We start from the raw sequence: 72089 nt of genomic DNA, 5'->3' as shown, positions 1-72089 counted from the left end.
TCCTGTCTACATTGCTCCCTTTGCTATACCATGATACATGTATCCTATTGCGTACTAGGCAACTGATTGGCCCTCATGTTAGATGATATCCTGCTGTAGCTTTGTGATGTAATGGCACCACTTGACCAATCGCCCTTGGTGACGATTACACCGGAGGACCAGACATCAGCAATTACACACTAGGTAACTACCTGTAAATATGACTGCACAGCAAGTAGGAGGTGTAATGGGAAAGTACACTGAACCATTAAAAGCATTGTGCTCCTATTTAAAGAGGACTAGAGTTAGAAGAGGCAACTGATTGGCCCTCATGTGAGATGACATCCTGCTGTAGCTTTGTGATGTAATGGCACCACTTGATCAATCTCCCTGGATGACGATTACACCGGAGGACCAGACATCAGCAATTACACACTAGGGATGTATCTGGGAATAAGTCTGCACAGCAAGTAGGAGGTGTAATGGGAAAGTACTCTGCACCATTGAAAGCATTGGGCTCCTATTTAAAGAGGGCTAGAGTTAGAAGAACACAGTTTCTAAATACCAGTCCATCTTGAGTATCAGTGTCCCACTCGCAGAGAGCAGGGAAACAGGTTAAATAGCTTCCCTCCATCTGAAAGTAAGTCAATTGCTCTAACCTAAGAAACCTCATTCCAGCCTGAAAGATGGTAATTAACTCAGAGGAGAAATTGCCTGCACAAGTATCTAAAGAAGATTTTGTCAGCCACATAGACAGCCAAAGTCTTTGATAAACTATCATGATGTCCATAGCGTTACCCATATTGCTACCGTCTTTGAAGATTATATAAATGCGTAAGACCCCACTAAAAGGCACTGAGAGCCATCAGATGGTATGAACTTTTTATTAATGGCAAAATTGATAAATGAGAGTTTGGCTTACCATTTATATTTATCGAGGCATGGAGAAGGCTGAGGAATGACTTTTCTTTTTTTTTCTCTCAGCAAGCAGAGAAATATTCCTCTGCAACACTGCCTCTGTTGGCCATTCAGTATAATCTGCAGATGGAAAAGTCCACTGTTAGTCAATTTTTAGAACTTGAATATTTCCAAACCAAATGCAACACTACCAAAAAGAGATTTTTATAAAGCATCAATTATTAGTACTATGGCGTGTCTAATATTGTGACAATTTAAAGCTCACTAAAAATTATAATCTCAATTTAGATTTCATCCTAGCAGACTTCTTTCCATCCTATGCCTCATTTGCTGGTACTCTCTACACAACTCTAGAACCTATATGAGGACTTCGATAGAAAGATCTCTTTGGCAGACAAGATAGTGTGCCCTTCTCACAGGAATTATTATAGGTTATGGTACACCATCGCAATTCAGTGATCTGATATGTTAAGGGAGGAAGGCTTACGCTACAGTTTGTGGGAATAATAAAAACTATGAATAACAGATTCCAACATCTTAATTTTAGCACATCCCTATCAGCTAACCTATAGAGAACTCCAGAATGTTATGATCAAGCACTCCTTCAAACAAATGTATACGTTTCAAATAATGGCCTAGGTCATTTCATCTCACCACCTTAGTCTTCAGCTGGGCATCCTGTCTACATTGCTCCCTTTGCTATACCATGATACATGTATCCTATTGCGTACTAGGCAACTGATTGGCCCTCATGTTAGATGATATCCTGCTGTAGCTTTGTGATGTAATGACACCACTTGACCAATCGCCCTTGGTGACGATTACACCGGAGGACCAGACATCAGCAATTACACACTGGGTAACTACATGTAAATATGACTGCACAGCAAGTAGAAGGTGTAATGGGAAAGTACACTGAACCATTAAAAGCATTGTGGTCCTATTTAAAGAGGACTAGAGTTAGAAGAGGCAACTGATTGGCCCTCATGTGAGATGACATCCTGCTGTAGCTTTGTGATGTAATGGCACCACTTGATCAATCGCCCTGGATGACGATTACACCGGAGGACCAGACATCAGCAATTATGGAAAGGGGCGACCATTCGGTCCCCCCGAACGTATGGCGGAGTACCACGATCCCCCCGGGAAGCCATCTTGGGCGGGAGGCGAGTCTCGGCTGGTATGCCCGAAGCGGCGCAGCCGGGGCGCGCCTTTTCCCGCCCTGGAGTGGGCTGGCCTAGACACTGACGCGGCCGGGCCACGCCCTCGGGGCAGGCCGGGGCGGGTTTACGCCCGCCCTGAAGACGGATAAAAGGAGCAACAAGCCAAGGAAGCATCCTCTTGTTCCTGTGCTCTGAAGCTGCACCACCTCGCTGCACGTGAGCTCGAGACGGAACGAAGAGCCAATTTTGAGCGTTGTAATCTTTCTTGTTTGTTTGGCAGATTCTCTGTCGGAGAATGCCTAAGAAGGCGGGAAAGCGAATGACTACCGACCAGATGCTGCGTGTTCTCATGAAAGAGGTGACCGACCTAAAGAAGCGAATGGCGGAGAAAGACGAGGTAGGGGGGCTGAAACGTCCTCTGGCGGGAGCAGCTCCAGGAGGAAAAGGCAAGAGGCCCAGGAGGGGAACAGCTGGGGGAGACGTCCCAGTTCCCTGTACCCCACTCGAAGCACCCACTCCGGTCCCGGAGGAAGGGAATCCGATTCCCGTGGTGGTCACCCCCGTGTCCGGGGATGATATGCCGCCCGAGCTGGCAGCACAATTAGCAGCGTGGTTGGGTAAAGGTAGCAAGGGCGCCACGGCTGACGACGCGCAGGTGTTGATGAAGCAGCTGCGGGAAACAAGGGAAGCGACGAAGGCACCATCGCCGGCTCCGGCAGTAGAGAAACCACCTGGGTCAGGTCCAGTCGCCGATACAGCTTCCGGTTCAGGTAAGCGGCCATTGCCGATTGCGAGGGATGAGTCGGCACCCTCTCGAAGGGAAAAGTTGGGTCAACATGTCCCTCTGGCTATCAAGGAGAAGATATGGGCGGGGGAGTATATAAACATCTTCTCGTTGCTTACCGATCATTATGAGATGGAGCATGTTAAGAGCCAGAAGGAGCTCATGCATCCGAGTGTTTGGCGCGCAAAGATGGCCGCCTTTAAGGTAAATGAAAACATTGGTAATTGGGGCAAAGCATGGGGGGTTTTCACATCCATCTTGGGTGAACGTAGGCCCGAATTGCTGCCCGAATTGCCGATTTATCAATCACGGATCATGGGGTATTCAGTATCTCACGAGGGCAACCATTGGTTTTGTTACGATAATATTTTCAGAAAAGCGAAAGAGCATGATAAAAACTTAACTTGGGATTGTTATGATTCTGTGTCCTGGTCCAAAATGGAGGATTCTGGTATGTTGAAGGTGCCATTGGTAGGGAGTAACGTGGGTGAATCCTCCCGCCAATATGCGGGGACGCCCTTTCGATCAGGTACGAGTAACGACAATCACTCGAGGCCAAGCGGCAACGCAGGTAAAAGGGGGGTTTGTTGGAACTTTAACAGGGGGAAATGTACTAGGCCCCAGGGGTCATGCAAATTTAGGCACGAATGTGGGGGGTGTGGGCAATCATCCCATCCTGAGTCCATGTGCAGAGCCAAAACGGGTGATAACGGGGGTAGAGGAGGCGCCAAACAGGTCTGACATAGTCCGAGGGGCGCCTTTACCTACTCCGATTGATACCATGGCAATGATTCCCTGGCTCAGCGAATACCCGGATCACGCTTCCGCTGGGGTGTTGCGGGACGGATTTTCATATGGTTTCCGCATCCCAGTGAGGGAGTTTCAGGGTATAGCAAAATGTAAAAACCAGATATCGGTCTTACAGCATACGACCGTGGTACAGGAAAAGATCGGGAAAGAGGTGGCTCGAGGTCGAGTCGCCGGTCCATTTAATGTGCCACCAGTTGCTAACTTTGTTTGTTCCCCTTTAGGGGTGGTCCCCAAGAAGGACCCGGGTGAGTTTCGGCTGATACATAATTTATCAGCCCCACGTGGTCTTTCCATAAACGAGGCAATAGACCCGGAAGTGTGTTCGGTGCGGTACGCATCCTTTGACGAGGCCGTAGCCATATTGAATCGCCTGGGGCCCGGAGCGCTGATGGCAAAATCTGATATCGAGTCAGCGTTCCGGTTGCTCCCGGTACATCCAGACGACCAGCGTCTCCTTGGTTTCATGTTTCAGGGTCACTATTACATGGATAGGTGTATGCCGATGGGGTGCTCTATATCGTGTGCCTATTTCGAAAAGTTCAGTTGCTTCCTGCAATGGGTCTTCACAAAGAAGACGGGGTTTCAACATGTTATGCATTATCTCGATGACTTTTTGTTTCTGGGGGCAGCGGGGGATCCAGAATGTGGACAGGCTTTGACTGCATTTTGTGTCTTGATGAATCAGTTTGGCGTGCCATTGGCACCAGGTAAGACTGTGGGTCCCTCGACTTGCCTCGAGTTTCTGGGGATCGAGCTCGATTCCGAAGAAGGTTGTTTTCGTCTACCAGGTGACAAAGTGTTAAGATTCAGGGCATCCCTGCAAATGTGTATAAGTGAGTCTAAGGTTAAGCTACATCAATTACAGCAATTGGTGGGACAGTTGAATTTTGCCCTAAGAGTTATACCGATGGCCCGCCCCTTTTCTCGCTCGATCGCTCAAGCCATGGTCGGCCTGAGGGAGGGTCATCATCGCACAAGGCTCTCGGCAGAGGTTCGCCAGGACATGCGCATTTGGCTGGCATTTCTGGCGGATTTCAATGGTCGAATTGTCTGGAACAAACCAGCCGTGTCCTCTGAGGAGCTGGGGCTGTGGACAGATTCGGCAGGGAGCATTGGTTTTGGTGCCATATTCGGCGCTCAGTGGTCGGCACAAAAATGGCCGTCATGGTGGCATGATAGTGGTCTGACAAGTAACATTGCTTTCCTAGAACTCTTTCCCATACTGGTGGCCCTGAGAACTTGGCCCGAGGGGTTCAGAGATCACTCTGTGGTATTCTGGTCTGATAACATGACCGTTGTTGAGTGTATCAATAGCCAGGCAGCACGATGCAAATGGATTCTGAGATTGCTTAAGGAAATTGTGTTATTGTGTATGCAATTGAATGTACTATTTAGGGCAAGACATGTCCCGGGGGTGATGAACCAGGCGGCTGATGCGCTTTCTCGTTTTCATATGCAGGCCTTCTGGGGTTTTCTGCCCACAGCGGACCCAGTGGCAGCACCCTTTCCCGAAGCTCTCTGGTCTCTCGGTGCCCAGAACTACAGAACCTCGTGGGAGAGAGTTTAGCACCCAGGACGAGGAAGGCATATGAAGGGGCGTTCCGTTCCTATTGGGCCTTTTTGGGGGCGGCGAGAGGGGAGCTTTGGGGCCAGGAGGAGTTGGTAGTGAAATTCCTGCTGTCTTTATGTCAGGCAGGCAAATCAGTGGCTACGGCCCAGAGGCATCGGGCCGCCATTTCCTTTGTGGCTAGGGCTCATGGGATCCAGGACCCGACAGCGTCTTTCGTTGTGCAAAAAGCGCTACGGGGGTGGCAACGCCTTGAGGGTCGCAGAGTAGATGAAAGGCGCCCGATAGGTTTGGATAGGTTGGCCCTGTTATTATCTAGACTCCCTGCAACATGTTCGTCCCAGTATGAAACAGTGTTATTCCGAGCCGCTTTTACGCTGGCATTCCATGGGGCTATGCGAGTGAGCGAACTAGTGGCTAGGAACAAGCAGGACGTGATGGGGGGACTGTGCCAAGAGCACGTTCAGATCAGAGGGGAGACAATGACTCTCTCGTTCGTCAGGTCCAAGACCGATCAGGGTGCGATGGGTGATTGCATAATCATACAAAGGATCCCCGGGTCCTCCATGTGCCCGGTGAGTTGTGTAGAGGAATATTTGGCACAAAGGGTGGCATCATGGGGGGGGACCTTGTTGAGACACGCTGACACCACCCCACTGACGAGGTTTCAGTTTCAGCGGGTGCTTGCGATGTCGATTACTGCTGCGGGCTTGAACCCGGGCGAGTTTGGGACCCATTCCTTTCGGATAGGGGCTGCTACAGAGGCTACAGCCAGGGGTCTGAATGTCGAACAAGTTAAACGTGTGGGGCGTTGGTCCTCCAATTGTTATAAGAGGTATGTGCGGTTGCACATGTTGTGAGGTTGTAATGATGTACTCACGCTTCTTGTTTTTGTTTGGTTTCAGTTGCGCAAGCCTACGAGGCGGGGCGGACTATGCAGTCGACCCAACACCGGGCCAGCGGTCAGACTTCACCGGCTGTGAAAAATGAGGTGTGGGTCGTGGGCCACTCATACGTGAGGCGTGCCGCGGACGTATTCAAAGCAGGTGACATGATTCACGTGGCTGGGGAATACGGGTACAGTGTGTCCTTCTACGGAAAGGGCGGACTCTGTATTGACCAGTTTCAATCATTTTTTGAGGGTTTGCTAGGGCGGACGAGGTCACCGCCGTCTATAATCATAGTACATCTTGGGGGCAATGATTTGGTCACCACTGGTAGACGACTTCTTCTTGAGGCGATGCTTTCCACTGTAAGTTGGTTGGCGAGGAGAGTTCCAGGGTGCACGATTGCATGGTCACATATGATCCCACAAAAAGTATGGCGGGGGGCCATTTCTGTTTCTGCTCTGAATCATTCAGTAAGGAAAATTAATAACAAAGTGAGTAGATTGTTCCGTTCCAATACACTGCATTCTATTTCGCATGGTTGTATTACTGGTGACAGTATGTATTTGGGGGATGGTGTTCATTTGTCCCGGATGGGGAACGAGTTACTCATAGGAGACTGTATAGCTTGGCTAAAGACTTTAAGACATGACCTTTAGGTAGGAGTGTTGTGGGGGGTCCGGATAGCCGGTCAACTATCCGGCCTGTGGCGGTAAGGTCATGATCGGTGAGCACTAATTGGAAGATCCCTATGAGTGGGCGTCACCCATTACGGATGGGAGCGCTCGAGGGAGGTGGCCATTGGCCCCTCAACGGGGTAGGCGGTCCCTTCTAAGGATGGGCCGCCGAAGGGAAAGGAAAGGCGGTCAAGGCCCCTTCCTGGGTAGGAGGGGCTACAGCCCCCTCCTGGAGAATTTCCCGGGGCCAGGTCATCTGCGACGGCAGATGCGGTAAGTTGTGTGGGGTTTGGGGGGGGGGTCTACGCTACCTTCTAGATACCTCACACGAGTCCTCGGACGACCTTTAAGTGGCGTCGAGTTTATTGGGGCCCCCGTCAAGTCAAGGGAAATTGGTAGTTGCACTCGAGGTACACCTCTGTGCGGTCGCCCCTCACAAGTGAGGGGGATATTTCTGGTTTAGGGATCTTGACACCGGTTACGACCTTGCCGTTGGCCCTTAAACGTTAGGATGTACAATTTCAAAATTTCAAGTTAAATGTTTTGTAGGATGTTAGTTCGGTTAGGAGAACCTTTGTATTAGAGAATATGTTAAGGTTAGCCAAACATCGCAATGTGGTAATGAAATTGTACATAATATGAAACTGTTATTTTAATGTTTTAATTTTGTTTCATATTTTAATAAATACGGCCGGGAGGGTCACTCCCTCCCGTCTTCCAAAAGTTCAGAACTGTTTCCGGTTTCCCATCCTTGGGGATTGTGTTGAGAGGGGGTGGCGGGTATCTCAGCCATATGGAAAGGGGCGACCATTCGGTCCCCCCGAACGTATGGCGGAGTACCACGATCCCCCCGGGAAGCCATCTTGGGCGGGAGGCGAGTCTCGGCTGGTTAAGCCCGAAGCGGCGTAGCCGGGGCGCGCCTTTTCCCGCCCTGGAGTGGGCTGGCCTAGACACTGACGCGGCCGGGCCACGCCCTCGGGGCAGGCCGGGGCGGGTTTACGCCCGCCCTGAAGATGGATAAAAGGAGCAACAAGCCAAGGAAGCATCCTCTTGTTCCTGTGCTCTGAAGCTGCACCACCTCGCTGCACGTGAGCTCGAGACGGAACGAAGAGCCAATTTTGACCCACCCACCAGCCCCTGAGGACAGCAAGTGGTTTTGTATAAAGTTTGATGTGGTAACGCTTTTGTTTGCAGGTACCGGATTATTATCGTGATAACTTTGAATATGCAATAAAGAGATGGTCAATTTGTGGTATGTTTTGCAAATAAAGTAATCCTGCTCTAGTGTTGATCAGTAGCATGCTTTTAATAAAGTGGTTGCTTTTAACTGTCTTTTAAGTAATTTAGTCATTTAGTTTAGAACTGTCGTATTTATTTTGGTCGGGCGGTAAGGTCATGATCGGTGAGCACTAATTGGAAGATCCCTATGAGTGGGCGTCACCCATTACGGATGGGAGCGCTCGAGGGAGGTGGCCATTGGCCCCTCAACGGGGTAGGCGGTCCCTTCTAAGGATGGGCCGCCGAAGGGAAAGGAAAGGCGGTCAAGGCCCCTTCCTGGGTAGGAGGGGCTACAGCCCCCTCCTGGAGAATTTCCCGGGGCCAGGTCATCTGCGACGGCAGATGCGGTAAGTTGTGTGGGGTTGGGGGGGGGGGTCTACGCTACCTTCTAGATACCTCACACGAGTCCTCGGACGACCTTTAAGTGGCGTCGAGTTTATTGGGGCCCCCGTCAAGTCAAGGGAAATTGGTAGTTGCACTCGAGGTACACCTCTGTGCGGTCGCCCCTCACAAGTGAGGGGGATATTTCTGGTTTAGGGATCTTGACACCGGTTACGACCTTGCCGTTGGCCCTTAAACGTTAGGATGTACAATTTCAAAATTTCAAGTTAAATGTTTTGTAGGATGTTAGTTCGGTTAGGAGAACCTTTGTATTAGAGAATATGTTAAGGTTAGCCAAACATCGCAATGTGGTAATGAAATTGTACATAATATGAAACTGTTATTTTAATGTTTTAATTTTGTTTCATATTTTAATAAATACGGCCGGGAGGGTCACTCCCTCCCGTCTTCCAAAAGTTCAGAACTGTTTCCGGTTTCCCATCCTTGGGGATTGTGTTGAGAGGGGGTGGCGGGTATCTCAGCCATATGGAAAGGGGCGACCATTCGGTCCCCCCGAACGTATGGCGGAGTACCACGATCCCCCCGGGAAGCCATCTTGGGCGGGAGGCGAGTCTCGGCTGGTATGCCCGAAGCGGCGTAGCCGGGGCGCGCCTTTTCCCGCCCTGGAGTGGGCTGGCCTAGACACTGACGCGGCCGGGCCACGCCCTCGGGGCAGGCCGGGGCGGGTTTACGCCCGCCCTGAAGACGGATAAAAGGAGCAACAAGCCAAGGAAGCATCCTCTTGTTCCTGTGCTCTGAAGCTGCACCACCTCGCTGCACGTGAGCTCGAGACGGAACGAAGAGCCAATTTTGACCCACCCACCAGCCCCTGAGGACAGCAAGTGGTTTTGAATAAAGTTTGATGTGGTAACGCTTTTGTTTGCAGGTACCGGATTATTATCGTGATAACTTTGAATATGCAATAAAGAGATGGTCAATTTGTGGTATGTTTTGCAAATAAAGTAATCCTGCTCTAGTGTTGATCAGTAGCATGCTTTTAATAAAGTGGTTGCTTTTAACTGTCTTTTAAGTAATTTAGTCATTTAGTTTAGAACTGTCGTATTTATTTTGGTCGGGCGGTAAGGTCATGATCGGTGAGCACTAATTGGAAGATCCCTATGAGTGGGCGTCACCCATTACGGATGGGAGCGCTCGAGGGAGGTGGCCATTGGCCCCTCAACGGGGTAGGCGGTCCCTTCTAAGGATGGGCCGCCGAAGGGAAAGGAAAGGCGGTCAAGGCCCCTTCCTGGGTAGGAGGGGCTACAGCCCCCTCCTGGAGAATTTCCCAGGGCAAGGTCATCTGCGACGGCAGATGCGGTAAGTTGTGTGGGGTTTGGGGGGGGGGGTCTACGCTACCTTCTAGATACCTCACACGAGTCCTCGGACGACCTTTAAGTGGCGTCAAGTTTATTGGGGCCCCTGTCAAGTCAAGGGAAATTGGTAGTTGCACTCGAGGTACACCTCTGTGCGGTCGCCCCTCACAAGTGAGGGGGATATTTCTGGTTTAGGGATCTTGACACCGGTTACGACCTTGCCATTGGCCCTTAAACGTTAGGATGTACAATTTCAAAATTTCAAGTTAAATGTTTTGTAGGATGTTAGTTCGGTTAGGAGAACCTTTGTATTAGAGAATATGTTAAGGTTAGCCAAACATCGCAATGTGGTAATGAAATTGTACATAATATGAAACTGTTATTTTAATGTTTTAATTTTGTTTCATATTTTAATAAATACGGCCGGGAGGGTCACTCCCTCCCGTCTTCCAAAAGTTCAGAACTGTTTCCGGTTTCCCATCCTTGGGGATTGTGTTGAGAGGGGGTGGCGGGTATCTCAGCCATACACACTAGGGATGTATCTGGGAATAAGTCTGCACAGCAAGTAGGAGGTGTAATGGGAAAGTACTCTGCACCATTGAAAGCATTGGGCTCCTATTTAAAGAGGGCTAGAGTTAGAAGAACACAGTTTCTAAATACCAGTCCATCTTGAGTATCAGTGTCCCACTCGCAGAGAGCAGGGAAACAGGTTAAATAGCTTCCCTCCGTCTGAAAGTAAGTCAATTGCTCTAACCTAAGAAACCTCATTCCAGCCTTAAAGATGGTAATTAACTCAGAGGAGAAATTGCCTGCACAAGTATCTAAAGAAGATTTTGTCAGCCACATAGACAGCCAAAGTCTTTGATAAACTATCATGATGGCCACAGCGTTACCCAGATTGCTACCATCTTTGAAGATTATATAAATGCGGAAGACCCCACTAAAAGGCACTGAGTGCCATCAGATGGTATGAAATTTTTATTAATGGCAAAATTATTAAATGAGAGTTTGACTTACCAAGTATATTTATCGAGGCATGGAGAAGGCTGAGGAATGACTTTTCTTTTTTTTTCTCAGCAAGCAGAGAAATATTCCCCTGCAACACTGCCGCTGTTGGCCATTCAGTATAATCTGCAGATGGAAAAGTCCACTGTTAGTCAATTTTTAGAACTTGAATATTTCCAAACAAAATGCAACACTACCAAAAAAAGATTTTTATAAAGCATCAATTATTAGTACTATGGCGTGTCTAATATTGTGACAATTTAAAGCTCACTAAAAATTATAATCTCAATTTAGATTTCAACCTAGCAGACTTCTTTCCATCCTATACCTCATTTGCTGGTACTCTCTACACAACTCTAGCACCTATATGAGGACTTCAATAGAAAGATCTCTTTGGCAGACAAGATAGTGTGCCCTTCTCACAGGAATTATTATAGGTTATGGTACACCATCGCAATTCAGTGATCTGATATGTTAAGGGAGGAAGGTTTACGCTATAGTTTGTGGGAATAATAAAAACTATGAATAACAGATTCCAACATCTTAATTTTAGCACATCCCTATCAGCTAACCTATAGAGAACTCCAGAATGTTATGATCAACCACTCCTTCAAACAAAAGTATACGTTTCAAATAATGGCCTAGGTCATTTCATCTCACCACCTTAGTCTTCAGCTGGGCATCCTGTCTACATTGCTCCCTTTGCTATACCATGATACATGTATCCTATTGCGTACTAGGCAACTGATTGGCCCTCATGTTAGATGATATCCTGCTGTAGCTTTGTGATGTAATGGCACCACTTGACCAATCGCCCTTGGTGACGATTACACCGGAGGACCAGACATCAGCAATTACACACTAGGTAACTACCTGTAAATATGACTGCACAGCAAGTAGGAGGTGTAATGGGAAAGTACACTGAACCATTAAAAGCATTGTGCTCCTATTTAAAGAGGACTAGAGTTAGAAGAGGCAACTGATTGGCCCTCATGTGAGATGACATCCTGCTGTAGCTTTGTGATGTAATGGCACCACTTGATCAATCGCCCTGGATGACGATTACACCGGAGGACCAGACATCAGCAATTACACACTAGGGATGTATCTGGGAATAAGTCTGCACAGCAAGTAGGAGGTGTAATGGGAAAGTACTCTGCACCATTGAAAGCATTGGGCTCCTATTTAAAGAGGGCTAGAGTTAGAAGAACACAGTTTCTAAATACCAGTCCATCTTGAGTATCAGTGTCCCACTCGCAGAGAGCAGGGAAACAGGTTAAATAGCTTCCCTCCATCTGAAAGTAAGTCAATTGCTCTAACCTAAGAAACCTCATTCCAGCCTGAAAGATGGTAATTAACTCAGAGGAGAAATTGCCTGCACAAGTATCTAAAGAAGATTTTGTCAGCCACATAGACAGCCAAAGTCTTTGATAAACTATCATGATGGCCACAGCGTTACCCAGATTGCTACCATCTTTGAAGATTATATAAATGCGGAAGACCCCACTAAAAGGCACTGAGTGCCATCAGATGGTATGAAATTTTTATTAATGGCAAAATGATCAAATGAGAGTTTGACTTACCAAGTATATTTATCGAGGCATGGAGAAGGCTGAGGAATGACTTTTCTTTTTTTTCTCAGCAAGCAGAGAAATATTCCTCTGCAACACTGCCTCTGTTGGCCATTCAGTATAATCTGCAGATGGAAAAGTCCACTGTTAGTCAATTTTTAGAACTTGAATATTTCCAAACAAAATGCAACACTACCAAAAAAAGATTTTTATAAAGCATCAATTATTAGTACTATGGCGTGTCTAATATTGTGACAATTTAAAGCTCACTAAAAATTATAATCTCAATTTAGATTTCAACCTAGCAGACTTCTTTCCATCCTATGCCTCATTTGCTGGTACTCTCTACACAACTCTAGAACCTATATGAGGACTTCGATAGAAAGATCTCTTTGGCAGACAAGATAGTGTGCCCTTCTCACAGGAATTATTATAGGTTATGGTACACCATCGCAATTCAGTGATCTGATATGTTAAGGGAGGAAGGTTTACGCTACAGTTTGTGGGAATAATAAAAACTATGAATAACAGATTCCAACATCTTAATTTTAGCACATCCCTATCAGCTAACCTATAGAGAACTCCAGAATGTTATGATCAACCACTCCTTCAAACAAATGTATACGTTTCAAATAATGGCCTAGGTCATTTCATCTCACCACTTTAGTCTTCAGCTGGGCATCCTGTCTACATTGCTCCCTTTGCTATACCATGATACATGTATCCTATTGCGTACTAGGCAACTGATTGGCCCTCATGTTAGATGATATCCTGCTGTAGCTTTGTGATGTAATGGCACCACTTGACCAATCGCCCTTGGTGACGATTACACCGGAGGACCAGACATCAGCAATTACACACTAGGTAACTACCTGTAAATATGACTGCACAGCAAGTAGGAGGTGTAATGGGAAAGTACACTGAACCATTAAAAGCATTGTGCTCCTATTTAAAGAGGACTAGAGTTAGAAGAGGCAACTGATTGGCCCTCATGTGAGATGACATCCTGCTGTAGCTTTGTGATGTAATGGCACCACTTGATCAATCTCCCTGGATGACGATTACACCGGAGGACCAGACATCAGCAATTACACACTAGGGATGTATCTGGGAATAAGTCTGCACAGCAAGTAGGAGGTGTAATGGGAAAGTACTCTGCACCATTGAAAGCATTGGGCTCCTATTTAAAGAGGGCTAGAGTTAGAAGAACACAGTTTCTAAATACCAGTCCATCTTGAGTATCAGTGTCCCACTCGCAGAGAGCAGGGAAACAGGTTAAATAGCTTCCCTCCATCTGAAAGTAAGTCAATTGCTCTAACCTAAGAAACCTCATTCCAGCCTGAAAGATGGTAATTAACTCAGAGGAGAAATTGCCTGCACAAGTATCTAAAGAAGATTTTGTCAGCCACATAGACAGCCAAAGTCTTTGATAAACTATCATGATGTCCATAGCGTTACCCATATTGCTACCGTCTTTGAAGATTATATAAATGCGTAAGACCCCACTAAAAGGCACTGAGAGCCATCAGATGGTATGAACTTTTTATTAATGGCAAAATTGATAAATGAGAGTTTGGCTTACCATTTATATTTATCGAGGCATGGAGAAGGCTGAGGAATGACTTTTCTTTTTTTTTCTCTCAGCAAGCAGAGAAATATTCCTCTGCAACACTGCCTCTGTTGGCCATTCAGTATAATCTGCAGATGGAAAAGTCCACTGTTAGTCAATTTTTAGAACTTGAATATTTCCAAACCAAATGCAACACTACCAAAAAGAGATTTTTATAAAGCATCAATTATTAGTACTATGGCGTGTCTAATATTGTGACAATTTAAAGCTCACTAAAAATTATAATCTCAATTTAGATTTCATCCTAGCAGACTTCTTTCCATCCTATGCCTCATTTGCTGGAACTCTCTACACAACTCTAGAACCTATATGAGGACTTCGATAGAAAGATCTCTTTGGCAGACAAGATAGTGTGCCCTTCTCACAGGAATTATTATAGGTTATGGTACACCATCGCAATTCAGTGATCTGATATGTTAAGGGAGGAAGGCTTACGCTACAGTTTGTGGGAATAATAAAAACTATGAATAACAGATTCCAACATCTTAATTTTAGCACATCCCTATCAGCTAACCTATAGAGAACTCCAGAATGTTATGATCAACCATTCCTTCAAACAAATGTATACGTTTCAAATAATGGCCTAGGTCATTTCATCTCACCACCTTAGTCTTCAGCTGGGCATCCTGTCTACATTGCTCCCTTTGCTATACCATGATACATGTATCCTATTGCGTACTAGGCAACTGATTGGCCCTCATGTTAGATGATATCCTGCTGTAGCTTTGTGATGTAATGACACCACTTGACCAATCGCCCTTGGTGACGATTACACCGGAGGACCAGACATCAGCAATTACACACTGGGTAACTACATGTAAATATGACTGCACAGCAAGTAGAAGGTGTAATGGGAAAGTACACTGAACCATTAAAAGCATTGTGGTCCTATTTAAAGAGGACTAGAGTTAGAAGAGGCAACTGATTGGCCCTCATGTGAGATGACATCCTGCTGTAGCTTTGTGATGTAATGGCACCACTTGATCAATCGCCCTGGATGACGATTACACCGGAGGACCAGACATCAGCAATTATGAAAAGGGGCGACCATTCGGTCCCCCCGAACGTATGGCGGAGTACCACGATCCCCCCGGGAAGCCATCTTGGGCGGGAGGCGAGTCTCGGCTGGTATGCCCGAAGCGGCGCAGCCGGGGCGCGCCTTTTCCCGCCCTGGAGTGGGCTGGCCTAGACACTGACGCGGCCGGGCCACGCCCTCGGGGCAGGCCGGGGCGGGTTTACGCCCGCCCTGAAGACGGATAAAAGGAGCAACAAGCCAAGGAAGCATCCTCTTGTTCCTGTGCTCTGAAGCTGCACCACCTCGCTGCACGTGAGCTCGAGACGGAACGAAGAGCCAATTTTGAGCGTTGTAATCTTTCTTGTTTGTTTGGCAGATTCTCTGTCGGAGAATGCCTAAGAAGGCGGGAAAGCGAATGACTACCGACCAGATGCTGCGTGTTCTCATGAAAGAGGTGACCGACCTAAAGAAGCGAATGGCGGAGAAAGACGAGGTAGGGGGGCTGAAACGTCCTCTGGCGGGAGCAGCTCCAGGAGGAAAAGGCAAGAGGCCCAGGAGGGGAACAGCTGGGGGAGACGTCCCAGTTCCCTGTACCCCACTCGAAGCACCCACTCCGGTCCCGGAGGAAGGGAATCCGATTCCCGTGGTGGTCACCCCCGTGTCCGGGGATGATATGCCGCCCGAGCTGGCAGCACAATTAGCAGCGTGGTTGGGTAAAGGTAGCAAGGGCGCCACGGCTGACGACGCGCAGGTGTTGATGAAGCAGCTGCGGGAAACAAGGGAAGCGACGAAGGCACCATCGCCGGCTCCGGCAGTAGAGAAACCACCTGGGTCAGGTCCAGTCGCCGATACAGCTTCCGGTTCAGGTAAGCGGCCATTGCCGATTGCGAGGGATGAGTCGGCACCCTCTCGAAGGGAAAAGTTGGGTCAACATGTCCCTCTGGCTATCAAGGAGAAGATATGGGCGGGGGAGTATATAAACATCTTCTCGTTGCTTACCGATCATTATGAGATGGAGCATGTTAAGAGCCAGAAGGAGCTCATGCATCCGAGTGTTTGGCGCGCAAAGATGGCCGCCTTTAAGGTAAATGAAAACATTGGTAATTGGGGCAAAGCATGGGGGGTTTTCACATCCATCTTGGGTGAACGTAGGCCCGAATTGCTGCCCGAATTGCCGATTTATCAATCACGGATCATGGGGTATTCAGTATCTCACGAGGGCAACCATTGGTTTTGTTACGATAATATTTTCAGAAAAGCGAAAGAGCATGATAAAAACTTAACTTGGGATTGTTATGATTCTGTGTCCTGGTCCAAAATGGAGGATTCTGGTATGTTGAAGGTGCCATTGGTAGGGAGTAACGTGGGTGAATCCTCCCGCCAATATGCGGGGACGCCCTTTCGATCAGGTACGAGTAACGACAATCACTCGAGGCCAAGCGGCAACGCAGGTAAAAGGGGGGTTTGTTGGAACTTTAACAGGGGGAAATGTACTAGGCCCCAGGGGTCATGCAAATTTAGGCACGAATGTGGGGGGTGTGGGCAATCATCCCATCCTGAGTCCATGTGCAGAGCCAAAACGGGTGATAACGGGGGTAGAGGAGGCGCCAAACAGGTCTGACATAGTCCGAGGGGCGCCTTTACCTACTCCGATTGATACCATGGCAATGATTCCCTGGCTCAGCGAATACCCGGATCACGCTTCCGCTGGGGTGTTGCGGGACGGATTTTCATATGGTTTCCGCATCCCAGTGAGGGAGTTTCAGGGTATAGCAAAATGTAAAAACCAGATATCGGTCTTACAGCATACGACCGTGGTACAGGAAAAGATCGGGAAAGAGGTGGCTCGAGGTCGAGTCGCCGGTCCATTTAATGTGCCACCAGTTGCTAACTTTGTTTGTTCCCCTTTAGGGGTGGTCCCCAAGAAGGACCCGGGTGAGTTTCGGCTGATACATAATTTATCAGCCCCACGTGGTCTTTCCATAAACGAGGCAATAGACCCGGAAGTGTGTTCGGTGCGGTACGCATCCTTTGACGAGGCCGTAGCCATATTGAATCGCCTGGGGCCCGGAGCGCTGATGGCAAAATCTGATATCGAGTCAGCGTTCCGGTTGCTCCCGGTACATCCAGACGACCAGCGTCTCCTTGGTTTCATGTTTCAGGGTCACTATTACATGGATAGGTGTATGCCGATGGGGTGCTCTATATCGTGTGCCTATTTCGAAAAGTTCAGTTGCTTCCTGCAATGGGTCTTCACAAAGAAGACGGGGTTTCAACATGTTATGCATTATCTCGATGACTTTTTGTTTCTGGGGGCAGCGGGGGATCCAGAATGTGGACAGGCTTTGACTGCATTTTGTGTCTTGATGAATCAGTTTGGCGTGCCATTGGCACCAGGTAAGACTGTGGGTCCCTCGACTTGCCTCGAGTTTCTGGGGATCGAGCTCGATTCCGAAGAAGGTTGTTTTCGTCTACCAGGTGACAAAGTGTTAAGATTCAGGGCATCCCTGCAAATGTGTATAAGTGAGTCTAAGGTTAAGCTACATCAATTACAGCAATTGGTGGGACAGTTGAATTTTGCCCTAAGAGTTATACCGATGGCCCGCCCCTTTTCTCGCTCGATCGCTCAAGCCATGGTCGGCCTGAGGGAGGGTCATCATCGCACAAGGCTCTCGGCAGAGGTTCGCCAGGACATGCGCATTTGGCTGGCATTTCTGGCGGATTTCAATGGTTGAATTGTCTGGAACAAACCAGCCGTGTCCTCTGAGGAGCTGGGGCTGTGGACAGATTCGGCAGGGAGCATTGGTTTTGGTGCCATATTCGGCGCTCAGTGGTCGGCACAAAAATGGCCGTCATGGTGGCATGATAGTGGTCTGACAAGTAACATTGCTTTCCTAGAACTCTTTCCCATACTGGTGGCCCTGAGAACTTGGCCCGAGGGGTTCAGAGATCACTCTGTGGTATTCTGGTCTGATAACATGACCGTTGTTGAGTGTATCAATAGCCAGGCAGCACGATGCAAATGGATTCTGAGATTGCTTAAGGAAATTGTGTTATTGTGTATGCAATTGAATGTACTATTTAGGGCAAGACATGTCCCGGGGGTGATGAACCAGGCGGCTGATGCGCTTTCTCGTTTTCATATGCAGGCCTTCTGGGGTTTTCTGCCCACAGCGGACCCAGTGGCAGCACCCTTTCCCGAAGCTCTCTGGTCTCTCGGTGCCCAGAACTACAGAACCTCGTGGGAGAGAGTTTAGCACCCAGGACGAGGAAGGCATATGAAGGGGCGTTCCGTTCCTATTGGGCCTTTTTGGGGGCGGCGAGAGGGGAGCTTTGGGGCCAGGAGGAGTTGGTAGTGAAATTCCTGCTGTCTTTATGTCAGGCAGGCAAATCAGTGGCTACGGCCCAGAGGCATCGGGCCGCCATTTCCTTTGTGGCTAGGGCTCATGGGATCCAGGACCCGACAGCGTCTTTCGTTGTGCAAAAAGCGCTACGGGGGTGGCAACGCCTTGAGGGTCGCAGAGTAGATGAAAGGCGCCCGATAGGTTTGGATAGGTTGGCCCTGTTATTATCTAGACTCCCTGCAACATGTTCGTCCCAGTATGAAACAGTGTTATTCCGAGCCGCTTTTACGCTGGCATTCCATGGGGCTATGCGAGTGAGCGAACTAGTGGCTAGGAACAAGCAGGACGTGATGGGGGGACTGTGCCAAGAGCACGTTCAGATCAGAGGGGAGACAATGACTCTCTCGTTCGTCAGGTCCAAGACCGATCAGGGTGCGATGGGTGATTGCATAATCATACAAAGGATCCCCGGGTCCTCCATGTGCCCGGTGAGTTGTGTAGAGGAATATTTGGCACAAAGGGTGGCATCATGGGGGGGGACCTTGTTGAGACACGCTGACACCACCCCACTGACGAGGTTTCAGTTTCAGCGGGTGCTTGCGATGTCGATTACTGCTGCGGGCTTGAACCCGGGCGAGTTTGGGACCCATTCCTTTCGGATAGGGGCTGCTACAGAGGCTACAGCCAGGGGTCTGAATGTCGAACAAGTTAAACGTGTGGGGCGTTGGTCCTCCAATTGTTATAAGAGGTATGTGCGGTTGCACATGTTGTGAGGTTGTAATGATGTACTCACGCTTCTTGTTTTTGTTTGGTTTCAGTTGCGCAAGCCTACGAGGCGGGGCGGACTATGCAGTCGACCCAACACCGGGCCAGCGGTCAGACTTCACCGGCTGTGAAAAATGAGGTGTGGGTCGTGGGCCACTCATACGTGAGGCGTGCCGCGGACGTATTCAAAGCAGGTGACATGATTCACGTGGCTGGGGAATACGGGTACAGTGTGTCCTTCTACGGAAAGGGCGGACTCTGTATTGACCAGTTTCAATCATTTTTTGAGGGTTTGCTAGGGCGGACGAGGTCACCGCCGTCTATAATCATAGTACATCTTGGGGGCAATGATTTGGTCACCACTGGTAGACGACTTCTTCTTGAGGCGATGCTTTCCACTGTAAGTTGGTTGGCGAGGAGAGTTCCAGGGTGCACGATTGCATGGTCACATATGATCCCACAAAAAGTATGGCGGGGGGCCATTTCTGTTTCTGCTCTGAATCATTCAGTAAGGAAAATTAATAACAAAGTGAGTAGATTGTTCCGTTCCAATACACTGCATTCTATTTCGCATGGTTGTATTACTGGTGACAGTATGTATTTGGGGGATGGTGTTCATTTGTCCCGGGTGGGGAACGAGTTACTCATAGGAGACTGTATAGCTTGGCTAAAGACTTTAAGACATGACCTTTAGGTAGGAGTGTTGTGGGGGGTCCGGATAGCCGGTCAACTATCCGGCCTGTGGCGGTAAGGTCATGATCGGTGAGCACTAATTGGAAGATCCCTATGAGTGGGCGTCACCCATTACGGATGGGAGCGCTCGAGGGAGGTGGCCATTGGCCCCTCAACGGGGTAGGCGGTCCCTTCTAAGGATGGGCCGCCGAAGGGAAAGGAAAGGCGGTCAAGGCCCCTTCCTGGGTAGGAGGGGCTACAGCCCCCTCCTGGAGAATTTCCCGGGGCCAGGTCATCTGCGACGGCAGATGCGGTAAGTTGTGTGGGGTTTGGGGGGGGGGGTCTACGCTACCTTCTAGATACCTCACACGAGTCCTCGGACGACCTTTAAGTGGCGTCGAGTTTATTGGGGCCCCCGTCAAGTCAAGGGAAATTGGTAGTTGCACTCGAGGTACACCTCTGTGCGGTCGCCCCTCACAAGTGAGGGGGATATTTCTGGTTTAGGGATCTTGACACCGGTTACGACCTTGCCGTTGGCCCTTAAACGTTAGGATGTACAATTTCAAAATTTCAAGTTAAATGTTTTGTAGGATGTTAGTTCGGTTAGGAGAACCTTTGTATTAGAGAATATGTTAAGGTTAGCCAAACATCGCAATGTGGTAATGAAATTGTACATAATATGAAACTGTTATTTTAATGTTTTAATTTTGTTTCATATTTTAATAAATACGGCCGGGAGGGTCACTCCCTCCCGTCTTCCAAAAGTTCAGAACTGTTTCCGGTTTCCCATCCTTGGGGATTGTGTTGAGAGGGGGTGGCGGGTATCTCAGCCATATGGAAAGGGGCGACCATTCGGTCCCCCCGAACGTATGGCGGAGTACCACGATCCCCCCGGGAAGCCATCTTGGGCGGGAGGCGAGTCTCGGCTGGTATGCCCGAAGCGGCGTAGCCGGGGCGCGCCTTTTCCCGCCCTGGAGTGGGCTGGCCTAGACACTGACGCGGCCGGGCCACGCCCTCGGGGCAGGCCGGGGCGGGTTTACGCCCGCCCTGAAGACGGATAAAAGGAGCAACAAGCCAAGGAAGCATCCTCTTGTTCCTGTGCTCTGAAGCTGCACCACCTCGCTGCACGTGAGCTCGAGACGGAACGAAGAGCCAATTTTGACCCACCCACCAGCCCCTGAGGACAGCAAGTGGTTTTGAATAAAGTTTGATGTGGTAACGCTTTTGTTTGCAGGTACCGGATTATTATCGTGATAACTTTGAATATGCAATAAAGAGATGGTCAATTTGTGGTATGTTTTGCAAATAAAGTAATCCTGCTCTAGTGTTGATCAGTAGCATGCTTTTAATAAAGTGGTTGCTTTTAACTGTCTTTTAAGTAATTTAGTCATTTAGTTTAGAACTGTCGTATTTATTTTGGTCGGGCGGTAAGGTCATGATCGGTGAGCACTAATTGGAAGATCCCTATGAGTGGGCGTCACCCATTACGGATGGGAGCGCTCGAGGGAGGTGGCCATTGGCCCCTCAACGGGGTAGGCGGTCCCTTCTAAGGATGGGCCGCCGAAGGGAAAGGAAAGGCGGTCAAGGCCCCTTCCTGGGTAGGAGGGGCTACAGCCCCCTCCTGGAGAATTTCCCGGGGCAAGGTCATCTGCGACGGCAGATGCGGTAAGTTGTGTGGGGTTTGGGGGGGGGGGTCTACGCTACCTTCTAGATACCTCACACGAGTCCTCGGACGACCTTTAAGTGGCGTCAAGTTTATTGGGGCCCCTGTCAAGTCAAGGGAAATTGGTAGTTGCACTCGAGGTACACCTCTGTGCGGTCGCCCCTCACAAGTGAGGGGGATATTTCTGGTTTAGGGATCTTGACACCGGTTACGACCTTGCCATTGGCCCTTAAACGTTAGGATGTACAATTTCAAAATTTCAAGTTAAATGTTTTGTAGGATGTTAGTTCGGTTAGGAGAACCTTTGTATTAGAGAATATGTTAAGGTTAGCCAAACATCGCAATGTGGTAATGAAATTGTACATAATATGAAACTGTTATTTTAATGTTTTAATTTTGTTTCATATTTTAATAAATACGGCCGGGAGGGTCACTCCCTCCCGTCTTCCAAAAGTTCAGAACTGTTTCCGGTTTCCCATCCTTGGGGATTGTGTTGAGAGGGGGTGGCGGGTATCTCAGCCATACACACTAGGGATGTATCTGGGAATAAGTCTGCACAGCAAGTAGGAGGTGTAATGGGAAAGTACTCTGCACCATTGAAAGCATTGGGCTCCTATTTAAAGAGGGCTAGAGTTAGAAGAACACAGTTTCTAAATACCAGTCCATCTTGAGTATCAGTGTCCCACTCGCAGAGAGCAGGGAAACAGGTTAAATAGCTTCCCTCCGTCTGAAAGTAAGTCAATTGCTCTAACCTAAGAAACCTCATTCCAGCCTTAAAGATGGTAATTAACTCAGAGGAGAAATTGCCTGCACAAGTATCTAAAGAAGATTTTGTCAGCCACATAGACAGCCAAAGTCTTTGATAAACTATCATGATGGCCACAGCGTTACCCAGATTGCTACCATCTTTGAAGATTATATAAATGCGGAAGACCCCACTAAAAGGCACTGAGTGCCATCAGATGGTATGAAATTTTTATTAATGGCAAAATTATTAAATGAGAGTTTGACTTACCAAGTATATTTATCGAGGCATGGAGAAGGCTGAGGAATGACTTTTCTTTTTTTTTCTCAGCAAGCAGAGAAATATTCCCCTGCAACACTGCCTCTGTTGGCCATTCAGTATAATCTGCAGATGGAAAAGTCCACTGTTAGTCAATTTTTAGAACTTGAATATTTCCAAACAAAATGCAACACTACCAAAAAAAGATTTTTATAAAGCATCAATTATTAGTACTATGGCGTGTCTAATATTGTGACAATTTAAAGCTCACTAAAAATTATAATCTCAATTTAGATTTCAACCTAGCAGACTTCTTTCCATCCTATACCTCATTTGCTGGTACTCTCTACACAACTCTAGCACCTATATGAGGACTTCAATAGAAAGATCTCTTTGGCAGACAAGATAGTGTGCCCTTCTCACAGGAATTATTATAGGTTATGGTACACCATCGCAATTCAGTGATCTGATATGTTAAGGGAGGAAGGTTTACGCTATAGTTTGTGGGAATAATAAAAACTATGAATAACAGATTCCAACATCTTAATTTTAGCACATCCCTATCAGCTAACCTATAGAGAACTCCAGAATGTTATGATCAACCACTCCTTCAAACAAAAGTATACGTTTCAAATAATGGCCTAGGTCATTTCATCTCACCACCTTAGTCTTCAGCTGGGCATCCTGTCTACATTGCTCCCTTTGCTATACCATGATACATGTATCCTATTGCGTACTAGGCAACTGATTGGCCCTCATGTTAGATGATATCCTGCTGTAGCTTTGTGATGTAATGGCACCACTTGACCAATCGCCCTTGGTGACGATTACACCGGAGGACCAGACATCAGCAATTACACACTAGGTAACTACCTGTAAATATGACTGCACAGCAAGTAGGAGGTGTAATGGGAAAGTACACTGAACCATTAAAAGCATTGTGCTCCTATTTAAAGAGGACTAGAGTTAGAAGAGGCAACTGATTGGCCCTCATGTGAGATGACATCCTGCTGTAGCTTTGTGATGTAATGGCACCACTTGATCAATCGCCCTGGATGACGATTACACCGGAGGACCAGACATCAGCAATTACACACTAGGGATGTATCTGGGAATAAGTCTGCACAGCAAGTAGGAGGTGTAATGGGAAAGTACTCTGCACCATTGAAAGCATTGGGCTCCTATTTAAAGAGGGCTAGAGTTAGAAGAACACAGTTTCTAAATACCAGTCCATCTTGAGTATCAGTGTCCCACTCGCAGAGAGCAGGGAAACAGGTTAAATAGCTTCCCTCCATCTGAAAGTAAGTCAATTGCTCTAACCTAAGAAACCTCATTCCAGCCTGAAAGATGGTAATTAACTCAGAGGAGAAATTGCCTGCACAAGTATCTAAAGAAGATTTTGTCAGCCACATAGACAGCCAAAGTCTTTGATAAACTATCATGATGTCCATAGCGTTACCCATATTGCTACCGTCTTTGAAGATTATATAAATGCGTAAGACCCCACTAAAAGGCACTGAGAGCCATCAGATGGTATGAACTTTTTATTAATGGCAAAATTGATAAATGAGAGTTTGGCTTACCATTTATATTTATCGAGGCATGGAGAAGGCTGAGGAATGACTTTTCTTTTTTTTTCTCTCAGCAAGCAGAGAAATATTCCTCTGCAACACTGCCTCTGTTGGCCATTCAGTATAATCTGCAGATGGAAAAGTCCACTGTTAGTCAATTTTTAGAACTTGAATATTTCCAAACCAAATGCAACACTACCAAAAAGAGATTTTTATAAAGCATCAATTATTAGTACTATGGCGTGTCTAATATTGTGACAATTTAAAGCTCACTAAAAATTATAATCTCAATTTAGATTTCATCCTAGCAGACTTCTTTCCATCCTATGCCTCATTTGCTGGTACTCTCTACACAACTCTAGAACCTATATGAGGACTTCGATAGAAAGATCTCTTTGGCAGACAAGATAGTGTGCCCTTCTCACAGGAATTATTATAGGTTATGGTACACCATCGCAATTCAGTGATCTGATATGTTAAGGGAGGAAGGCTTACGCTACAGTTTGTGGGAATAATAAAAACTATGAATAACAGATTCCAACATCTTAATTTTAGCACATCCCTATCAGCTAACCTATAGAGAACTCCAGAATGTTATGATCAACCACTCCTTCAAACAAATGTATACGTTTCAAATAATGGCCTAGGTCATTTCATCTCACCACCTTAGTCTTCAGCTGGGCATCCTGTCTACATTGCTCCCTTTGCTATACCATGATACATGTATCCTATTGCGTACTAGGCAACTGATTGGCCCTCATGTTAGATGATATCCTGCTGTAGCTTTGTGATGTAATGACACCACTTGACCAATCGCCCTTGGTGACGATTACACCGGAGGACCAGACATCAGCAATTACACACTAGGTAACTACCTGTAAATATGACTGCACAGCAAGTAGAAGGTGTAATGGGAAAGTACACTGAACCATTAAAAGCATTGTGGTCCTATTTAAAGAGGACTAGAGTTAGAAGAGGCAACTGATTGGCCCTCATGTGAGATGACATCCTGCTGTAGCTTTGTGATGTAATGGCACCACTTGATCAATCGCCCTGGATGACGATTACACCGGAGGACCAGACATCAGCAATTATGGAAAGGGGCGACCATTCGGTCCCCCCGAACGTATGGCGGAGTACCACGATCCCCCCGGGAAGCCATCTTGGGCGGGAGGCGAGTCTCGGCTGGTATGCCCGAAGCGGCGCAGCCGGGGCGCGCCTTTTCCCGCCCTGGAGTGGGCTGGCCTAGACACTGACGCGGCCGGGCCACGCCCTCGGGGCAGGCCGGGGCGGGTTTACGCCCGCCCTGAAGACGGATAAAAGGAGCAACAAGCCAAGGAAGCATCCTCTTGTTCCTGTGCTCTGAAGCTGCACCACCTCGCTGCACGTGAGCTCGAGACGGAACGAAGAGCCAATTTTGAGTGTTGTAATCTTTCTTGTTTGTTTGGCAGATTCTCTGTCGGAGAATGCCTAAGAAGGCGGGAAAGCGAATGACTACCGACCAGATGCTGCGTGTTCTCATGAAAGAGGTGACCGACCTAAAGAAGCGAATGGCGGAGAAAGACGAGGTAGGGGGGCTGAAACGTCCTCTGGCGGGAGCAGCTCCAGGAGGAAAAGGCAAGAGGCCCAGGAGGGGAACAGCTGGGGGAGACGTCCCAGTTCCCTGTACCCCACTCGAAGCACCCACTCCGGTCCCGGAGGAAGGGAATCCGATTCCCGTGGTGGTCAGCCCCGTGTCCGGGGATGATATGCCGCCCGAGCTGGCAGCACAATTAGCAGCGTGGTTGGGTAAAGGTAGCAAGGGCGCCACGGCTGACGACGCGCAGGTGTTGATGAAGCAGCTGCGGGAAACAAGGGAAGCGACGAAGGCACCATCGCCGGCTCCGGCAGTAGAGAAACCACCTGGGTCAGGTCCAGTCGCCGATACAGCTTCCGGTTCAGGTAAGCGGCCATTGCCGATTGCGAGGGATGAGTCGGCACCCTCTCGAAGGGAAAAGTTGGGTCAACATGTCCCTCTGGCTATCAAGGAGAAGATATGGGCGGGGGAGTATATAAACATCTTCTCGTTGCTTACCGATCATTATGAGATGGAGCATGTTAAGAGCCAGAAGGAGCTCATGCATCCGAGTGTTTGGCGCGCAAAGATGGCCGCCTTTAAGGTAAATGAAAACATTGGTAATTGGGGCAAAGCATGGGGGGTTTTCACATCCATCTTGGGTGAACGTAGGCCCGAATTGCTGCCCGAATTGCCGATTTATCAATCACGGATCATGGGGTATTCAGTATCTCACGAGGGCAACCATTGGTTTTGTTACGATAATATTTTCAGAAAAGCGAAAGAGCATGATAAAAACTTAACTTGGGATTGTTATGATTCTGTGTCCTGGTCCAAAATGGAGGATTCTGGTATGTTGAAGGTGCCATTGGTAGGGAGTAACGTGGGTGAATCCTCCCGCCAATATGCGGGGACGCCCTTTCGATCAGGTACGAGTAACGACAATCACTCGAGGCCAAGCGGCAACGCAGGTAAAAGGGGGGTTTGTTGGAACTTTAACAGGGGGAAATGTACTAGGCCCCAGGGGTCATGCAAATTTAGGCACGAATGTGGGGGGTGTGGGCAATCATCCCATCCTGAGTCCATGTGCAGAGCCAAAACGGGTGATAACGGGGGTAGAGGAGGCGCCAAACAGGTCTGACATAGTCCGAGGGGCGCCTTTACCTACTCCGATTGATACCATGGCAATGATTCCCTGGCTCAGCGAATACCCGGATCACGCTTCCGCTGGGGTGTTGCGGGACGGATTTTCATATGGTTTCCGCATCCCAGTGAGGGAGTTTCAGGGTATAGCAAAATGTAAAAACCAGATATCGGTCTTACAGCATACGACCGTGGTACAGGAAAAGATCGGGAAAGAGGTGGCTCGAGGTCGAGTCGCCGGTCCATTTAATGTGCCACCAGTTGCTAACTTTGTTTGTTCCCCTTTAGGGGTGGTCCCCAAGAAGGACCCGGGTGAGTTTCGGCTGATACATAATTTATCAGCCCCACGTGGTCTTTCCATAAACGAGGCAATAGACCCGGAAGTGTGTTCGGTGCGGTACGCATCCTTTGACGAGGCCGTAGCCATATTGAATCGCCTGGGGCCCGGAGCGCTGATGGCAAAATCTGATATCGAGTCAGCGTTCCGGTTGCTCCCGGTACATCCAGACGACCAGCGTCTCCTTGGTTTCATGTTTCAGGGTCACTATTACATGGATAGGTGTATGCCGATGGGGTGCTCTATATCGTGTGCCTATTTCGAAAAGTTCAGTTGCTTCCTGCAATGGGTCTTCACAAAGAAGACGGGGTTTCAACATGTTATGCATTATCTCGATGACTTTTTGTTTCTGGGGGCAGCGGGGGATCCAGAATGTGGACAGGCTTTGACTGCATTTTGTGTCTTGATGAATCAGTTTGGCGTGCCATTGGCACCAGGTAAGACTGTGGGTCCCTCGACTTGCCTCGAGTTTCTGGGGATCGAGCTCGATTCCGAAGAAGGTTGTTTTCGTCTACCAGGTGACAAAGTGTTAAGATTCAGGGCATCCCTGCAAATGTGTATAAGTGAGTCTAAGGTTAAGCTACATCAATTACAGCAATTGGTGGGACAGTTGAATTTTGCCCTAAGAGTTATACCGATGGCCCGCCCCTTTTCTCGCTCGATCGCTCAAGCCATGGTCGGCCTGAGGGAGGGTCATCATCGCACAAGGCTCTCGGCAGAGGTTCGCCAGGACATGCGCATTTGGCTGGCATTTCTGGCGGATTTCAATGGTCGAATTGTCTGGAACAAACCAGCCGTGTCCTCTGAGGAGCTGGGGCTGTGGACAGATTCGGCAGGGAGCATTGGTTTTGGTGCCATATTCGGCGCTCAGTGGTCGGCACAAAAATGGCCGTCATGGTGGCATGATAGTGGTCTGACAAGTAACATTGCTTTCCTAGAACTCTTTCCCATACTGGTGGCCCTGAGAACTTGGCCCGAGGGGTTCAGAGATCACTCTGTGGTATTCTGGTCTGATAACATGACCGTTGTTGAGTGTATCAATAGCCAGGCAGCACGATGCAAATGGATTCTGAGATTGCTTAAGGAAATTGTGTTATTGTGTATGCAATTGAATGTACTATTTAGGGCAAGACATGTCCCGGGGGTGATGAACCAGGCGGCTGATGCGCTTTCTCGTTTTCATATGCAGGCCTTCTGGGGTTTTCTGCCCACAGCGGACCCAGTGGCAGCACCCTTTCCCGAAGCTCTCTGGTCTCTCGGTGCCCAGAACTACAGAACCTCGTGGGAGAGAGTTTAGCACCCAGGACGAGGAAGGCATATGAAGGGGCGTTCCGTTCCTATTGGGCCTTTTTGGGGGCGGCGAGAGGGGAGCTTTGGGGCCAGGAGGAGTTGGTAGTGAAATTCCTGCTGTCTTTACGTCAGGCAGGCAAATCAGTGGCTACGGCCCAGAGGCATCGGGCCGCCATTTCCTTTGTGGCTAGGGCTCATGGGATCCAGGACCCGACAGCGTCTTTCGTTGTGCAAAAAGCGCTACGGGGGTGGCAACGCCTTGAGGGTCGCAGAGTAGATGAAAGGCGCCCGATAGGTTTGGATAGGTTGGCCCTGTTATTATCTAGACTCCCTGCAACATGTTCGTCCCAGTATGAAACAGTGTTATTCCGAGCCGCTTTTACGCTGGCATTCCATGGGGCTATGCGAGTGAGCGAACTAGTGGCTAGGAACAAGCAGGATGTGATGGGGGGACTGTGCCAAGAGCACGTTCAGATCAGAGGGGAGACAATGACTCTCTCGTTCGTCAGGTCCAAGACCGATCAGGGTGCGATGGGTGATTGCATAATCATACAAAGGATCCCCGGGTCCTCCATGTGCCCGGTGAGTTGTGTAGAGGAATATTTGGCACAAAGGGTGGCATCATGGGGGGGGACCTTGTTGAGACACGCTGACACCACCCCACTGACGAGGTTTCAGTTTCAGCGGGTGCTTGCGATGTCGATTACTGCTGCGGGCTTGAACCCGGGCGAGTTTGGGACCCATTCCTTTCGGATAGGGGCTGCTACAGAGGCTACAGCCAGGGGTCTGAATGTCGAACAAGTTAAACGTGTGGGGCGTTGGTCCTCCAATTGTTATAAGAGGTATGTGCGGTTGCACATGTTGTGAGGTTGTAATGATGTACTCACGCTTCTTGTTTTTGTTTGGTTTCAGTTGCGCAAGCCTACGAGGCGGGGCGGACTATGCAGTCGACCCAACACCGGGCCAGCGGTCAGACTTCACCGGCTGTGAAAAATGAGGTATGGGTCGTGGGCCACTCATACGTGAGGCGTGCCGCGGACGTATTCAAAGCAGGTGACATGATTCACGTGGCTGGGGAATACGGGTACAGTGTGTCCTTCTACGGAAAGGGCGGACTCTGTATTGACCAGTTTCAATCATTTTTTGAGGGTTTGCTAGGGCGGACGAGGTCACCGCCGTCTATAATCATAGTACATCTTGGGGGCAATGATTTGGTCACCACTGGTAGACGACTTCTTCTTGAGGTGATGCTTTCCACTGTAAGTTGGTTGGCGAGGAGAGTTCCAGGGTGCACGATTGCATGGTCACATATGATCCCACGAAAAGTATGGCGGGGGGCCATTTCTGTTTCTGCTCTGAATCATTCAGTAAGGAAAATTAATAACAAAGTGAGTAGATTGTTCCGTTCCAATACACTGCATTCTATTTCGCATGGTTGTATTACTGGTGACAGTATGTATTTGGGGGATGGTGTTCATTTGTCCCGGGTGGGGAACGAGTTACTCATAGGAGACTGTATAGCTTGGCTAAAGACTTTAAGACATGACCTTTAGGTAGGAGTGTTGTGGGGGGTCCGGATAGCCGGTCAACTATCCGGCCTGTGGCGGTAAGGTCATGATCGGTGAGCACTAATTGGAAGATCCCTATGAGTGGGCGTCACCCATTACGGATGGGAGCGCTCGAGGGAGGTGGCCATTGGCCCCTCAACGGGGTAGGCGGTCCCTTCTAAGGATGGGCCGCCGAAGGGAAAGGAAAGGCGGTCAAGGCCCCTTCCTGGGTAGGAGGGGCTACAGCCCCCTCCTGGAGAATTTCCCAGGGCCAGGTCATCTGCGACGGCAGATGCGGTAAGTTGTGTGGGGTTTGGGGGGGGGGTCTACGCTACCTTCTAGATACCTCACACGAGTCCTCGGACGACCTTTAAGTGGCGTCGAGTTTATTGGGGCCCCCGTCAAGTCAAGGGAAATTGGTAGTTGCACTCGAGGTACACCTCTGTGCGGTCGCCCCTCACAAGTGAGGGGGATATTTCTGGTTTAGGGATCTTGACACCGGTTACGACCTTGCCGTTGGCCCTTAAACGTTAGGATGTACAATTTCAAAATTTCAAGTTAAATGTTTTGTAGGATGTTAGTTCGGTTAGGAGAACCTTTGTATTAGAGAATATGTTAAGGTTAGCCAAACATCGCAATGTGGTAATGAAATTGTACATAATATGAAACTGTTATTTTAATGTTTTAATTTTGTTTCATATTTTAATAAATACGGCCGGGAGGGTCACTCCCTCCCGTCTTCCAAAAGTTCAGAACTGTTTCCGGTTTCCCATCCTTGGGGATTGTGTTGAGAGGGGGTGGCGGGTATCTCAGCCATATGGAAAGGGGCGACCATTCGGTCCCCCCGAACGTATGGCGGAGTACCACGATCCCCCCGGGAAGCCATCTTGGGCGGGAGGCGAGTCTCGGCTGGTTAAGCCCGAAGCGGCGTAGCCGGGGCGCGCCTTTTCCCGCCCTGGAGTGGGCTGGCCTAGACACTGACGCGGCCGGGCCACGCCCTCGGGGCAGGCCGGGGCGGGTTTACGCCCGCCCTGAAGACGGATAAAAGGAGCAACAAGCCAAGGAAGCATCCTCTTGTTCCTGTGCTCTGAAGCTGCACCACCTCGCTGCACGTGAGCTCGAGACGGAACGAAGAGCCAATTTTGACCCACCCACCAGCCCCTGAGGACAGCAAGTGGTTTTGAATAAAGTTTGATGTGGTAACGCTTTTGTTTGCAGGTACCGGATTATTATCGTGATAACTTTGAATATGCAATAAAGAGATGGTCAATTTGTGGTATGTTTTGCAAATAAAGTAATCCTGCTCTAGTGTTGATCAGTAGCATGCTTTTAATAAAGTGGTTGCTTTTAACTGTCTTTTAAGTAATTTAGTCATTTAGTTTAGAACTGTCGTATTTATTTTGGTCGGGCGGTAAGGTCATGATCGGTGAGCACTAATTGGAAGATCCCTATGAGTGGGCGTCACCCATTACGGATGGGAGCGCTCGAGGGAGGGGGCCATTGGCCCCTCAACGGGGTAGGCGGTCCCTTCTAAGGATGGGCCGCCAAAGGGAAAGGAAAGGCGGTCAAGGCCCCTTCCTGGGTAGGAGGGGCTACAGCCCCCTCCTGGAGAATTTCCCGGGGCCAGGTCATCTGCGACGGCAGATGCGGTAAGTTGTGTGGGGTGGGGGGGGGGGTCTACGCTACCTTCTAGATACCTCACACGAGTCCTCGGACGACCTTTAAGTGGCGTCGAGTTTATTGGGGCCCCCGTCAAGTCAAGGGAAATTGGTAGTTGCACTCGAGGTACACCTCTGTGCGGTCGCCCCTCACAAGTGAGGGGGATATTTCTGGTTTAGGGATCTTGACACCGGTTACGACCTTGCCGTTGGCCCTTAAACGTTAGGATGTACAATTTCAAAATTTCAAGTTAAATGTTTTGTAGGATGTTAGTTTGGTTAGGAGAACCTTTGTATTAGAGAATATGTTAAGGTTAGCCAAACATCGCAATGTGGTAATGAAATTGTACATAATATGAAACTGTTATTTTAATGTTTTAATTTTGTTTCATATTTTAATAAATACGGCCGGGAGGGTCACTCCCTCCCGTCTTCCAAAAGTTCAGAACTGTTTCCGGTTTCCCATCCTTGGGGATTGTGTTGAGAGGGGGTGGCGGGTATCTCAGCCATATGGAAAGGGGCGACCATTCGGTCCCCCCGAACGTATGGCGGAGTACCACGATCCCCCCGGGAAGCCATCTTGGGCGGGAGGCGAGTCTCGGCTGGTTAAGCCCGAAGCGGCGTAGCCGGGGCGCGCCTTTTCCCGCCCTGGAGTGGGCTGGCCTAGACACTGACGCGGCCGGGCCACGCCCTCGGGGCAGGCCGGGGCGGGTTTACGCCCGCCCTGAAGACGGATAAAAGGAGCAACAAGCCAAGGAAGCATCCTCTTGTTCCTGTGCTCTGAAGCTGCACCACCTCGCTGCACGTGAGCTCGAGACGGAACGAAGAGCCAATTTTGACCCACCCACCAGCCCCTGAGGACAGCAAGTGGTTTTGAATAAAGTTTGATGTGGTAACGCTTTTGTTTGCAGGTACCGGATTATTATCGTGATAACTTTGAATATGCAATAAAGAGATGGTCAATTTGTGGTATGTTTTGCAAATAAAGTAATCCTGCTCTAGTGTTGATCAGTAGCATGCTTTTAATAAAGTGGTTGCTTTTAACTGTCTTTTAAGTAATTTAGTCATTTAGTTTAGAACTGTCGTATTTATTTTGGTCGGGCGGTAAGGTCATGATCGGTGAGCACTAATTGGAAGATCCCTATGAGTGGGCGTCACCCATTACGGATGGGAGCGCTCGAGGGAGGGGGCCATTGGCCCCTCAACGGGGTAGGCGGTCCCTTCTAAGGATGGTCCGCCGAAGGGAAAGGAAAGGCGGTCAAGGCCCCTTCCTGGGTAGGAGGGGCTACAGCCCCCTCCTGGAGAATTTCCCGGGGCCAGGTCATCTGCGACGGCAGATGCGGTAAGTTGTGTGGGGTTGGGGGGGGGGGTCTACGCTACCTTCTAGATACCTCACACGAGTCCTCGGACGACCTTTAAGTGGCGTCGAGTTTATTGGGGCCCCCGTCAAGTCAAGGGAAATTGGTAGTTGCACTCGAGGTACACCTCTGTGCGGTCGCCCCTCACAAGTGAGGGGGATATTTCTGGTTTAGGGATCTTGACACCGGTTACGACCTTGCCGTTGGCCCTTAAACGTTAGGATGTACAATTTCAAAATTTCAAGTTAAATGTTTTGTAGGATGTTAGTTCGGTTAGGAGAACCTTTGTATTAGAGAATATGTTAAGGTTAGCCAAACATCGCAATGTGGTAATGAAATTGTACATAATATGAAACTGTTATTTTAATGTTTTAATTTTGTTTCATATTTTAATAAATACGGCCGGGAGGGTCACTCCCTCCCGTCTTCCAAAAGTTCAGAACTGTTTCCGGTTTTCCATCCTTGGGGATTGTGTTGAGAGGGGGTGGCGGGTATCTCAGCCATATGGAAAGGGGCGACCATTCGGTCCCCCCGAACGTATGGCGGAGTACCACGATCCCCCCGGGAAGCCATCTTGGGCGGGAGGCGAGTCTCGGCTGGTATGCCCGAAGCGGCGTAGCCGGGGCGCGCCTTTTCCCGCCCTGGAGTGGGCTGGCCTAGACACTGACGCAGCCGGGCCACGCCCTCGGGGCAGGCCGGGGCGGGTTTACGCCCACCCTGAAGACGGATAAAAGGAGCAACAAGCCAAGGAAGCATCCTCTTGTTCCTGTGCTCTGAAGCTGCACCACCTCGCTGCACGTGAGCTCGAGACGGAACGAAGAGCCAATTTTGACCCACCCACCAGCCCCTGAGGACAGCAAGTGGTTTTGAATAAAGTTTGATGTGGTAACGCTTTTGTTTGCAGGTACCGGATTATTATCGTGATAACTTTGAATATGCAATAAAGAGATGGTCAATTTGTGGTATGTTTTGCAAATAAAGTAATCCTGCTCTAGTGTTGATCAGTAGCATGCTTTTAATAAAGTGGTTGCTTTTAACTGTCTTTTAAGTAATTTAGTCATTTAGTTTAGAACTGTCGTATTTATTTTGGTCGGGCGGTAAGGTCATGATCGGTGAGCACTAATTGGAAGATCCCTATGAGTGGGCGTCACCCATTACGGATGGGAGCGCTCGAGGGAGGTGGCCATTGGCCCCTCAACGGGGTAGGCGGTCCCTTCTAAGGATGGGCCGCCGAAGGGAAAGGAAAGGCGGTCAAGGCCCCTTCCTGGGTAGGAGGGGCTACATCCCCCCTCCTGGAGAATTTCCCGGGGCCAGGTCATCTGCGACGGCAGATGCGGTAAGTTGTGTGGGGTTTGGGGGGGGGGTCTACGCTACCTTCTAGATACCTCACACGAGTCCTCGGACGACCTTTAAGTGGCGTCAAGTTTATTGGGGCCCCCGTCAAGTCAAGGGAAATTGGTAGTTGCACTCGAGGTACACCTCTGTGCGGTCGCCCCTCACAAGTGAGGGGGATATTTCTGGTTTAGGGATCTTGACACCGGTTACGACCTTGCCATTGGCCCTTAAACGTTAGGATGTACAATTTCAAAATTTCAAGTTAAATGTTTTGTAGGATGTTAGTTCGGTTAGGAGAACCTTTGTATTAGAGAATATGTTAAGGTTAGCCAAACATCGCAATGTGGTAATGAAATTGTACATAATATGAAACTGTTATTTTAATGTTTTAATTTTGTTTCATATTTTAATAAATACGGCCGGGAGGGTCACTCCCTCCCGTCTTCCAAAAGTTCAGAACTGTTTCCGGTTTCCCATCCTTGGGGATTGTGTTGAGAGGGGGTGGCGGGTATCTCAGCCATACACACTAGGGATGTATCTGGGAATAAGTCTGCACAGCAAGTAGGAGGTGTAATGGGAAAGTACTCTGCACCATTGAAAGCATTGGGCTCCTATTTAAAGAGGGCTAGAGTTAGAAGAACACAGTTTCTAAATACCAGTCCATCTTGAGTATCAGTGTCCCACTCGCAGAGAGCAGGGAAACAGGTTAAATAGCTTCCCTCCATCTGAAAGTAAGTCAATTGCTCTAACCTAAGAAACCTCATTCCAGCCTGAAAGATGGTAATTAACTCAGAGGAGAAATTGCCTGCACAAGTATCTAAAGAAGATTTTGTCAGCCACATAGACAGCCAAAGTCTTTGATAAACTATCATGATGGCCACAGCGTTACCCAGATTGCTACCATCTTTGAAGATTATATCAATGCGGAAGACCCCACTAAAAGGCACTGAGTGCCATCAGATGGTATGAAATTTTTATTAATGGCAAAATTATTAAATGAGAGTTTGACTTACCAAGTATATTTATCGAGGCATGGAGAAGGCTGAGGAATGACTTTTCTTTTTTTTTCTCAGCAAGCAGAGAAATATTCCCCTGCAACACTGCCTCTGTTGGCCATTCAGTATAATCTGCAGATGGAAAAGTCCACTGTTAGTCAATTTTTAGAACTTGAATATTTCCAAACAAAATGCAACACTACCAAAAAAAGATTTTTATAAAGCATCAATTATTAGTACTATGGCGTGTCTAATATTGTGACAATTTAAAGCTCACTAAAAATTATAATCTCAATTTAGATTTCAACCTAGCAGACTTCTTTCCATCCTATACCTCATTTGCTGGTACTCTCTACACAACTCTAGCACCTATATGAGGACTTCGATAGAAAGATCTCTTTGGCAGACAAGATAGTGTGCCCTTCTCACAGGAATTATTATAGGTTATGGTACACCATCGCAATTCAGTGATCTGATATGTTAAGGGAGGAAGGTTTACACTACAGTTTGTGGGAATAATAAAAACTATGAATAACAGATTCCAACATCTTAATTTTAGCACATCCCTATCAGCTAACCTATAGAGAACTCCAGAATGTTATGATCAACCACTCCTTCAAACAAAAGTATACGTTTCAAATAATGGCCTAGGTCATTTCATCTCACCACCTTAGTCTTCAGCTGGGCATCCTGTCTACATTGCTCCCTTTGCTATACCATGATACATGTATCCTATTGCGTACTAGGCAACTGATTGGCCCTCATGTTAGATGATATCCTGCTGTAGCTTTGTGATGTAATGGCACCACTTGACCAATCGCCCTTGGTGACGATTACACCGGAGGACCAGACATCAGCAATTACACACTAGGTAACTACCTGTAAATATGACTGCACAGCAAGTAGGAGGTGTAATGGGAAAGTACACTGAACCATTAAAAGCATTGTGCTCCTATTTAAAGAGGACTAGAGTTAGAAGAGGCAACTGATTGGCCCTCATGTGAGATGACATCCTGCTGTAGCTTTGTGATGTAATGGCACCACTTGATCAATCGCCCTGGATGACGATTACACCGGAGGACCAGACATCAGCAATTACACACTAGGGATGTATCTGGGAATAAGTCTGCACAGCAAGTAGGAGGTGTAATGGGAAAGTACTCTGCACCATTGAAAGCATTGGGCTCCTATTTAAAGAGGGCTAGAGTTAGAAGAACACAGTTTCTAAATACCAGTCCATCTTGAGTATCAGTGTCCCACTCGCAGAGAGCAGGGAAACAGGTTAAATAGCTTCCCTCCATCTGAAAGTAAGTCAATTGCTCTAACCTAAGAAACCTCATTCCAGCCTGAAAGATGGTAATTAACTCAGAGGAGAAATTGCCTGCACAAGTATCTAAAGAAGATTTTGTCAGCCACATAGACAGCCAAAGTCTTTGATAAACTATCATGATGGCCACAGCGTTACCCAGATTGCTACCATCTTTGAAGATTATATAAATGCGGAAGACCCCACTAAAAGGCACTGAGTGCCATCAGATGGTATGAAATTTTTATTAATGGCAAAATTATCAAATGAGAGTTTGACTTACCAAGTATATTTATCGAGGCATGGAGAAGGCTGAGGAATGACTTTTCTTTTTTTTTCTCAGCAAGCAGAGAAATATTCCTCTGCAACACTGCCTCTGTTGGCCATTCAGTATAATCTGCAGATGGAAAAGTCCACTGTTAGTCAATTTTTAGAACTTGAATATTTCCAAACAAAATGCAACACTACCAAAAAAAGATTTTTATAAAGCATCAATTATTAGTACTATGGCGTGTCTAATATTGTGACAATTTAAAGCTCACTAAAAATTATAATCTCAATTTAGATTTCAACCTAGCAGACTTCTTTCCATCCTATGCCTCATTTGCTGGTACTCTCTACACAACTCTAGAACCTATATGAGGACTTCGATAGAAAGATCTCTTTGGCAGACAAGATAGTGTGCCCTTCTCACAGGAATTATTATAGGTTATGGTACACCATCGCAATTCAGTGATCTGATATGTTAAGGGAGGAAGGCTTACGCTACAGTTTGTGGGAATAATAAAAACTATGAATAACAGATTCCAACATCTTAATTTTAGCACATCCCTATCAGCTAACCTATAGAGAACTCCAGAATGTTATGATCAACCACTCCTTCAAACAAATGTATACGTTTCAAATAATGGCCTAGGTCATTTCATCTCACCACCTTAGTCTTCAGCTGGGCATCCTGTCTACATTGCTCCCTTTGCTATACCATGATACATGTATCCTATTGCGTACTAGGCAACTGATTGGCCCTCATGTTAGATGATATCCTGCTGTAGCTTTGTGATGTAATGGCACCACTTGACCAATCGCCCTTGGTGACGATTACACCGGAGGACCAGACATCAGCAATTACACACTAGGTAACTACCTGTAAATATGACTGCACAGCAAGTAGGAGGTGTAATGGGAAAGTACACTGAACCATTAAAAGCATTGTGCTCCTATTTAAAGAGGACTAGAGTTAGAAGAGGCAACTGATTGGCCCTCATGTGAGATGACATCCTGCTGTAGCTTTGTGATGTAATGGCACCACTTGATCAATCGCCCTGGATGACGATTACACCGGAGGACCAGACATCAGCAATTACACACTAGGGATGTATCTGGGAATAAGTCTGCACTGCAAGTAGGAGGTGTAATGGGAAAGTACTCTGCACCATTGAAAGCATTGGGCTGCTATTTAAAGAGGGCTAGAGTTAGAAGAACACAGTTTCTAAATACCAGTCCATCTTGAGTATCAGTGTCCCACTCGCAGAGAGCAGGGAAACAGGTTAAATAGCTTCCCTCCATCTGAAAGTAAGTCAATTGCTCTAACCTAAGAAACCTCATTCCAGCCTGAAAGATGGTAATTAACTCAGAGGAGAAATTGCCTGCACAAGTATCTAAAGAAGATTTTGTCAGCCACATAGACAGCCAAAGTCTTTGATAAACTATCATGATGGCCACAGCGTTACCCAGATTGCTACCATCTTTGAAGATTATATAAATGCGGAAGACCCCACTAAAAGGCACTGAGTGCCATCAGATGGTATGAAATTTTTATTAATGGCAAAATTATCAAATGAGAGTTTGACTTACCAAGTATATTTATCGAGGCATGGAGAAGGCTGAGGAATGACTTTTCTTTTTTTTTCTCAGCAAGCAGAGAAATATTCCTCTGCAACACTGCCTCTGTTGGCCATTCAGTATAATCTGCAGATGGAAAAGTCCACTGTTAGTCAATTTTTAGAACTTGAATATTTCCAAACAAAATGCAACACTACCAAAAAAAGATTTTTATAAAGCATCAATTATTAGTACTATGGCGTGTCTAATATTGTGACAATTTAAAGCTCACTAAAAATTATAATCTCAATTTAGATTTCAACCTAGCAGACTTCTTTCCATCCTATACCTCATTTGCTGGTACTCTCTACACAACTCTAGCACCTATATGAGGACTTCGATAGAAAGATCTCTTTGGCAGACAAGATAGTGTGCCCTTCTCACAGGAATTATTATAGGTTATGGTACACCATCGCAATTCAGTGATCTGATATGTTAAGGGAGGAAGGCTTACGCTACAGTTTGTGGGAATAATAAAAACTATGAATAACAGATTCCAACATCTTAATTTTAGCACATCCCTATCAGCTAACCTATAGAGAACTCCAGAATGTTATGATCAACCACTCCTTCAAACAAATGTATACGTTTCAAATAATGGCCTAGGTCATTTCATCTCACCACCTTAGTCTTCAGCTGGGCATCCTGTCTACATTGCTCCCTTTGCTATACCATGATACATGTATCCTATTGCGTACTAGGCAACTGATTGGCCCTCATGTTAGATGATATCCTGCTGTAGCTTTGTGATGTAATGGCACCACTTGACCAATCGCCCTTGGTGACGATTACACCGGAGGACCAGACATCAGCAATTACACACTAGGTAACTACCTGTAAATATGACTGCACAGCAAGTAGGAGGTGTAATGGGAAAGTACACTGAACCATTAAAAGCATTGTGCTCCTATTTAAAGAGGACTAGAGTTAGAAGAGGCAACTGATTGGCCCTCATGTGAGATGACATCCTGCTGTAGCTTTGTGATGTAATGGCACCACTTGATCAATCGCCCTGGATGACGATTACACCGGAGGACCAGACATCAGCAATTACACACTAGGGATGTATCTGGGAATAAGTCTGCACTGCAAGTAGGAGGTGTAATGGGAAAGTACTCTGCACCATTGAAAGCATTGGGCTCCTATTTAAAGAGGGCTAGAGTTAGAAGAACACAGTTTCTAAATACCAGTCCATCTTGAGTATCAGTGTCCCACTCGCAGAGAGCAGGGAAACAGGTTAAATAGCTTCCCTCCATCTGAAAGTAAGTCAATTGCTCTAACCTAAGAAACCTCATTCCAGCCTGAAAGATGGTAATTAACTCAGAGGAGAAATTGCCTGCACAAGTATCTAAAGAAGATTTTGTCAGCCACATAGACAGCCAAAGTCTTTGATAAACTATCATGATGGCCACAGCGTTACCCAGATTGCTACCATCTTTGAAGATTATATAAATGCGGAAGACCCCACTAAAAGGCACTGAGTGCCATCAGATGGTATGAAATTTTTATTAATGGCAAAATTATCAAATGAGAGTTTGACTTACCAAGTATATTTATCGAGGCATGGAGAAGGCTGAGGAATGACTTTTCTTTTTTTTTCTCAGCAAGCAGAGAAATATTCCTCTGCAACACTGCCTCTGTTGGCCATTCAGTATAATCTGCAGATGGAAAAGTCCACTGTTAGTCAATTTTTAGAACTTGAATATTTCCAAACCAAATGCAACACTACCAAAAAGAGATTTTTATAAAGCATCAATTATTAGTACTATGGCGTGTCTAATATTGTGACAATTTAAAGCTCACTAAAAATTATAATCTCAATTTAGATTTCAACCTAGCAGACTTCTTTCCATCCTATGCCTCATTTGCTGGTACTCTCTACACAACTCTAGAACCTATATGAGGACTTCGATAGAAAGATCTCTTTGGCAGACAAGATAGTGTGCCCTTCTCACAGGAATTATTATAGGTTATGGTACACCATCGCAATTCAGTGATCTGATATGTTAAGGGAGGAAGGCTTACGCTACAGTTTGTGGGAATAATAAAAACTATGAATAACAGATTCCAACATCTTAATTTTAGCACATCCCTATCAGCTAACCTATAGAGAACTCCAGAATGTTATGATCAACCACTCCTTCAAACAAATGTATACGTTTCAAATAATGGCCTAGGTCATTTCATCTCACCACCTTAGTCTTCAGCTGGGCATCCTGTCTACATTGCTCCCTTTGCTATACCATGATACATGTATCCTATTGCGTACTAGGCAACTGATTGGCCCTCATGTTAGATGATATCATGCTGTAGCTTTGTGATGTAATGACACCACTTGACCAATCGCCCTTGGTGACGATTACACCGGAGGACCAGACATCAGCAATTACACACTAGGTAACTACCTGTAAATATGACTGCACAGCAAGTAGAAGGTGTAATGGGAAAGTACACTGAACCATTAAAAGCATTGTGGTCCTATTTAAAGAGGACTAGAGTTAGAAGAGGCAACTGATTGGCCCTCATGTGAGATGACATCCTGCTGTAGCTTTGTGATGTAATGGCACCACTTGATCAATCGCCCTGGATGACGATTACACCGGAGGACCAGACATCAGCAATTACACACTAGGGATGTATCTGGGAATAAGTCTGCACAGCAAGTAGGAGGTGTAATGGGAAAGTACTCTGCACCATTGAAAGCATTGGGCTCCTATTTAAAGAGGGCTAGAGTTAGAAGAACACAGTTTCTAAATACCAGTCCATCTTGAGTATCAGTGTCCCACTCGCAGAGAGCAGGGAAACAGGTTAAATAGCTTCCCTCCATCTGAAAGTAAGTCAATTGCTCTAACCTAAGAAACCTCATTCCAGCCTGAAAGATGGTAATTAACTCAGAGGAGAAATTGCCTGCACAAGTATCTAAAGAAGATTTTGTCAGCCACATAGACAGCCAAAGTCTTTGATAAACTATCATGATGGCCATAGCGTTACCCATATTGCTACCGTCTTTGAAGATTATATAAATGCGGAAGACCCCACTAAAAGGCACTGAGAGCCATCAGATGGTATGAAATTTTTATTAATGGCAAAATTATTAAATGAGAGTTTGGCTTACCATGTATATTTATCGAGGCATGGAGAAGGCTGAGGAATGACTTTTCTTTTTTTTTCTCTCAGCAAGCAGAGAAATATTCCTCTGCAACACTGCCTCTGTTGGCCATTCAGTATAATCTGCAGATGGAAAAGTCCACTGTTAGTCAATTTTTAGAACTTGAATATTTCCAAACCAAATGCAACACTACCAAAAAAAGATTTTTATAAAGCATCAATTATTAGTACTATGGCGTGTCTAATATTGTGACAATTTAAAGCTCACTAAAAATTATAATCTCAATTTAGATTTCAACCTAGCAGACTTCTTTCCATCCTATGCCTCATTTGCTGGTACTCTCTATAAAACTCTAGAACCTATATGAGGACTTCGATAGAAAGATCTCTTTGGCAGACAAGATAATGTGCCCTTCTCACAGGAATTATTATAGGTTATGGTACACCATCGCAATTCAGTGATCTGATATGTTAAGGGAGGAAGGTTTACGCTACAGTTTGTGGGAATAATAAAAACTATGAATAACAGATTCCAACATCTTAATTTTAGCACATCCCTATCAGCTAACCTATAGAGAACTCCAGAATGTTATGATCAACCACTCCTTCAAACAAATGTATACGTTTCAAATAATGGCCTAGGTCATTTCATCTCACCACCTTAGTCTTCAGCTGGGCATCCTGTCTACATTGCTCCCTTTGCTATACCATGATACATGTATCCTATTGCGTACTAGGCAACTGATTGGCCCTCATGTTAGATGATATCCTGCTGTAGCTTTGTGATGTAATGACACCACTTGACCAATCGCCCTTGGTGACGATTACACCGGAGGACCAGACATCAGCAATTACACACTAGGTAACTACCTGTAAATATGACTGCACAGCAAGTAGAAGGTGTAATGGGAAAGTACACTGAACCATTAAAAGCATTGTGGTCCTATTTAAAGAGGACTAGAGTTAGAAGAGGCAACTGATTGGCCCTCATGTGAGATGACATTCTGCTGTAGCTTTGTGATGTAATGGCACCACTTGATCAATCGCCCTGGATGACGATTACACCGGAGGACCAGACATCAGCAATTACACACTAGGGATGTATCTGGGAATAAGTCTGCACAGCAAGTAGGAGGTGTAATGGGAAAGTACTCTGCACCATTGAAAGCATTGGGCTCCTATTTAAAGAGGGCTAGAGTTAGAAGAACACAGTTTCTAAATACCAGTCCATCTTGAATATCAGTGTCCCACTCGCAGAGAGCAGGGAAACAGGTTAAATAGCTTCCCTCCATCTGAAAGTAAGTCAATTGCTCTAACCTAAGAAACCTCATTCCAGCCTGAAAGATGGTAATTAACTCAGAGGAGAAATTGCCTGCACAAGTATCTAAAGAAGATTTTGTCAGCCACATAGACAGCCAAAGTCTTTGATAAACTATCATGATGGCCATAGCGTTACCCATATTGCTACCGTCTGTGAAGATTATATAAATGCGGAAGACCCCACTAAAAGGCACTGAGAGCCATCAGATGGTATGAACTTTTTATTAATGGCAAAATTATTAAATCAGAGTTTGGCTTACCATGTATATTTATCGAGGCATGGAGAAGGCTGAGGAATGACTTTTCTTTTTTTTTCTCTCAGCAAGCAGAGAAATATTCCTCTGCAACACTGCCTCTGTTGGCCATTCAGTATAATCTGCAGATGGAAAAGTCCACTGTTAGTCAATTTTTAGAACTTGAATATTTCCAAACCAAATGCAACACTACCAAAAAAAGATTTTTATAAAGCATCAATTATTAGTACTATGGCGTGTCTAATATTGTGACAATTTAAAGCTCACTAAAAATTATAATCTCAATTTAGATTTCAACCTAGCAGACTTCTTTCCATCCTATGCCTCATTTGCTGGTACTCTCTACACAACTCTAGAACCTATATGAGGACTTCGATAGAAAGATCTCTTTGGCAGACAAGATAGTGTGCCCTTCTCACAGGAATTATTATAGGTTATGGTACACCATCGCAATTCAGTGATCTGATATGTTAAGGGAGGAAGGCTTACGCTACAGTTTGTGGGAATAATAAAAACTATGAATAACAGATTCCAACATCTTAATTTTAGCACATCCCTATCAGCTAACCTATAGAGAACTCCAGAATGTTATGATCAACCACTCCTTCAAACAAATGTATACGTTTCAAATAATGGCCTAGGTCATTTCATCTCACCACCTTAGTCTTCAGCTGGGCATCCTGTCTACATTGCTCCCTTTGCTATACCATGATACATGTATCCTATTGCGTACTAGGCAACTGATTGGCCCTCATGTTAGATGATATCCTGCTGTAGCTTTGTGATGTAATGGCACCACTTGACCAATCGCCCTTGGTGACGATTACACCGGAGGACCAGACATCAGCAATTACACACTAGGTAACTACCTGTAAATATGACTGCACAGCAAGTAGGAGGTGTAATGGGAAAGTACACTGAACCATTAAAAGCATTGTGCTCCTATTTAAAGAGGACTAGAGTTAGAAGAGGCAACTGATTGGCCCTCATGTGAGATGACATCCTGCTGTAGCTTTGTGATGTAATGGCACCACTTGATCAATCGCCCTGGATGACGATTACACCGGAGGACCAGACATCAGCAATTACACACTAGGGATGTATCTGGGAATAAGTCTGCACTGCAAGTAGGAGGTGTAATGGGAAAGTACTCTGCACCATTGAAAGCATTGGGCTCCTATTTAAAGAGGGCTAGAGTTAGAAGAACACAGTTTCTAAATACCAGTCCATCTTGAGTATCAGTGTCCCACTCGCAGAGAGCAGGGAAACAGGTTAAATAGCTTCCCTCCATCTGAAAGTAAGTCAATTGCTCTAACCTAAGAAACCTCATTCCAGCCTGAAAGATGGTAATTAACTCAGAGGAGAAATTGCCTGCACAAGTATCTAAAGAAGATTTTGTCAGCCACATAGACAGCCAAAGTCTTTGATAAACTATCATGATGGCCACAGCGTTACCCAGATTGCTACCATCTTTGAAGATTATATAAATGCGGAAGACCCCACTAAAAGGCACTGAGTGCCATCAGATGGTATGAAATTTTTATTAATGGCAAAATTATCAAATGAGAGTTTGACTTACCAAGTATATTTATCGAGGCATGGAGAAGGCTGAGGAATGACTTTTCTTTTTTTTTCTCAGCAAGCAGAGAAATATTCCTCTGCAACACTGCCTCTGTTGCCCATTCAGTATAATCTGCAGATGGAAAAGTCCACTGTTAGTCAATTTTTAGAACTTGAATATTTCCAAACAAAATGCAACACTACCAAAAAAAGATTTTTATAAAGCATCAATTATTAGTACTATGGCGTGTCTAATATTGTGACAATTTAAAGCTCACTAAAAATTATAATCTCAATTTAGATTTCAACCTAGCAGACTTCTTTCCATCCTATGCCTCATTTGCTGGTACTCTCTACACAACTCTAGAACCTATATGAGGACTTCTATAGAAAGATCTCTTTGGCAGACAAGATAGTGTGCCCTTCTCACAGGAATTATTATAGGTTATGGTACACAATCGCAATTCAGTGATCTGATATGTTAAGGGAGGAAGGCTTACGCTACAGTTTGTGGGAATAATAAAAACTATGAATAACAGATTCCAACATCTTAATTTTAGCACATCCCTATCAGCTAACCTATAGAGAACTCCAGAATGTTATGATCAACCACTCCTTCAAACAAATGTATACGTTTCAAATAATGGCCTAGGTCATTTCATCTCACCACCTTAGTCTTCAGCTGGGCATCCTGTCTACATTGCTCCCTTTGCTATACCATGATACATGTATCCTATTGCGTACTAGGCAACTGATTGGCCCTCATGTTAGATGATATCATGCTGTAGCTTTGTGATGTAATGACACCACTTGACCAATCGCCCTTGGTGACGATTACACCGGAGGACCAGACATCAGCAATTACACACTAGGTAACTACCTGTAAATATGACTGCACAGCAAGTAGAAGGTGTAATGGGAAAGTACACTGAACCATTAAAAGCATTGTGGTCCTATTTAAAGAGGACTAGAGTTAGAAGAGGCAACTGATTGGCCCTCATGTGAGATGACATCCTGCTGTAGCTTTGTGATGTAATGGCACCACTTGATCAATCGCCCTGGATGACGATTACACCGGAGGACCAGACATCAGCAATTACACACTAGGGATGTATCTGGGAATAAGTCTGCACAGCAAGTAGGAGGTGTAATGGGAAAGTACTCTGCACCATTGAAAGCATTGGGCTCCTATTTAAAGAGGGCTAGAGTTAGAAGAACACAGTTTCTAAATACCAGTCCATCTTGAGTATCAGTGTCCCACTCGCAGAGAGCAGGGAAACAGGTTAAATAGCTTCCCTCCATCTGAAAGTAAGTCAATTGCTCTAACCTAAGAAACCTCATTCCAGCCTGAAAGATGGTAATTAACTCAGAGGAGAAATTGCCTGCACAAGTATCTAAAGAAGATTTTGTCAGCCACATAGACAGCCAAAGTCTTTGATAAACTATCATGATGGCCATAGCGTTACCCATATTGCTACCGTCTTTGAAGATTATATAAATGCGGAAGACCCCACTAAAAGGCACTGAGAGCCATCAGATGGTATGAAATTTTTATTAATGGCAAAATTATTAAATGAGAGTTTGGCTTACCATGTATATTTATCGAGGCATGGAGAAGGCTGAGGAATGACTTTTCTTTTTTTTTCTCTCAGCAAGCAGAGAAATATTCCTCTGCAACACTGCCTCTGTTGGCCATTCAGTATAATCTGCAGATGGAAAAGTCCACTGTTAGTCAATTTTTAGAACTTGAATATTTCCAAACCAAATGCAACACTACCAAAAAAAGATTTTTATAAAGCATCAATTATTAGTACTATGGCGTGTCTAATATTGTGACAATTTAAAGCTCACTAAAAATTATAATCTCAATTTAGATTTCAACCTAGCAGACTTCTTTCCATCCTATGCCTCATTTGCTGGTACTCTCTATAAAACTCTAGAACCTATATGAGGACTTCGATAGAAAGATCTCTTTGGCAGACAAGATAATGTGCCCTTCTCACAGGAATTATTATAGGTTATGGTACACCATCGCAATTCAGTGATCTGATATGTTAAGGGAGGAAGGTTTACGCTACAGTTTGTGGGAATAATAAAAACTATGAATAACAGATTCCAACATCTTAATTTTAGCACATCCCTATCAGCTAACCTATAGAGAACTCCAGAATGTTATGATCAACCACTCCTTCAAACAAATGTATACGTTTCAAATAATGGCCTAGGTCATTTCATCTCACCACCTTGGTCTTCAGCTGGGCATCCTGTCTACATTGCTCCCTTTGCTATACCATGATACATGTATCCTATTGCGTACTAGGCAACTGATTGGCCCTCATGTTAGATGATATCCTGCTGTAGCTTTGTGATGTAATGACACCACTTGACCAATCGCCCTTGGTGACGATTACACCGGAGGACCAGACATCAGCAATTACACACTAGGTAACTACCTGTAAATATGACTGCACAGCAAGTAGAAGGTGTAATGGGAAAGTACACTGAACCATTAAAAGCATTGTGGTCCTATTTAAAGAGGACTAGAGTTAGAAGAGGCAACTGATTGGCCCTCATGTGAGATGACATTCTGCTGTAGCTTTGTGATGTAATGGCACCACTTGATCAATCGCCCTGGATGACGATTACACCGGAGGACCAGACATCAGCAATTACACACTAGGGATGTATCTGGGAATAAGTCTGCACAGCAAGTAGGAGGTGTAATGGGAAAGTACTCTGCACCATTGAAAGCATTGGGCTCCTATTTAAAGAGGGCTAGAGTTAGAAGAACACAGTTTCTAAATACCAGTCCATCTTGAGTATCAGAGTCCCACTCACAGAGAGCAGGAAAAACAGGTTAAATAGCTTCCCTCCATCTGAAAGTAAGTCAATTGCTCTAACCTAAGAAACCTCATTCCAGCCTGAAAGATGGTAATTAACTCAGAGGAGAAATTGCCTGCACAAGTATCTAAAGAAGATTTTGTCAGCCACATAGACAGCCAAAGTCTTTGATAAACTATCATGATGTCCATAGCGTTACCCATATTGCTACCGTCTTTGAAGATTATATAAATGCGTAAGACCCCACTAAAAGGCACTGAGAGCCATCAGATGGTATGAACTTTTTATTAATGGCAAAATTGATAAATGAGAGTTTGGCTTACCATTTATATTTATCGAGGCATGGAGAAGGCTGAGGAATGACTTTTCTTTTTTTTTCTCTCAGCAAGCAGAGAAATATTCCTCTGCAACACTGCCTCTGTTGGCCATTCAGTATAATCTGCAGATGGAAAAGTCCACTGTTAGTCAATTTTTAGAACTTTAATATTTCCAAACCAAATGCAACACTACCAAAAAAAGATTTTTATAAAGCATCAATTATTAGTACTATGGCGTGTCTAATATTGTGACAATTTAAAGCTCACTAAAAATTATAATCTCAATTTAGATTTCAACCTAGCAGACTTCTTTCCATCCTATGCCTCATTTGCTGGTACTCTCTACACAACTCTAGAACCTATATGAGGACTTCGATAGAAAGATCTCTTTGGCAGACAAGATAGTGTGCCCTTCTCACAGGAATTATTATAGGTTATGGTACACCATCGCAATTCAGTGATCTGATATGTTAAGGGAGGAAGGCTTACGCTACAGTTTGTGGGAATAATAAAAACTATGAATAACAGATTCCAACATCTTAATTTTAGCACATCCCTATCAGCTAACCTATAGAGAACTCCAGAATGTTATGATCAACCACTCCTTCAAACAAATGTATACGTTTCAAATAATGGCCTAGGTCATTTCATCTCACCACCTTAGTCTTCAGCTGGGCATCCTGTCTACATTGCTCCCTTTGCTATACCATGATACATGTATCCTATTGCGTACTAGGCAACTGATTGGCCCTCATGTTAGATGATATCCTGCTGTAGCTTTGTGATGTAATGACACCACTTGACCAATCGCCCTTGGTGACGATTACACCGGAGGACCAGACATCAGCAATTACACACTAGGTAACTACCTGTAAATATGACTGCACAGCAAGTAGAAGGTGTAATGGGAAAGTACACTGAACCATTAAAAGCATTGTGGTCCTATTTAAAGAGGACTAGAGTTAGAAGAGGCAACTGATTGGCCCTCATGTGAGATGACATCCTGCTGTAGCTTTGTGATGTAATGGCACCACTTGATCAATCGCCCTGGATGACGATTACACCGGAGGACCAGACATCAGCAATTACACACTAGGGATGTATCTGGGAATAAGTCTGCACAGCAAGTAGGAGGTGTAATGGGAAAGTACTCTGCACCATTGAAAGCATTGGGCTCCTATTTAAAGAGGGCTAGAGTTAGAAGAACACAGTTTCTAAATACCAGTCCATCTTGAGTATCAGTGTCCCACTCGCAGAGAGCAGGGAAACAGGTTAAATAGCTTCCCTCCATCTGAAAGTAAGTCAATTGCTCTAACCTAAGAAACCTCATTCCAGCCTGAAAGATGGTAATTAACTCAGAGGAGAAATTGCCTGCACAAGTATCTAAAGAAGATTTTGTCAGCCACATAGACAGCCAAAGTCTTTGATAAACTATCATGATGGCCATAGCGTTACCCATATTGCTACCGTCTTTGAAGATTATATAAATGCGGAAGACCCCACTAAAAGGCACTGAGAGCCATCAGATGGTATGAAATTTTTATTAATGGCAAAATTATTAAATGAGAGTTTGGCTTACCATGTATATTTATCGAGGCATGGAGAAGGCTGAGGAATGACTTTTCTTTTTTTTTCTCTCAGCAAGCAGAGAAATATTCCTCTGCAACACTGCCTCTGTTGGCCATTCAGTATAATCTGCAGATGGAAAAGTCCACTGTTAGTCAATTTTTAGAACTTGAATATTTCCAAACCAAATGCAACACTACCAAAAAAAGATTTTTATAAAGCATCAATTATTAGTACTATGGCGTGTCTAATATTGTGACAATTTAAAGCTCACTAAAAATTATAATCTCAATTTAGATTTCAACCTAGCAGACTTCTTTCCATCCTATACCTCATTTGCTGGTACTCTCCACACAACTCTAGCACCTATATGAGGACTTCGATAGACAGATCTCTATGGCAGACAAGATAGTGTGCCCTTCTCACAGGAATTATTATAGGTTATGGTACACCATCACAATTCAGTGATCTGATATGTTAAGGGAGGAAGGTTTACGCTACAGTTTGTGGGAATAATAAAAACTATGAATAACAGATTCCAACATCTTAATTTTAGCACATCCCTATCAGCTAACCTATAGAGAACTCCAGAATGTTATGATCAACCACTCCTTCAAACAAAAGTATACGTTTCAAATAATGGCCTAGGTCATTTCATCTCACCACCTTAGTCTTCAGCTGGGCATCCTGTCTACATTGCTCCCTTTGCTATACCATGATACATGTATCCTATTGCGTACTAGGCAACTGATTGGCCCTCATGTTAGATGATATCCTGCTGTAGCTTTGTGATGTAATGGCACCACTTGACCAATCGCCCTTGGTGACGATTACACCGGAGGACCAGACATCAGCATTTACACACTAGGTAACTACCTGTAAATATGACTGCACAGCAAGTATGAGGTGTAATGGGAAAGTGCACTGAACCATTAAAAGCATTGTGCTCCTATTTAAAGAGGACTAGAGTTAGAAGAGGCAACTGATTGGCCCTCATGTGAGATGACATCCTGCTGTAGCTTTGTGATGTAATGGCACCACTTGATCAATCGCCCTGGATGACGATTACACCGGAGGACCAGACATCAGCAATTACACACTAGGGATGTATCTGGGAATAAGTCTGCACAGCAAGTAGGAGGTGTAATGGGAAAGTACTCTGCACCATTGAAAGCATTGGGCTCCTATTTAAAGAGGGCTAGAGTTAGAAGAACACAGTTTCTAAATACCAGTCCATCTTGAGTATCAGTGTCCCACTCGCAGAGAGCAGGGAAACAGGTTAAATAGCTTCCCTCCATCTGAAAGTAAGTCAATTGCTCTAACCTAAGAAACCTCATTCCAGCCTGAAAGATGGTAATTAACTCAGAGGAGAAATTGCCTGCACAAGTATCTAAAGAAGATTTTGTCAGCCACATAGACAGCCAAAGTCTTTGATAAACTATCATGATGTCCATAGCGTTACCCATATTGCTACCGTCTTTGAAGATTATATAAATGCGTAAGACCCCACTAAAAGGCACTGAGAGCCATCAGATGGTATGAACTTTTTATTAATGGCAAAATTGATAAATGAGAGTTTGGCTTACCATTTATATTTATCGAGGCATGGAGAAGGCTGAGGAATGAATTTTCTTTTTTTTTCTCTCAGCAAGCAGAGAAATATTCCTCTGCAACACTGCCTCTGTTGGCCATTCAGTATAATCTGCAGATGGAAAAGTCCACTGTTAGTCAATTTTTAGAACTTGAATATTTCCAAACCAAATGCAACACTACCAAAAAGAGATTTTTATAAAGCATCAATTATTAGTACTATGGCGTGTCTAATATTGTGACAATTTAAAGCTCACTAAAAATTATAATCTCAATTTAGATTTCAACCTAGCAGACTTCTTTCCATCCTATGCCTCATTTGCTGGTACTCTCTACACAACTCTAGAACCTATATGAGGACTTCGATAGAAAGATCTCTTTGGCAGACAAGATAGTGTGCCCTTCTCACAGGAATTATTATAGGTTATGGTACACCATCGCAATTCAGTGATCTGATATGTTAAGGGAGGAAGGCTTACGCTACAGTTTGTGGGAATAATAAAAACTATGAATAACAGATTCCAACATCTTAATTTTAGCACATCCCTATCAGCTAACCTATAGAGAACTCCAGAATGTTATGATCAACCACTCCTTCAAACAAATGTATACGTTTCAAATAATGGCCTAGGTCATTTCATCTCACCACCTTAGTCTTCAGCTGGGCATCCTGTCTACATTGCTCCCTTTGCTATACCATGATACATGTATCCTATTGCATACTAGGCAACTGATTGGCCCTCATGTTAGATGATATCCTGCTGTAGCTTTGTGATGTAATGACACCACTTGACCAATCGCCCTTGGTGACGATTACACCGGAGGACCAGACATCAGCAATTACACACTAGGTAACTACCTGTAAATATGACTGCACAGCAAGTAGAAGGTGTAATGGGAAAGTACACTGAACCATTAAAAGCATTGTGGTCCTATTTAAAGAGGACTAGAGTTAGAAGAGGCAACTGATTGGCCCTCATGTGAGATGACATCCTGCTGTAGCTTTGTGATGTAATGGCACCACTTGATCAATCGCCCTGGATGACGATTACACCGGAGGACCAGACATCAGCAATTACACACTAGGCATGTATCTGGGAATAAGTCTGCACAGCAAGTAGGAGGTGTAATGGGAAAGTACTCTGCACCATTGAAAGCATTGGGCTCCTATTTAAAGAGGGCTAGAGTTAGAAGAACACAGTTTCTAAATACCAGTCCATCTTGAGTATCAGTGTCCCACTCGCAGAGAGCAGGGAAACAGGTTAAATAGCTTCCCTCCATCTGAAAGTAAGTCAATTGCTCTAACCTAAGAAACCTCATTCCAGCCTGAAAGATGGTAATTAACTCAGAGGAGAAATTGCCTGCACAAGTATCTAAAGAAGATTTTGTCAGCCACATAGACAGCCAAAGTCTTTGATAAACTATCATGATGGCCATAGCGTTACCCATATTGCTACCGTCTTTGAAGATTATATAAATGCGGAAGACCCCACTAAAAGGCACTGAGAGCCATCAGATGGTATGAAATTTTTATTAATGGCAAAATTATTAAATGAGAGTTTGGCTTACCATGTATATTTATCGAGGCATGGAGAAGGCTGAGGAATGACTTTTCTTTTTTTTTCTCTCAGCAAGCAGAGAAATATTCCTCTGCAACACTGCCTATGTTGGCCATTCAGTATAATCTGCAGATGGAAAAGTCCACTGTTAGTCAATTTTTAGAACTTGAATATTTCCAAACCAAATGCAACACTACCAAAAAAAGATTTTTATAAAGCATCAATTATTAGTACTATGGCGTGTCTAATATTGTGACAATTTAAAGCTCACTAAAAATTATAATCTCAATTTAGATTTCAACCTAGCAGACTTCTTTCCATCCTATACCTCATTTGCTGGTACTCTCCACACAACTCTAGCACCTATATGAGGACTTCGATAGACAGATCTCTATGGCAGACAAGATAGTGTGCCCTTCTCACAGGAATTATTATAGGTTATGGTACACCATCACAATTCAGTGATCTGATATGTTAAGGGAGGAAGGTTTACGCTACAGTTTGTGGGAATAATAAAAACTATGAATAACAGATTCCAACATCTTAATTTTAGCACATCCCTATCAGCTAACCTATAGAGAACTCCAGAATGTTATGATCAACCACTCCTTCAAACAAAAGTATACGTTTCAAATAATGGCCTAGGTCATTTCATCTCACCACCTTAGTCTTCAGCTGGGCATCCTGTCTACATTGCTCCCTTTGCTATACCATGATACATGTATCCTATTGCGTACTAGGCAACTGATTGGCCCTCATGTTAGATGATATCCTGCTGTAGCTTTGTGATGTAATGGCACCACTTGACCAATCGCCCTTGGTGACGATTACACCGGAGGACCAGACATCAGCATTTACACACTAGGTAACTACCTGTAAATATGACTGCACAGCAAGTATGAGGTGTAATGGGAAAGTGCACTGAACCATTAAAAGCATTGTGCTCCTATTTAAAGAGGACTAGAGTTAGAAGAGGCAACTGATTGGCCCTCATGTGAGATGACATCCTGCTGTAGCTTTGTGATGTAATGGCACCACTTGATCAATCGCCCTGGATGACGATTACACCGGAGGACCAGACATCAGCAATTACACACTAGGGATGTATCTGGGAATAAGTCTGCACAGCAAGTAGGAGGTGTAATGGGAAAGTACTCTGCACCATTGAAAGCATTGGGCTCCTATTTAAAGAGGGCTAGAGTTAGAAGAACACAGTTTCTAAATACCAGTCCATCTTGAGTATCAGTGTCCCACTCGCAGAGAGCAGGGAAACAGGTTAAATAGCTTCCCTCCATCTGAAAGTAAGTCAATTGCTCTAACCTAAGAAACCTCATTCCAGCCTGAAAGATGGTAATTAACTCAGAGGAGAAATTGCCTGCACAAGTATCTAAAGAAGATTTTGTCAGCCACATAGACAGCCAAAGTCTTTGATAAACTATCATGATGTCCATAGCGTTACCCATATTGCTACCGTCTTTGAAGATTATATAAATGCGTAAGACCCCACTAAAAGGCACTGAGAGCCATCAGATGGTATGAACTTTTTATTAATGGCAAAATTGATAAATGAGAGTTTGGCTTACCATTTATATTTATCGAGGCATGGAGAAGGCTGAGGAATGAATTTTCTTTTTTTTTCTCTCAGCAAGCAGAGAAATATTCCTCTGCAACACTGCCTCTGTTGGCCATTCAGTATAATCTGCAGATGGAAAAGTCCACTGTTAGTCAATTTTTAGAACTTGAATATTTCCAAACCAAATGCAACACTACCAAAAAGAGATTTTTATAAAGCATCAATTATTAGTACTATGGCGTGTCTAATATTGTGACAATTTAAAGCTCACTAAAAATTATAATCTCAATTTAGATTTCAACCTAGCAGACTTCTTTCCATCCTATGCCTCATTTGCTGGTACTCTCTACACAACTCTAGAACCTATATGAGGACTTCGATAGAAAGATCTCTTTGGCAGACAAGATAGTGTGCCCTTCTCACAGGAATTATTATAGGTTATGGTACACCATCGCAATTCAGTGATCTGATATGTTAAGGGAGGAAGGCTTACGCTACAGTTTGTGGGAATAATAAAAACTATGAATAACAGATTCCAACATCTTAATTTTAGCACATCCCTATCAGCTAACCTATAGAGAACTCCAGAATGTTATGATCAACCACTCCTTCAAACAAATGTATACGTTTCAAATAATGGCCTAGGTCATTTCATCTCACCACCTTAGTCTTCAGCTGGGCATCCTGTCTACATTGCTCCCTTTGCTATACCATGATACATGTATCCTATTGCATACTAGGCAACTGATTGGCCCTCATGTTAGATGATATCCTGCTGTAGCTTTGTGATGTAATGACACCACTTGACCAATCGCCCTTGGTGACGATTACACCGGAGGACCAGACATCAGCAATTACACACTAGGTAACTACCTGTAAATATGACTGCACAGCAAGTAGAAGGTGTAATGGGAAAGTACACTGAACCATTAAAAGCATTGTGGTCCTATTTAAAGAGGACTAGAGTTAGAAGAGGCAACTGATTGGCCCTCATGTGAGATGACATCCTGCTGTAGCTTTGTGATGTAATGGCACCACTTGATCAATCGCCCTGGATGACGATTACACCGGAGGACCAGACATCAGCAATTACACACTAGGCATGTATCTGGGAATAAGTCTGCACAGCAAGTAGGAGGTGTAATGGGAAAGTACTCTGCACCATTGAAAGCATTGGGCTCCTATTTAAAGAGGGCTAGAGTTAGAAGAACACAGTTTCTAAATACCAGTCCATCTTGAGTATCAGTGTCCCACTCGCAGAGAGCAGGGAAACAGGTTAAATAGCTTCCCTCCATCTGAAAGTAAGTCAATTGCTCTAACCTAAGAAACCTCATTCCAGCCTGAAAGATGGTAATTAACTCAGAGGAGAAATTGCCTGCACAAGTATCTAAAGAAGATTTTGTCAGCCACATAGACAGCCAAAGTCTTTGATAAACTATCATGATGGCCATAGCGTTACCCATATTGCTACCGTCTTTGAAGATTATATAAATGCGGAAGACCCCACTAAAAGGCACTGAGAGCCATCAGATGGTATGAAATTTTTATTAATGGCAAAATTATTAAATGAGAGTTTGGCTTACCATGTATATTTATCGAGGCATGGAGAAGGCTGAGGAATGACTTTTCTTTTTTTTTCTCTCAGCAAGCAGAGAAATATTCCTCTGCAACACTGCCTATGTTGGCCATTCAGTATAATCTGCAGATGGAAAAGTCCACTGTTAGTCAATTTTTAGAACTTGAATATTTCCAAACCAAATGCAACACTACCAAAAAAAGATTTTTATAAAGCATCAATTATTAGTACTATGGCGTGTCTAATATTGTGACAATTTAAAGCTCACTAAAAATTATAATCTCAATTTAGATTTCAACCTAGCAGACTTCTTTCCATCCTATGCCTCATTTGCTGGTACTCTCTATAAAACTCTAGAACCTATATGAGGACTTCGATAGAAAGATCTCTTTGGCAGACAAGATAATGTGCCCTTCTCACAGGAATTATTATAGGTTATGGTACACCATCGCAATTCAGTGATCTGATATGTTAAGGGAGGAAGGTTTACGCTACAGTTTGTGGAAATAATAAAAACTATGAATAACAGATTCCAACATCTTAATTTTAGCACATCCCTATCAGCTAACCTATAGAGAACTCCAGAATGTTATGATCAACCACTCCTTCAAACAAATGTATACATTTCAAATAATGGCCTAGGCCATTTCATCTCACCACCTTAGTCTTCAGCTGGGCATCCTGTCTACATTGCTCCCTTTGCTATACCATGATACATGTATCCTATTGCGTACTAGGCAACTGATTGGCCCTCATGTTAGATGATATCCTGCTGTAGCTTTGTGATGTAATGACACCACTTGACCAATCGCCCTTGGTGACGATTACACCGGAGGACCAGACATCAGCAATTACACACTAGGTAACTACCTGTAAATATGACTGCACAGCAAGTAGAAGGTGTAATGGGAAAGTACACTGAACCATTAAAAGCATTGTGGTCCTATTTAAAGAGGACTAGAGTTAGAAGAGGCAACTGATTGGCCCTCAGTTGAGATGACATTCTGCTGTAGCTTTGTGATGTAATGGCACCACTTGATCAATCGCCCTGGATGACGATTACACCGGAGGACCAGACATCAGCAATTACACACTAGGGATGTATCTGGGAATAAGTCTGCACAGCAAGTAGGAGGTGTAATGGGAAAGTACTCTGCACCATTGAAAGCATTGGGCTCCTATTTAAAGAGGGCTAGAGTTAGAAGAACACAGTTTCTAAATACCAGTCCATCTTGAGTATCAGTGTCCCACTCGCAGAGAGCAGGGAAACAGGTTAAATAGCTTCCCTCCATCTGAAAGTAAGTCAATTGCTCTAACCTAAGAAACCTCATTCCAGCCTGAAAGATGGTAATTAACTCAGAGGAGAAATTGCCTGCACAAGTATCTAAAGAAGATTTTGTCAGCCACATAGACAGCCAAAGTCTTTGATAAACTATCATGATGGCCATAGCGTTACCCATATTGCTACCGTCTTTGAAGATTATATAAATGCGGAAGACCCCACTAAAAGGCACTGAGAGCCATCAGATGGTATGAACTTTTTATTAATGGCGAAATTATTAAATGAGAGTTTGACTTACCATGTATATTTATCGAGGCATGGAGAAGGCTGAGGAATGACTTTTCTTTTTTTTTCTCTCAGCAAGCAGAGAAATATTCCTCTGCAACACTGCCTCTGTTGGCCATTCAGTATAATCTGCAGATGGAAAAGTCCACTGTTAGTCAATTTTTAGAACTTGAATATTTCCAAACCAAATGCAACACTACCAAAAAAAGATTTTTATAAAGCATCAATTATTAGTACTATGGCGTGTCTAATATTGTGACAATTTAAAGCTCACTAAAAATTATAATCTCAATTTAGATTTCAACCTAGCAGACTTCTTTCCATCCTATGCCTTATTTGCTGGTACTCTCTACACAACTCTAGCACCTATATGAGGACTTCGATAGAAAGATCTCTTTGGCAGACAAGATAGTGTGCCCTTCTCACAGGAATTATTATAGGTTATGGTACACCCTCGCAATTCAGTGATCTGATATGTTAAGGGAGGAAGGTTTACGCTACAGTTTGTGGGAATAATAAAAACTATGAATAACAGATTCCAACATCTTAATTTTAGCACATCCCTATCAGCTAACCTATAGAGAACTCCAGAATGTTATGATCAACCACTCCTTCAAACAAATGTATACGTTTCAAATAATGGCCTAGGTCATTTCATCTCACCACCTTAGTCTTCAGCTGGGCATCCTGTCTACATTGCTCCCTTTGCTATACCATGATACATGTATCCTATTGCGTACTAGGCAACTGATTGGCCCTCATGTTAGATGATATCCTGCTGTAGCTTTGTGATGTAATGACACCACTTGACCAATCGCCCTTGGTGACGATTACACCGGAGGACCAGACATCAGCAATTACACACTAGGTAACTACCTGTAAATATGACTGCACAGCAAGTAGGAGGTGTAATGGGAAAGTACACTGAACCATTAAAAGCATTGTGGTCCTATTTAAAGAGGACTAGAGTTAGAAGAGGCAACGGATTGGCCCTCATGTGAGATGACATCCTGCTGTACCTTTGTGATGTAATGGCACCACTTGATCAATCGCCCTGGATGACGATTACACCGGAGGACCAGACATCAGCAATTACACACTAGGGATGTATCTGGGAATAAGTATGCACAGCAAGTAGGAGGTGTAATGGGAAAGTACTCTGCACCATTGAAAGCATTGGGCTCCTATTTAAAGAGGGCTAGAGTTAGAAGAACACAGTTTCTAAATACCAGTCCATCTTGAGTATCAGTGTCCCACTCGCAGAGAGCAGGGAAACAGGTTAAATAGCTTCCCTCCATTTGAAAGTAAGTCAATTGCTCTAACCTAAGAAACCTCATTCCAGCCTGAAAGATGGTAATTAACTCAGAGGAGAAATTGCCTGCACAAGTATCTAAAGAAGATTTTGTCAGCCACATAGACAGCCAAAGTCTTTGATAAACTATCATGATGGCCATAGCGTTACCCATATTGCTACCGTCTTTGAAGATTATATAAATGCGGAAGACCCCACTAAAAGGCACTGAGAGCCATCAGATGGTATGAACTTTTTATTAATGGCGAAAATATTAAATGAGAGTTTGACTTACCATGTATATTTATCGAGGCATGGAGAAGGCTGAGGAATGACTTTTCTTTTTTTTTCTCTCAGCAAGCAGAGAAATATTCCTCTGCAACACTGCCTCTGTTGGCCATTCAGTATAATCTGCAGATGGAAAAGTCCACTGTTAGTCAATTTTTAGAACTTGAATATTTCCAAACCAAATGCAACACTACCAAAAAAAGATTTTTATAACGCATCAATTATTAGTACTATGGCGTGTCTAATATTGTGACAATTTAAAGCTCACTAAAAATTATAATCTCAATTTAGATTTCAACCTAGCAGACTTCTTTCCATCCTATGCCTTATTTGCTGGTACTGTCTACACAACTCTAGCACCTATATGAGGACTTCGATAGAAAGATCTCTTTGGCAGACAAGATAGTGTGCCCTTCTCACAGGAATTATTATAGGTTATGGTACACTATCGCAATTCAGTGATCTGATATGTTAAGGGAGGAAGGTTTACGCTACAGTTTGTGGGAATAATAAAAACTATGAATAACAGATTCCAACATCTTAATTTTAGCACATCCCTATCAGCTAACCTATAGAGAACTCCAGAATGTTATGATCAACCACTCCTTCAAACAAATGTATATGTTTCAAATAATGGCCTAGGTCATTTCATCTCACCACCTTAGTCTTCAGCTTGGCATCCTGTCTACATTGCTCCCTTTGCTATACCATGATACATGTATCCTATTGCGTACTAGGCAACTGATTGGCCCTCATGTTAGATGATATCCTGCTGTAGCTTTGTGATGTAATGGCACCACTTGACCAATCGCCCTTGGTGACGATTACACCGGAGGACCAGACATCAGCAATTACACACTAGGTAACTAGCTGTAAATATGACTGCACAGCAAGTAGGAGGTGTAATGGGAAAGTACACTGAACCATTAAAAGCATTGTGCTCCTATTTAAAGAGGACTAGAGTTAGAAGAGGCAACTGACTGGCCCTCATGTGAGATGACATCCTGCTGTAGCTTTGTGATGTAATGGCACCACTTGATCAATCGCCCTGGATGACGATTACACCGGAGGACCAGACATCAGCAATTACACACTAGGGATGTATCTGGGAATAAGTCTGCACAGCAAGTAGGAGGTGTAATGGGAAAGTACTCTGCACCATTGAAAGCATTGGGCTCCTATTTAAAGAGGGCTAGAGTTAGAAGAACACAGTTTCTAAATACCAGTCCATCTTGAGTATCAGTGTCCCACTCGCAGAGAGCAGGGAAACAGGTTAAATAGCTTCCCTCCATCTGAAAATAAGTCAATTGCTCTAACCTAAGAAACCTCATTCCAGCCTGAAAGATGGTAATTAACTCAGAGGAGAAATTGCCTGCACAAGTATCTAGAGAAGATTTTGTCAGCCACATAGACAGCCAAAGTCTTTGATAAACTATCATGATGGCCATAGCGTTACCCATATTGCTACCGTCTGTGAAGATTATATAAATGCGGAAGACCCCACTAAAAGGCACTGAGAGCCATCAGATGGTATGAACTTTTTATTAATGGCAAAATTATTAAATGAGAGTTTGGCTTACCATGTATATTTATCGAGGCATGGAGAAGGCTGAGGAATGACTTTTCTTATTTTTTTCTCTCAGCAAGCAGAGAAATATTCCTCTGCAACACTGCCTCTGTTGGCCATTCAGTATAATCTGCAGATGGAAAAGTCCACTGTTAGTCAATTTTTAGAACTTGAATATTTCCAAACCAAATGCAACACTACCAAAAAAAGATTTTTATAAAGCATCAATTATTAGTACTATGGCGTGTCTAATATTGTGACAATTTAAAGCTCACTAAAAATTATAATCTCAATTTAGATTTCAACCTAGCAGACTTCTTTCCATCCTATGCCTCATTTGCTGGTACTCTCTACACAACTCTAGAACCTATATGAGGACTTCGATAGAAAGATCTCTTTGGCAGACAAGATAGTGTGCCCTTCTCACAGGAATTATTATAGGTTATGGTACACTATCGCAATTCAGTGATCTGATATGTTAAGGGAGGAAGGTTTACGCTACAGTTTGTGGGAATAATAAAAACTATGAATAACAGATTCCAACATCTTAATTTTAGCAAATCCCTATCAGCTAACCTATAGAGAACTCCAGAATGTTATGATCAACCACTCCTTCAAACAAATGTATACGTTTCAAATAATGGCCTAGGTCATTTCATCTCACCACCTTAGTCTTCATCTGGGCATCCTGTCTACATTGCTCCCTTTGCTATACCATGATACATGTATCCTATTGCGTACTAGGCAACTGATTGGCCCTCATGTTAGATGATATCCTGCTGTAGCTTTGTGATGTAATGGCACCACTTGACCAATCGCCCTTGGTGACGATTACACCGGAGGACCAGACATCAGCAATTACACACTAGGTAACTACCTGTAAATATGACTGCACAGCAAGTAGGAGGTGTAATGGGAAAGTACACTGAACCATTAAAAGGATTGTGCTCCTATTTAAAGAGGACTAGAGTTAGAAGAGGCAACTGATTGGCCCTCATGTGAGATGACATCCTGCTGTAGCTTTGTGATGTAATGGCACCACTTGATCAATCGCCCTGGATGACGATTACACCGGAGGACCAGACATCAGCAATTACACACTAGGGATGTATCTGGGAATAAGTCTGCACAGCAAGTAGGAGGTGTAATGGGAAAGTACTCTGCACCATTGAAAGCATTGGGCTCCTATTTAAAGAGGGCTAGAGTTAGAAGAACACAGTTTCTAAATACCAGTCCATCTTGAGTATCAGTGTCCCACTCGCAGAGAGCAGGGAAACAGGTTAAATAGCTTCCCTCCATCTGAAAGTAAGTCAATTGGTCTAACCTAAGAAACCTCATTCCAGCCTGAAAGATGGTAATTAACTCAGAGGAGAAATTGCCTGCACAAGTATCTAAAGAAGATTTTGTCAGCCACATAGACAGCCAAAGTCTTTGATAAACTATCATGATGGCCATAGCGTTACCCATATTGCTACCGTCTGTGAAGATTATATAAATGCGGAAGACCCCACTAAAAGGCACTGAGAGCCATCAGATGGTATGAACTTTTTATTAATGGCAAAATTATTAAATGAGAGTTTGGCTTACCATGTATATTTATCGAGGCATGGAGAAGGCTGAGGAATGACTTTTCTTATTTTTTTCTCTCAGCAAGCAGAGAAATATTCCTCTGCAACACTGCCTCTGTTGGCCATTCAGTATAATCTGCAGATGGAAAAGTCCACTGTTAGTCAATTTTTAGAACTTGAATATTTCCAAACCAAATGCAACACTACCAAAAAAAGATTTTTATAAAGCATCAATTATTAGTACTATGGCGTGTCTAATATTGTGACAATTTAAAGCTCACTAAAAATTATAATCTCAATTTAGATTTCAACCTAGCAGACTTCTTTCCATCCTATGCCTCATTTGCTGGTACTCTCTACACAACTCTAGAACCTATATGAGGACTTCGATAGAAAGATCTCTTTGGCAGACAAGATAGTGTGCCCTTCTCACAGGAATTATTATAGGTTATGGTACACTATCGCAATTCAGTGATCTGATATGTTAAGGGAGGAAGGTTTACGCTACAGTTTGTGGGAATAATAAAAACTATGAATAACAGATTCCAACATCTTAATTTTAGCAAATCCCTATCAGCTAACCTATAGAGAACTCCAGAATGTTATGATCAACCACTCCTTCAAACAAATGTATACGTTTCAAATAATGGCCTAGGTCATTTCATCTCACCACCTTAGTCTTCATCTGGGCATCCTGTCTACATTGCTCCCTTTGCTATACCATGATACATGTATCCTATTGCGTACTAGGCAACTGATTGGCCCTCATGTTAGATGATATCCTGCTGTAGCTTTGTGATGTAATGGCACCACTTGACCAATCGCCCTTGGTGACGATTACACCGGAGGACCAGACATCAGCAATTACACACTAGGTAACTACCTGTAAATATGACTGCACAGCAAGTAGGAGGTGTAATGGGAAAGTACACTGAACCATTAAAAGGATTGTGCTCCTATTTAAAGAGGACTAGAGTTAGAAGAGGCAACTGATTGGCCCTCATGTGAGATGACATCCTGCTGTAGCTTTGTGATGTAATGGCACCACTTGATCAATCGCCCTGGATGACGATTACACCGGAGGACCAGACATCAGCAATTACACACTAGGGATGTATCTGGGAATAAGTCTGCACAGCAAGTAGGAGGTGTAATGGGAAAGTACTCTGCACCATTGAAAGCATTGGGCTCCTATTTAAAGAGGGCTAGAGTTAGAAGAACACAGTTTCTAAATACCAGTCCATCTTGAGTATCAGTGTCCCACTCGCAGAGAGCAGGGAAACAGGTTAAATAGCTTCCCTCCATCTGAAAGTAAGTCAATTGGTCTAACCTAAGAAACCTCATTCCAGCCTGAAAGATGGTAATTAACTCAGAGGAGAAATTGCCTGCACAAGTATCTAAAGAAGATTTTGTCAGCCACATAGACAGCCAAAGTCTTTGATAAACTATCATGATGGCCATAGCGTTACCCATATTGCTACCGTCTGTGAAGATTATATAAATGCGGAAGACCCCACTAAAAGGCACTGAGAGCCATCAGATGGTATGAACTTTTTATTAATGGCAAAATTATTAAATGAGAGTTTGGCTTACCATGTATATTTATCGAGGCATGGAGAAGGCTGAGGAATGACTTTTCTTATTTTTTTCTCTCAGCAAGCAGAGAAATATTCCTCTGCAACACTGCCTCTGTTGGCCATTCAGTATAATCTGCAGATGGAAAAGTCCACTGTTAGTCAATTTTTAGAACTTGAATATTTCCAAACCAAATGCAACACTACCAAAAAAAGATTTTTTTAAAGCATCAATTATTAGTACTATGGCGTGTCTAATATTGTGACAATTTAAAGCTCACTAAAAATTATAATCTCAATTTAGATTTCAACCTAGCAGACTTCTTTCCATCCTATGCCTCATTTGCTGGTACTCTCTACACAACTCTAGAACCTATATGAGGACTTCGATAGAAAGATCTCTTTGGCAGACAAGATAGTGTGCCCTTCTCACAGGAATTATTATAGGTTATGGTACACTATCGCAATTCAGTGATCTGATATGTTAAGGGAGGAAGGTTTACGCTACAGTTTGTGGGAATAATAAAAACTATGAATAACAGATTCCAACATCTTAATTTTAGCAAATCCCTATCAGCTAACCTATAGAGAACTCCAGAATGTTATGATCAACCACTCCTTCAAACAAATGTATACGTTTCAAATAATGGCCTAGGTCATTTCATCTCACCACCTTAGTCTTCATCTGGGCATCCTGTCTACATTGCTCCCTTTGCTATACCATGATACATGTATCCTATTGCGTACTAGGCAACTGATTGGCCCTCATGTTAGATGATATCCTGCTGTAGCTTTGTGATGTAATGGCACCACTTGACCAATCGCCCTTGGTGACGATTACACCGGAGGACCAGACATCAGCAATTACACACTAGGTAACTACCTGTAAATATGACTGCACAGCAAGTAGGAGGTGTAATGGGAAAGTACACTGAACCATTAAAAGGATTGTGCTCCTATTTAAAGAGGACTAGAGTTAGAAGAGGCAACTGATTGGCCCTCATGTGAGATGACATCCTGCTGTAGCTTTGTGATGTAATGGCACCACTTGATCAATCGCCCTGGATGACGATTACACCGGAGGACCAGACATCAGCAATTACACACTAGGGATGTATCTGGGAATAAGTCTGCACAGCAAGTAGGAGGTGTAATGGGAAAGTACTCTGCACCATTGAAAGCATTGGGCTCCTATTTAAAGAGGGCTAGAGTTAGAAGAACACAGTTTCTAAATACCAGTCCATCTTGAGTATCAGTGTCCCACTCGCAGAGAGCAGGGAAACAGGTTAAATAGCTTCCCTCCATCTGAAAGTAAGTCAATTGCTCTAACCTAAGAAACCTCATCCCAGCCTGAAAGATGGTAATTAACTCAGAGGAGAAATTGCCTGCACAAGTATCTAAAGAAGATTTTGTCAGCCACATAGACAGCCAAAGTCTTTGATAAACTATCATGATGGCCATAGCGTTACCCATATTGCTACCGTCTTTGAAGATTATATAAATGCGGAAGACCCCACTAAAAGGCACTGAGAGCCATCAGATGGTATGAACTTTTTATTAATGGCGAAATTATTAAATGAGAGTTTGACTTACCATGCATATTTATCGAGGCATGGAGAAGGCTGAGGAATGACTTTTCTTTTCTTTTCTCTCAGCAAGCAGAGAAATATTCCTCTGCAACACTGCCTCTGTTGGCCATTCAGTATAATCTGCAGATGGAAAAGTCCACTGTTAGTCAATTTTTAGAACTTGAATATTTCCAAACCAAATGCAACACTACCAAAAAAAGATTTTTATAAAGCATCAATTATTAGTACTATGGCGTGTCTAATATTGTGACAATTTAAAGCTCACTAAAAATTATAATCTCAATTTAGATTTCAACCTAGCAGACTTCTTTCCATCCTATGCCTTATTTGCTGGTACTCTCTACACAACTCTAGCACCTATATGAGGACTTCGATAGAAAGATCTCTTTGGCAGACAAGATAGTGTGCCCTTCTCACAGGAATTATTATAGGTTATGGTACACCATCGCAATTCAGTGATCTGATATGTTAAGGGAGGAAGGTTTACGCTACAGTTTGTGGGAATAATAAAAACTATGAATAACAGATTCCAACATCTTAATTTTAGCACATCCCTATCAGCTAACCTATAGAGAACTCCAGAATGTTATGATCAACCACTCCTTCAAACAAATGTATACGTTTCAAATAATGGCCTAGGTCCTTTCATCTCACCACCTTAGTCTTCAGCTGGGCATCCTGTCTACATTGCTCCCTTTGCTATACCATGATACATGTATCCTATTGCGTACTAGGCAACTGATTGGCCCTCATGTTAGATGATATCCTGCTGTAGCTTTGTGATGTAATGACACCACTTGACCAATCGCCCTTGGTGACGATTACACCGGAGGACCAGACATCAGCAATTACACACTAGGTAACTACCTGTAAATATGACTGCACAGCAAGTAGGAGGTGTAATGGGAAAGTACACTGAACCATTAAAAGCATTGTGCTCCTATTTAAAGAGGACTAGAGTTAGAAGAGGCAACTGATTGGCCCTCATGTGAGATGACATCCTGCTGTAGCTTTGTGATGTAATGGCACCACTTGATCAATCGCCCTGGATGACGATTACACCGGAGGACCAGACATCAGCAATTACACACTAGGGATGTGTTGGAAATGGGGGTTGCCCAAGTCTCAAAGGGGGTAGCATGGCATCAAGCGGGCAGGCCAAACTTCGAGGACATGTGAAGCATTCACACAGTACCCTCAGTCAACACACCAGGCACACTACAAAAGAGGCAGGACACCAATTTGAGTTGGAAAATTAAGCAGTTTAGTATCTCCAACCTGCAAGGCAAAAAGGGAAAAATACACTGGTAACCACAACAAGGCGCCAACTGGCGCCAGAGCCAAGTACATCCTGGGGAATTATTTACATGGGACAAAAGGGGTTGAGTCCAAAGTCCATGCTGTAATAAAAATGGTTGGTTAAATGAACATTAGACCTGGGGCCAATCTGGCGGGGCCAACTCAGGGTCTCATCCTTAGGGGTAGGCTGTAATTGCAAACTCTAATATTATGCATTAATACACTTTATGCGTTATTACGCCAAACCCCACCTCTGTAAGGGAAAACAGAACATCACAGAACCTTTAATATTAGACAGGAGTACCTGTAATAAAACATCAGGTTTCTTCCCCCCTCCACCTAGGGAATTACACATCAAGCAGGGCCTACTCAGGCCTTCATCCTTGAGAGGTTGGCTGAAATTGTAAGTTGCATATTAGCATAACTACACCTCATGCGTGACAACGCCAACCCCACCCCTGTAAGGGAAAAACAACAACAAAGCATTACAGCACATACTAGTCAGGAGCACCTGTAAGAAATCAGTACGGCAGGCTCATTAACCAGAGGCATAACAGGGGCCTGGAATAACTCTTCAGGCCAGCATAGGGGCACCACGGTACTAACAGGGCGCAAAAGCATACGATCACCCATCAGGTGTAAACCCACAGTATACCTAGGCCTCAATAACCTTAGTGTAGGCATAACATTTGCATAACCACCTTAGCAGGGTAATCAGTAGACCATAACACTAGGCACAGTGGCGCATCACACCTGGACAGGTAACATGAAACGCTGCGTTACCCTAGGCAACCAGCATCCTGATCAGAAATGAACATGGCAAATAACCATTGCAGGGCACAGGGGTCAACAAGCCATTAACAACCAGGCTGAGTTACCCAGCCCTTCACTCTGCAGGGCCTGACACCTAGCTAGGGGTTAACTTGTCCCTCTACCAATCCCGGGGAGGTTTCAGTAATGTCCCAGCCCAGTCTAGAGGCTTAAAAAGGAGATCAATAGGGCCAATGAAGATCAGTACAGTTTCCAGGGGCTAGCACAAGTCCTGGGGCGAGCACCGACCCTGTGCCCCGACCTCCACACAGTTTAATCCAAGCCCCACTCCCCAGACTCAATAGGTTCTGCGGGGCGTCCTTTGGGGTCTCCTCTGCAGGGGGGGACCAGGCACCGACAATATGCCTCGAGGCCCCCCTTTCCGCGGCGTCACCCGGGGCCCAGGGGTTCCAAAACGGGCTCTGGACGGCCACTCTCTCCTCACCCGGGCCTCCTTCTCTCAGAGGGGCCTGGGGCTTCAACACGGTGTCTGGGCACCCGTGGGGGAAGCCTGCCTGGCTTTCCTCCCACGTTTCAAGGCTCCTGCAGACGGCTTCGTTGGAGGGGGCGGGGCTGGCACCGACAATGTGCCCCGGCCCCTCACTGAGGACCACAGACCGGCGGGGTGGCCTCCCGCTTCGGTCGCTCCAATTCGGGGCTCCCTCCTCGGCACGGGGGCCCCGCACCAACACTTCACCTGGGTCCCCTTGCCTCACGGGGACCTAGGGCTTGGCGACGCTCTCCTCGCTCTGGCGGGCCGGCACCGACAGTGTGCCCCGGCCCCGCCTTCCCCACCGGCCCCTCGCGTGGGGCACAGACCAGCGGGGTGGCCTCCCGCGACGGTCGCTTCTCTCGGGGTTCCCTCCTCGTCACGGGGGCCCCGCAACGGAGCTTCGCCCGGGTCCCCCTCCTACCTCACGGGGACCCGGGGCTTCGATCTCCCTTCTCCCGGCCTTCTCGGCCGATAACCAATCCCTGCGCGGCCTTCAGGGGTCACGGCCGCGCAGGCCAATCAGTGCGTGGCGGGGGCGGGCCGATGACGCGGTCAGGCCCCCGTCACGTGACGAGGTAGACGGCGGCTTCAGGGCCCAGCGCGGCCCTCACTCCACTTCGGCGGCCCTCTCCTGGCACCGGGGGCCGCCGCAACGAGGCCCTCAGCAGTGGGGGGGTCCCACACACGCCGGACCGCGGCGGTGAATCCCAGCGGCGATAAGGGGTAGGCTCCCTTGTAATTAATTAATAATAAGGCAGACAGCGCGCTGACACGAGGGTAGGCTCCTCAGCGCTGTTTCTCCTCACAGTTTCCTCAGCCCACACAGCGCGATTCTCCTCAGCAGATGGCGCTATTTACAGCGCACTGCTCTTCAGCGCTTCACCACACAGCGCTATGCAGGGCACAGTTCGAGTTCCTAGCGCTTCTCAATTATAGCGCTTGACAGGCAGTGCCTACAAGGGGGGTGACAGTTCCTAGGAGCCTACTCTTCCCCAGATGGCGCTTGATAGGCAGTCCAGGGGCAGTCTAATAGACACAGTTCCTCGAGGGCACACTCCTCCTCAGAATAGCGCTTGCCGGGCAGTACCTCACAAGGGCAACAGTTCCTTCAGGCAGCTCCTCACGACCCAGTACTTCCACAGGGTCACAGCTTCAGCAGGGGGAGTGGACAATCCTATTTCTCACCTCCTGGGCGCTTCTTCATCGCAGCGCTGGCGTAACTCCCGGTTCCCACAGTGTCAGGGACCTGGGTAGGGGCCCTCCCTTGTCAGGGGCCCATGGGGACAGCAGCGGGGGGGGTTTATAGGGGTGCAGGGCCCAGCTCACAGGCCTATGTGGCGGTAGCACCTCACAGCAGGTCCCCTCTCTTCCTTGTCCCAGCGCTGACTGACTCTCTGGTGACACTTCACCCTCTTTATACCCTCCTCCCAGGCAGTGCCAGGACCTTCTAGAATGTTGGCACATCTAGCCTAAACTGGTTCTAGGGGAGGGGGTGAGCACCCTGGGTGCCAGGCTTTCCCTCCAAAAGCTAGGGGTTGCTGGGTAATGTTATCTAGACCGCTGACCTATGTCAGTCCAGTGGCAAAACCCATGGCCATGGCATCCATTTTAAAAGCAATACATTTCAGTCAGGTGCGTTTTCAAAATGGGGGATATTTACAAGTGCACCATTTACAACATGTAATTTTACATTTTCACAAAGTGTCTCACATTATGTCAGGTAATTACATTTTTCAAAAGGGGTCTCACACCACTCATGGCCTATACAGGTTTAATCCCATGGGGGAGACATCCTAGGTAAGGGGGTCAAAAGCGAAAAATTTTGGGGGAAAAAGGCCAAGTCCAACACGACTCCCCCCCAGCCAAAAGCCAGGGTAGACACATCAATGCCTTGATGGGCTTCCCTGCTTGGGGCGGAAAAAGGTGGACGCAGGCCTGCAACTACAGGAGCACCTGCAGTCTCTCCTCCACTCTGGAACCCAATGGTTCTCTTTCGCAACCCTCCCTTCACCAACAGAACCACCCCACTGGTGTTCCCTAGTGGGATGTCTCTCTTTCCTAGAGTGGGAGGCACTAGCCTCAGGCTTAGAATTCTCTTGGACCACTCTCTTCTCTCCAAATTTCCACTGGTCCACCCACCTGGGGTCTACACCCTCAGAATGACCAGCCCTTAGGGGCGAGGCTCTCCTCCCCCTACTTCTCCTCCTAGGGTTCCTCCATCTCCTACGCCTGGGGACACCCTCACACAACTCTCTCCCCAACCTGGAGTCGAAACTCACAGGCTGAACCGGTGACAGGGGCGAGTCCTCCCTCTCCCTGCACCCCCTCCCAGAATTCCGCACCCTCCTACCCGGAGAAGTACCCCTGGGAGTCACTTCCGGGGGGACTCTGATTACAGATGTCCCTCCCACCAGGGCAGGCAACTCCTGTCCCTGGCCACCCAACCCGGGATCTGCGCCCTGTGGCTGAGCTGGTGACAGAGAAGAGACCTTCCTCCCTCTGCACCCCCTCCCAGAGTTCCGCACCCTCCCACTGGAAGTGGTACCCCTGGGAGTCAATTTGGTAGGGACCTGCCTTACAGGAACCCCACCCTCCAGGCCAGGCAACTCCTGAACCCGGAACCCCAGTCCAAGATCTAGACCCTGTGACTGGTCAGACCCCTTAACCCCTGAAGCTCTGATTAATGATGCTCCGGGTTCTCCTGACATAAGGGGATCCCTCCCTCTGGATGACACATCGGGGCAGCCTAGCCTCCCAAGCTGGGGTTCTCTTAAAGAACACTCCAGGCCTGGTGGCCGCAGATGGGGCACCTTGGGACACCTCCCCGTCTCACTCCCTTCGGGATCACTCCCCTCAGCCTTCCCAGACGCTCTGGCACTTACCCAGAGGTCTGCCTCCCGTGCAAGTTCCCTGGGATCTGAGAACCCGCACTGCAACAGATGGTGACGCAGTGTTGGGAAACAACTCCTTAGCATGTGCTCCCGGATAACGGCATGGCACAGCCCTTCCCAATCCTCCACTGCTCTCCTCACCACCCAATCCTCCAGTACAGTCCAACACTCCTCCTCGAACTCTCCCCAGGACTGATGGGACAGCTTTCCCCTGCCCCTGAACACTAACCCGTCCTCCTACTCCGGGGAATCAGGCACAGTCTCCTGGGCTGCGGGAGTGGGACTCCTTGCACTGGACCTACACTCGCTGCCACCACTGGATCCCACCCACCTCGGTGAATCCAGACTCCTAAAACCACTCTCAGGGGACAAACTACCCACCCGAGCTGATCTCTCCCTGGCGAAGGCCCTCTCCGCCTCCGCCATCCTCTCCAGCGCTAGGACTTTTTCAGTCTCTAGGCGCTGCTCTTCTACCCTCAGCTGCACTAAGCCCTCGGCATGCCGGAGCTTTGCCAGCGCCAGCTGATACTCCCTCTCTTCTCGCCTATCTACCCACTCTTCTGGGGACAGGGAAAGGGATGGGGCAGTGCCCCCGGGACGGGACCCAGTGCGAGACTCCCTATCTTCGGTGTCCTCCACAGCTACTGGCGTCTCCGCCCTCTCAAACTCTTCCTCCTCCTCGGAATAACTACCTCCCAGGGTTCTGGATGGGGAGCCCTCTTTCTGGTCTCTAACCCACTGACCCTTTAAAACCTCGGGGGGGTAGTCGGATAAGTCCCCATCAATCTCTAAGGGCTCTCCCCTCTTGAGGGCCTCATAGAGAAACAGGTTCCTCCTAATGTTCCCTACTGGGGGTATCCCTCTCTCCAGGAGGAAGTCTATCACCTCCTGTTCGGTGTACTCCATCAGTTCCACTTCCTGGTAGATCAACCCCATCGTGGCGAGGTACACCCGGGACACACCCTCCCAGTGGAACAAGGGGACAATTCAAAACACTCTTCTGGAGGAAGCAATCAAAAAACAATAATCCCCACAACAAGGCTCAGATTACCTCCAAGCTCTATTTGCAGTGTAACTCGTGGCCGCTGTGGTACTGCGCAAACACAAGTCCTATCCCACCGCTCTGCCACCAAATGTTGGAAATGGGGGTTGCCCAAGTCTCAAAGGGGGTAGCATGGCATCAAGCGGGCAGGCCAAACTTCGAGGACATGTGAAGCATTCACGCAGTACCCTCAGTCAACACACCAGGCACACTACAAAAGAGGCAGGACACCAATTTGAGTTGGAAAATTAAGCAGTTTAGTATCTCCAACCTGCAAGGCAAAAAGGGAAAAATACACTGGTAACCACAACAAGGCGCCAACTGGCGCCAGAGCCAAGTACATCCTGGGGAATTATTTACATGGGACAAAAGGGGTTGAGTCCAAAGTCCATGCTGTAATAAAAATGGTTGGTTAAATGAACATTAGACCTGGGGCCAATCTGGC

The sequence above is a fragment of the Lissotriton vulgaris genome, chromosome 10 (genome assembly GCF_964263255.1).
Source record: "Lissotriton vulgaris chromosome 10, aLisVul1.2, whole genome shotgun sequence".
NCBI classification, from domain to species: domain Eukaryota; kingdom Metazoa; phylum Chordata; class Amphibia; order Caudata; family Salamandridae; genus Lissotriton; species Lissotriton vulgaris.
Note: the sequence above shows the minus strand (reverse complement) of the source record.